This window comes from Onychostoma macrolepis, chromosome 04, assembly GCF_012432095.1.
Source record: "Onychostoma macrolepis isolate SWU-2019 chromosome 04, ASM1243209v1, whole genome shotgun sequence".
NCBI classification, from domain to species: domain Eukaryota; kingdom Metazoa; phylum Chordata; class Actinopteri; order Cypriniformes; family Cyprinidae; genus Onychostoma; species Onychostoma macrolepis.
Window position 1 is genome coordinate 12,630,091 of NC_081158.1, and position 72,089 is coordinate 12,702,179.

The 72,089-nt window shown below is 38.6% G+C and overlaps 3 protein-coding genes across 4 annotated transcripts; 2 read left to right on the forward strand and 1 right to left on the reverse strand.

The window, feature by feature from the left end:
• Positions 1–3,973: 3,973 nt before the first annotated feature.
• On the forward strand, positions 3,974–14,350 carry LOC131539385 (gastrula zinc finger protein XlCGF57.1-like). Of its 2 annotated transcripts, XM_058773954.1 has the most exons (3): positions 3,974–4,002; positions 4,774–4,924; positions 11,603–14,350. In XM_058773954.1, the coding sequence occupies exons 2-3, from the start codon at positions 4,774–4,776 to the stop codon at positions 12,769–12,771; spliced, it is 1,320 nt and encodes a 439-aa protein (XP_058629937.1). In that variant the 5' UTR covers positions 3,974–4,002; the 3' UTR covers positions 12,772–14,350. The 2 variants fall into 2 exon arrangements, with proteins under 2 accessions (XP_058629937.1, XP_058629936.1); XM_058773953.1 differs by lacking the exon at positions 3,974–4,002 and having other exon boundaries at positions 4,384–4,924.
• Positions 14,351–34,600: 20,250 nt separating this feature from the next.
• LOC131539423 (hydroxycarboxylic acid receptor 2-like) lies at positions 34,601–38,659 on the reverse strand. Its single transcript, XM_058774024.1, has one exon. The coding sequence runs from the start codon at positions 38,110–38,112 to the stop codon at positions 37,267–37,269; it is 846 nt and encodes a 281-aa protein (XP_058630007.1). The 5' UTR covers positions 38,113–38,659; the 3' UTR covers positions 34,601–37,266.
• A 20,686-nt stretch (positions 38,660–59,345) lies between these two features.
• LOC131539442 (gastrula zinc finger protein XlCGF49.1-like) lies at positions 59,346–68,272 on the forward strand. Its single transcript, XM_058774058.1, has 2 exons — positions 59,346–60,183; positions 66,627–68,272. Exons 1-2 carry the CDS (start codon positions 60,099–60,101, stop codon positions 67,205–67,207), a joined length of 666 nt encoding a protein of 221 aa, XP_058630041.1. The 5' UTR covers positions 59,346–60,098; the 3' UTR covers positions 67,208–68,272.
• Positions 68,273–72,089: the final 3,817 nt, after the last annotated feature.

The window sequence follows — 72,089 nt, forward strand, 5'->3', positions numbered from 1 at the left end:
AATTGGCATGATAAAAATACGTTGTAGTTCTTATTACTGAAAAGTAATACGACTTTTCACTCTTCCCATCACTCTGCACGCCACAGACCGAAGCTTATTACTGAAAAGTTGTAAATAATTATATATAGTGATGTACAGTTGTATGAATAATTATTTATAGTAGTAATAGTAGTTGTTCCCCTTCAATTCGGTCACCCTACATTGCTATGGGAAATACATTTTCCTCGAATACTACTGAAGCTTTATGACCACTGATCTCCGCCGCTCCCCCAGCGCGCAAGATGTGGTGTCTTTCGGAGCCATGGAGGAGGATGAGGATGATGCCATCTCGGTGGCAGCGTCTGCGAGAGAGGAGTGGTCCAACAGCCCACTGGATTACACTGCGCCCATCAGTGACGCTGGGGACCTCCATCACAGTGATGTTGAGCTCCTACGCGTCCTGACCAAGGCGGTTGATGAGCTCGGTCTGGAGTGGGCGCCTCCTACCGAGCCAGCCAGAAGCCGCCTGGACGAGTGGTTCCTCCAGTCGGATCGCGGCCGGAAGGACACCCCGCGGAGGCCCGGCCCCTTTTTCCCGGAGGTGCACGACGAGATAGCGAAGTCGTGGAACACGTCGCTCACCAGTCGGGTGCACAATCCGGGATCCCCCCTTCTGTCGTCTGTGGACAGCGCTGACCGAGGGGAAGCCTCCTCTGCTGCTGTTCGGCGCGAACATGAGCTGGCGGTGAGATCAAGACAGCCGTGGTCGAAGCGCCATCAGGGCCCGAGGGGCCAGAGACCCCGCACTGACAGAAATGGCTGGCCACCGGCACTAGAATCAAAGCCGCGTTCCTGATGCTGTCTCTTGGAGGAGGAAAGCTACACTCAGCGCCGAAGATGAGCCACTGAGAAAGTCCGCTCGCTCCGCTGTGTGTGCTCTGTTTCCCCGATGTACTTGGTTGCATTGATGGGACACAAATCAAGATAAAAGCACCAACAGTGGATGAAAATGCTTTTATTAATTGGAAGGGCTTTCATTAGCTTAATACCCAAGTCATAAGTGACCCAAAATTATGTTTTTTTTTTAAAAATTGTGTTGTTAAATTACCTTGTTCAAAGCATGAACACTTTGTCCTAAGAAGATAAGACAACTATGACAAATTTGATTCTGCGAGTATAGTGGCATTCTGCTGGGTGATTTTTATTTGTTTGATTGTTTCAGTTTAGACCAGTGGTTCTCAAACTGGAACCCACCAGATCGCGCTAGGGTCGCATATAAATTCTAGAATCTAGATTAGGAAATTATTTGAAAAAATTATTTTACCTGTATGTAAGTCAGGATTGTCAACCTATGTAAACTATGATGTACAGTATTTAAAAAATAATAAAATAATATCAATTATATGCAGCACACTACACTGAAACGTCACCAAAACCTCTGTTGATGTACTAGTGCACATAACGGTTAGCCATGAACACGCTGATAAATGCTAAGACTCTTTAAAATGGATACATTTTTACAGTGCACACTGTGCTTGAAGATTTTATCCATTGAAGCACTGAAACCATATAAACTCAAGAGACATCTGACAACAATTCATCCGGAGCCTGCAAATAAAAGTAAGGATTTTTTTTCCAGAGAAAGAAAGAAGAATACATCAAGCAAAAGGTACAACTAACATGTCAAGTCACTTATTTATATAGGGCTTTTAACAATACAGATTGTGCCAAAGAAGCATTACAGTATTAAATAGGAGAATTGTGTGTCAATAATGCAAAAGGAATTAGTTGTCATCATCCAGCTCAGTTTAGTTTAAATAGTATCTGTGCAATCAAGTCCACGATATCACTGGAAATTAAGTGTCCCCAACTAAGCAAGCCAGAGGTGACAGCGGCAAGGAACCAAAACTCCATCGGGGACAGAACAGAGGAAAAAACCTTGGGAGAAACCAGGCTCAGTCGGGGGCAAGTTCTCCTCTGGCCAGACGAACCAGCAGTTTGTTCCATGCTGCAGCAAAGTCAGATTGTGCAGAGGACTCGTCTGGTTCTTGTGGTCTTGTCCTGATGGCCGTCTAGGTGACGAGGTCTTCACTGGGGGATCAGTCTCTGGGGCTCATCCAGTTGTCCTGATCTCCGCTGACATTCAGGGCTGAAGAGGTCACAAACATAGCATGTCCTTTTATACAGAATCCTGTAGATGAGAAGGCTCCATTAATTTGTAGGGAGTTACATTTACATCGGGAGAGGATTATTATTATTTATTTGAGTGGTACCATCCTCGGTTTTTCGCACCATGAATGATCAGGTGTGAATAGCCCAATAGGGAACTCTTGTTTCGATTCAAAAGTGTCACGGCGCTGAATTTTCATGATCACTATGAAAAGGTGTTTAGGCTGTCCAGCAGTGTGATTGAATTCAGTCCAGTTGGAGGGGGTTGGGGATTCAGTGTAGCTTCATCGTGGAGTGGAAGGTGTAAATTGCTGCACTTTCATACAGAGAGTATCTGATTGCTGATGAGTGTTTCAAACTTGCAGAGCAGGTTTAGGCAAAGTGTCTGTTTCAAGATAAATGCCTTGTTTGGTCTGGTTTTTGCAATTGCTGTGCAACGGCATGTATATTATATGTACTATAATATGCAGTGTTGCTTCATTTTTTGTTTTGAGAGACACAGCTCATCCGTGAGAGGGACAAAGAAACTCGCCTAAACAATCTTCGAGGCTGTGGCCAGCCTTAGAAAGTCAGCAAAAAGATGACTATAATTTAAATTTAGCTTTAGATGATTGGGAATACAAATGTAAAATCATGATAAGTGTCACCCTTTTGTCTTTATTGTCGCTTGAGGCTTCTGCCTCATTTCTTTAATTGGTGTCATTGTTAATGCTAATCAGTATGTGAATTAAGTGTGAATGTATCTGGTCTTTCCCTGATCTCTCTGATAATGAACTGCTCACATCCTTTGCAAACTGTGTTTAAGCTCGAGATCTGAGTGCTTTGTCTTCAGCTGTAAGAACAGCCTCCTGAAATCTGTATAAACTACAGTGATTCAGTGCTTTAGTCAGTCTTGATGACTGCAGCGTCACACAGTACCATCTCAATCAAGAACCTGCTGAAGACTCACTCAGACTCATGATCTTCACTCTCGAGTTCCTACAGCTGTAACTGGATATTGTAGGTATTTTGTTCTCATAACTTTTAACTTTACTACAATTATAACACTAGTACAACATAACGTTCTCTTTTGTTTTTCTCATGGATGTACTTCTAGAGATTTAGTTTTTCATGAAATTAATTTTTGTAAAAAGTTTGCAATCATGAAAATATGATTAAAAGCTAACTTCTTCATATTATAATCACATTTTAGGACAAATTACATACTGCAAATTGTAATGAAAATAATCTGGAGAAATTTAATCACATTTCAAATTTAGTAGAACTTTTAATTAAAAAATTACATCCCGACAGTCAAAAAAGAACACTTTTAAACCCGCTGTCAGTGTAATACTTTATAACCATGGGCCTTTAATGAAATTTACTTTAACTATTATGCTAAATGAAACTAATCCTTATGTCAATGTATTCATCTTATCCCATCTCAGTTTCTCTCCGGAACATAAAGGCAATAAATCAAATTTCATCTTTATTTGGTTAAATCTCTCTACAAGGACATTTTAAATTTTGATCTACAAATTATTTATGAATTTGAAATATCCAGAAGTTCTTTCCAATCTTGTGATTTGAAAACCAAGACACTGAAATGCATTGATTGAGAATATCACAAATGCTGTATTTTATCATGAACTGTTGCCAACATTCAGATGTAAGACTAAATAAGATCAACTGTGCCGATACGTTTGGGCTTTTGATAGCTCTGCAATTCATCCCTTCAACTAATCCTATACCTTATTTATATTATATTTGTTTTCTAAAAAGCAGTTTTAGCGAACAAGACTTTTATTTTGGTGTGGCGATGTGACATCATAAGGCTGCGCCACGCTGCTGTTTTGTGATTCGGATGAAGAAGAGGTGTGTGCTTTATCATTTAAAGTGTTTAAATCAATAGAACTCGTTTAAAGAAATATAAAACTGTGAAATGAATTATTACAGAATGTAACTCTGAAATACTTTATCTAGTGACATTAATAAAGGTTTTATTAGAGTAAAAGCGCTCCCGCACATGAGTAACAGAAAAGGTGCGTCTCATTTCACTTCAAAACGGATCTTTTTGAAACTCCGAGTCAAATGAATCAGTTGATTCGCTAAATGATTCACTGTTTTGAATCGCTCGAAACTGCTGCTCGAAACAGTGGAAATACAACAAACACAAACATGTGTAACGACAGCTTTTACAAACCAACTGCAAAGGTTTTCAACATTAAACCAAATATAAATCTTAATACAGATATGAAACTTGTAATATTTGTGCCCTTTTAATAATTTGAGGGCTAGTTTTGGTTGTGTGTGTGTGCGTTTTTGTGAAAAGTCAGGACATAGATTTGTATAATGACAAAGGTATGACACAGGTATTACAAGGTGAAGGTGACATCTCAGGACATTGACCCATGTCCCCACTTTTCAAAACGCTTATAAATCACTCAGAATGAGTTTTTTTGGGGGAAAGTTGACATGCACAGTCTCCTGTAAGGGGTAGGTTTAGGTGTAGGGTAATAGCACATACAGTAAGTACAGTATAAAAACCATTACGCCTATGGAATGTCCCCACTTTTCACAAAAACGAACATGTGTGTGTGTGTGTGTGTGTGTATTAATTCATTCATTCATGACACTGTTATAAAGATGGCGTTTATTAAAGAGGAGAGTGAAGACATGAAGATTGATGAAACATTCAGAGTCAAACATGAAGATACTGAGGAACAAATGGCATTTATAAAAGAGGAGAGTGAAGAAACATTCAGAGTCAAACATGAAGATACTGAGGACCGAACAGGTTGGTTTTCATTCTTAAAGCTGAACTCACTAAATTTGATCCTTGTTAAAATGTCCAGCTCTGCAGAAATAGATATATACTTGACCTTTTTTTTTCTATTCTTTTTTTTAAATAAGTGATTTTGTTCTGCTTGTCCTCAGAAGTGCCTTACTACAAAATTAACATGTAAATAGCAAACTATTACATCACGCAATAAATAGTCGTGTCAGAAACACCAGCCAACTTTTAAAATAATAAATAATTTATTCAGCCGACACAGCTTGATAGAGTCACTGCATGCTGCTTATCTTTGTTCTTCATTTAAAGATCTTTGGTGAACAAAAAATACAGTCAGTGCCCAGAAACTTTATAATGAACTGCAGCATAATAAAATTAAATTGTTAATGTTTTGAGCAACACAAACGGTTAATATCAAATACTTAAGTAGTGCACTAAAGAAAACATTAGTTGTGACTTTTACATCTTCTATCAAGCTCAATAGTAAATGAATCATCAGAAATTGATCTAGAATGAGTTTCTTCTCCTGAACTCATGTAGCAGCAGCACACATGTGGGATCTTCCTCACATTAAGACCCACAATGTAAATATGATTTTTGATCACCCCTGTGTTTGATCCTTTAAATTAATGATGAAATAATCAATTAACCGTTAACCGTAATACAGTATGCACCTATTGCAGTGGCATATAGTCACCAGCACGACAGAATGTGCAAATACTACAAACACCAGCTTCCTCGCCTGGGGCCTGTTCTTCGTACGTCGCTTATTACATCCGAGATCAAATGACACATCCAAGATAATATCATCACGCTAATCATGATCTGGCTAATTCGGTTCTTCGAACGCACCTGTTGTTGATGATTAGTATGGCTGGATTGAGTTATCTGAGATAAACGCGCGTTCATGGGTTGGTTTAAAAGGGCAGATGTATCGATCCTTGAAACCACGATCAGAAATGCAGTGATTGGCTGGCGGCAAGACAGCAACGTAATGACATCATATAATTAAAAAAGACACCTGACGAAAAACTTTTGACACATTTCTGGACTTTTATAAGGAAACATCCAAGCGAACAAAACTACATAAATGTTATAATAGATAAAAAATGTTTTGTTTTATTTTAATTGTTTTTAATTGATTCCCAATTATTTATATTCACGACTAATAGTATTTTTACAGGCTTTATATTTTTATTTCAATGTAGTAATTAGCAATTCATTTAATTTTATATTTGAAACAGATTTGTTATATGACAGCATTAATTCAAGTTTCTTAGGGGTCAAGATCATGTTATCTGCATCTCCTGCGCTCCATCAAGCCACTCCCATAATATCTGTCACCACATTAATGCACGACTCTACATTAGCTGTATTGCATGTGTGTATCACTCTAATACAATTACGAAGTAATTATTTTATGACGAATAAATCTTTCAGTGAGTAAAACTGGCTGTGTCTATAGCATTATAGACTACACAACATTATTATATTGTTTTTAAATACATTTTTAAATGATTACTGTCCCTGGATCAGTAGGATACACTTGTAATAAAGTAGCGGTGGCTGGGGCAGATTTTAAGTATCAATTCTGCTTAAAAAGATGCGATCTAATCCTGTTTACATGAAACAAGCATGTTTAAGCTTACTGACTTGTTGCTATGACAGCAAGTCCAGGATGAGCTTCGAAGAACCAAACAATCCAAGATCAAGCGAAATCATCAACAATCAAATCCAGCTAACTGAGTTAGCGACGTACGAAGAGACGGACCCCAGAACAGTTTCATTGTGATTGTGTTTTAAAATATAAAAACAAGCACCATGTTTGCAATTAAAATGATCACCTTTTAAAATAAAAGGATCCCAAATGTAACTAGGTAAGGGATGTTGAGATTGTTTGTATAGAGCCCTGGACATGACATGTGGGGGAAAATGAAAGATTGGCCCTGAGGTCATGAATTAAGAATTAGTTTCAACAACTTAAAGGGATAGTTCACCCAAAAATGAAAATTCTGTCATTAATTATTCACCCTCATGTCATTTGTTGTGCTTCTATACCGGTTAAAAGTTCCAAAAATTCATAATTCACATCTTCATCATCCATAAGTACCTTATAAATAGCGAATGCATATTTACCTCTTATCTGGATGGATGCTGTTAATGATTCTGGATGCTTCCCCGCCGGTGACCGTCCTGGCTCAGTCAAATTCGTACCTCTTGAGGTTCGATTAGGTTGTATTCCGGTTCAGATAACAAGTTATTATTATTAATTAATCACTCAGAGACTTGTTTGAGAAAGTTAACGAATCACCAAAGCATTGGTTTCATTTTATTAAAAAACAAATAACTCATAAGTAAATTAAAAAAAAATTAACAGCGAGTAGTCTTCACGAAAAGTCGGCCTTGACAAAAAGTCTAACAAGCATTTATATAGTTCTCTCTGTTACTACTTGTAACTGCCTCCTCCATCTCTGGCAGGAAGCATGACCTTTTAAGCCAGAGTCTGCACAAAGTAATGTCAAAAGTTCAAAAGGAAATATTATCATATCTCTAGATAGCGCAGGTGTCTGGTTCTATTTTAAACTATAGGAAAAATTATGGCACCTTTCTAAAACATAAGCAATACATGAGCCTATATACCTAAACCACAATGTAACACCTCTAGCAGGTGTTATGAGCATCTTATGCCACGGTTAGCTAGAAATTCCATCTTGCATATTATTGCAAGATGCATCCTCTTGCTTTTAACCGTTAAGTTACAAAATAAGCACAGCAACTACATAACCGTTAGACATGCACAATTATCATCATCTATGGTTTCAACATAGGATATATTTATACACAGCTTTCAACCCTCATATTTTTATAACAGAAGTCTAGAGTTTCACTGTCTCTAATTCATTTGTTAACTTTTGCAGTTCAGCTGAAAAATCACATAACTCAATCATCTCCCTTATCAATTTCATTATTCTCTTATTTGTCGTCTCCTGTTTTCTCATCAATCTCAATATTGCCTTCATTTTGAAGATGATCTTCTGGTCCTCTCGCTCTCTCTTGGGCCCGTCTGCGACGCTCCTTCTTCTCCTGCTTCTTGACCTCCCTACTCCAGTCTCTCTGTATCCCTTGAACTAAAAAATCGTCAAAATCAACTTCTATTTTATCTGATCTCTTCTTCACGGTTCTATTAGGGAATTGGTCGGGAAATCGCATATCAAATAAGTTATGGAATGACTTAACACATTCCAAACCCGTAAGACCTTCATTCACCTTCATAACACAAATTAAGATATTTTTGAAATCTGAGAGCTTTCTGACCCTCCACAGACAGCTAGGCACAGAAAGGTACCAAGAAGATCAATAAAATAGTCCATGTGACATCAGTGGTTCAACCGTGATTTTACAAAACTACGAGAATACTTTTTGTGTGCAAACAAAACAAAAATAACTTTTTCAACAATTTCTTCTCTCCCGGGACAGTCCTCCACCATTATTGATGCATGCACATTTTTTTCTGTTTGTAAACAAGGCACAGTGCATGCATGTTCTGCATCAGCAGCATCACACTCATGCATCGATAATGGCGTTTAATGACTCGTTTAAGGGGCGTACTCACACTAGGCAATCTGAATTGTGCCCAGTTTCGTTTAGCCATCCCTGGCTCGGTTGGAAGAGGTGGGCCAGAACACGGTTCATGTAGTGTGAGCGTTAACGCACCCAAACGTGGAAATTCTGATGCGTGCAGAGTAATTGTGTGAACATTTCCGAGCGGCAAGAGCGGTAGACTTGTAAAGCAGTATATTGTGAAAGGGCCATGTGTTACCGCGTCCCAAAGACTCAAAATAATAAACCACAAAATTTAATAAAACGATGGGATCCATTGTGCTGAGCGAGAGCGCTTCCCTGCTGCCTTCACATGCTATCAGAAACGTTCTATTTCCCACCTGAAGTCATGATTTGAGCCCAACCGATATATCGTTTTGCAGATTTTATTCTAATGATTCTAATTCTTAGTTTTGCATGATATGATTAATGGATGATCGCACGTCAAAGGTTGAGGAATGAAACAGATGAATCATTGTAATTTAGGAATAGAATCGCATTCATGATCTTTAACGATCTGTTAAAATGCTTTGTAGGGATGCTCCGATCAGGATTTTTTGCAGCTGATACCGAGTACAGATTTCTTGTCATGGTGATCGGCCGATACTGATTCTGATGCTTCATGTAACATATGTAATAATGTTATAAATAATCACAAAAATTATTCCTTATACAGTGAACATTTTAATATTCCTTTAAAATGGTGTTTATGCATAACATTATGTATATCAGGATACTTAATATAAGACAAAAATAAATCCAAAAAATGGAGCAGTCTGATGCAACCCACAAGGTTTATTTAAACATTATCCAATAGTAAACTGTGGAGGACATAATAAACATTTAACCTCCTAAGACTGAAGTCTGATGTAACTTAAACATTGTCTAATTCAAGTCTGAGCAGGACAAAAAAATTTAATTTAAACTCCTAAAAGAACTAATTGGAGAAGTCTAATGTAACTCATAAGGTTTAATAATGTCCAATATAAGACTGAAGAGGAAAAAAGAAATAAAAACATTTTTAAACTACTGAAAGAACAAAACGGAGTAGTTCGATCGTGGTTATATCCACGGCCACTGTGGATAATCCGCAGGTCGGGTAATAAAAAAAATGCTTTGATTATTTGCGGGTGGATAAAATAAATCATAAATGATGCAAATATTAGCTACATTTTTTTTTTTAAATACATTTTTTCATCAGGCAGACAATTTCATTTTTGTTTGTGTGTGTGTTTGCCTGGTGACATTTCAGATAAAGTTTGAAAGGAGTAAAGCCTGTGTTAATGCTATTGAGTAGGCTAATATGGCCAAAGATAGTTTGTTTTAGAAATAAATGTTCATTTAAAAGCAGCCCACGATCAGTGTATTATGTTAGCGTTACCCCTTATGGCTCCGACGAGGTTTTGTTCCGTCCTCCACGCGGTGCCAACTCACAAAAGACTATTTTTAGCCAAGCAGCGTGGAGAGCCGCTTCAGAAACATGCTGTGGGTGGCTGGTATAAACACAAGCACTGACTAGAGCAGCCGCGATCAGCTCCGGTGCCCGTGGAGCCGTAACGCGCCGCAGACGTGTGCAGTGATGAACGTCACTGAATCTGCTGTTAAAAATGAACCATTCATCATATCATCATGTAAAACATACACGACAACAAATAGCGAATTTTTCCGGCGATGGCATGACTGCTGCGCCAAATCGTTTATGTCCCCACGCGTTGACGTCATCAAATTGCGATCGGTTCGTGAGATCGGCCAAGTGTAGTGAGTACCGATCGAGTCATAAAATGTGATTATCGGCTGATACCGATCTCCGGCCGATCGATCAGAGCATCCCTAGTGCTTTGTCATGTTGGTGGTGACGCCTCTCTTGCAAAATGTTTAGCTTATCACAAATATTATACTTAGCTTTTTTGGCTTCTGATCGCAAGTGTAGCCACTTTGGAGTGCTTTGATTAGCGAGTAAGGAACTGGCAGATTGCTAGATCAGGTCCTCACAGTTGAAAAAAAGTGCACACAGTAATCGATAGGCGAAATCGAAAATGTAATTTTACTACAAGTATCCAATTCTGTTATTGGAATCTATTTGATTCCTAACCATACTCCCAGAGTAAGTGCTTTTTAGTTTGTTATTTCTACATTTATTTTTCTTAAATTGAAAATAAATTGTAGTATAACAGTTTTTGGTGAATTATGAATTGTTTGTGAAAACAACTGTGCGCTGATTTCACACAAAATTTGCGCATACTCTTGATTATTGAATGGGACCAACTGTCTATCAGGGGGAAAATATACAAGCATAAAAAGAAGAGGACTTAATACTGAGCCCTGTGGCACTCCATACTTGTGTTTGATGAGATGTCTCTTCATTTACACAAGCAAAGTGGTAGCGGTCAGATAAACGCAATGCTAACCATGGAATTAAACCATGCCAAAATAATTTTCAAACTGTCCAAAAGAATGGTCTATTTTGTCATAATATCTAACAACACCTGAAGAAATGCATGTAGCCATGATTATATAACAAAAATAGTGATTAGTAGCTCTTATATGTACAGATATACATGTCATTGGGGTTGAATTTCCTGACTGAAATTGTTATAAAAATCTGAACTTTGGTGAAAACATAATTTATAGCCTATTTGTTACATAAAAATATTATTTCTGTGTTAAGACTAGAATAGGCTACTTATGGCAAACTACATTTATTCTAATTATATCCTATTGCAAATACACTCACAATAGTGTAGTAAAAAATAGTTACTTGTGATTGGACCAGTGTAGTGTAATGAGACTGGAGCCGCCTGGCAGAAGCCCCTCCTTGACGCGAATTTGCGTCTGTTGTGAAGTGAATTTCACACGCGAATGAAGCGAGTAAACTCAAAATGTTCAAGCGTCCAACTACGCGCGAATAGCGCAATTTATTCGCGCAAGTCGCGTCTGGTGTGAACGCACAGTAAAACAAAGGTTGGGAAACACTGCTATAGCTCACGTTGATTTTGATGCTTTACATGTCTGAATATCTGATGTCTTGCTTTGTGTCGTTAAAAAAAAAAAAAAACTTATATTGGTCTCCTTTTGCTTTAGACCTGATGCTGCTGAAAAAGGAGAGTCAAGAACTGAATGAAATGAAAGACAAAGTTCAGTATGAGAAACATCATGATTTCACAACCGGAGAGAATTTTAGTTCCTCACAGACTAAAAAGACTACACACAAAAGAGCTCAAAAAACAGGAGCTAGAAGTCACTTCACCTGCCAACATTGTGGAAAGAGTTTCAGTAGAAAAGGAAGCCTTGAAATCCATATAAGGACTCACACTGGAGAAAAGTCTTACACTTGCCAACAATGTGGAAAAAGTTTCTCTGTAAAAGGAAACCTTGAAGTTCATATGAGGATTCACACGGGAGAAAAACCTTATGCTTGCGAACAATGTGGAAAGAGTTTCAGTAAAAAAGGAAGCCTTGAAATCCATATAAGGACTCACACTGGAGAAAAGTCTTACACTTGCCAACAATGTGGAAAAAGTTTCTCTGTAAAAGGAAACCTTGAAGTCCACAAGAAAATTCACACTGGAGAAAAACCTTATGCCTGCGAACAATGTGGAAATAGTTTCACTAAAAAAGGAAACCTTGAAGTCCACAAGAAAATTCACACTGGAGAGAAGCCTTACATCTGCCAACAATGTGGGAAAAGTTTTGTTAAAAAAGTAATCTTTCAAAGGCACATGAAAATTCATACTGGAGATAAGCCTTACACCTGCAAACTGTGTGGAAATAGATTCATTCAAAAAGGAGACCTTGAAATTCACATGAGAATTCACACTGGAGAGAAGCCTTTCACATGCACTCAATGTGGAAGGAGTTTTACACGTAAACAAACTCTTAATGCCCACATAAGAATTCACACAGGAGAGAAGCCTTACACCTGCCAACAATGTGGAAAAAGTTTCTCTTTAAAAGGAAACCTTGAAGAACACAAGAGAATTCACACTGGAGAGAAGCCTTACACCTGCCCACAATGTGGGAAGAGTTTCATTAAAAAAACAGACTTTCAAAGGCACATAAGAATTCACACAGGAGAGAAGCCTTATACCTGCCAACAGTGTGGAAAGTGTTTCTCTCAGCATGGAACCCTCAAAGTCCACATGAGAATTCACACTGGAGAGAAACCTTTGAGCCACACAAGGATTCGCTTGATAGAAGGATTTTATGTTATCAGTGCGGAAGGAGTTTCACAGACAGGAAACACCATATGAATCCTGTAATAACTCGGAGTAAAGAATTCATTGCGTCATCACTGTGGAAAAACAGACATAGCAAATCTTGAAATTCATGAGAGAATTTACAGTGAAGAGAAGCCTTTCACATGCCATCAGAGGAAAAAGTTTCAGATCAAAAGAAAACTTAAGTCACATGAGGCATCGCACTGGAGAAAAGCTGTTTACTTGCTTTAAAGGGTTAGTTCACCCAAAAATTAAAATTAGCCCATGATTTACTCAATACAAGGCATTTTAGGTGTATACGACTTTCTTCTTTCAGATGAATCCAGTTATATTAAAAAATGTCTTGGCTCTTCCAAACTTTATAATGGCGGTGGGTGTTTTTGTTTAATAGTCCAAAAGAAGTCCAATAAAGCGCATCCATCTGTAATATAATGTGCCTCACAGGCCTCCTGTAATAAATTGATGCATTTTTGTAAGAAAAATATCTATATTTAAAATGTTACAAACTGTTTTTTTCTAGCTTGTATTAACCGTCATATGCAAAAGACATTCCTGGCGGATGACATAGGATGTATGTGTAGCGAGTTCTGACGCAAGTTCCAAACCTGTGTGAGTTTCTTTGATTTAAGACCCCCTAATTGGACGTACTTGATTTCTGACTTGACGACGGGCACCTTTTGAAATACTTCTAGGACGCTGGCGAGTGAGGGTTGAGTTGGTGTATTTGAGATAGTAAATCTATGTTAAAGTTGACAAGCTGCTATAATCTTGTTAGAGTGATTTATTTTTTTCCCTTGTATATTTTGTTTCTTTTTTTAATCAGTGTATTGATTTGCCCTGATCTTTTTTTGTCATTTGTTTGAAAGTCTGTTGCCCTTTGATTTCATTGTAAATAATGTAAATATTACCATGTTCCATCACCATAGAGGAAGTAGACATTGGGTGCCTTTTTGTAGTCCACTCTTATTTTCATCTAGATCAAATAGTGATTGTGTTTTTAATCAGTAGCATCTTTTGTTTGTTGTTTTTGGTTTTTCCCAATCCAGGGACCCATTCTTCGTACGTCGATTAATACATCTGAGATGATTTGAAAGATTCCAGATCTTCTAATCGTGATAACTGATCTCTGGCTAATTTGGTTCTTCAAATGAATTTGCAGATTTGATTAAAATATCTGGATTAAGTTGTCTAAGATCAGTGAGCATTCTCGTGTTTCCCGAAAAGGGCAGATGTATCGATACTCGAAACCACGATCAGCAATGCAGTGATTGTTTGGCGGCGATTGAACACTGCTTCGAAACAGTGTTCCGGAGCATTGCTTAAAATGAGGCTGTCACGTGACCTGTGAAAATGAAGCTTTGTTACCTCACTGACACGTCACGCCATGCTCGAGAGTCGCTGTCCCATACTCACGATCCATTTATATCAATATAATAATTATATCCATCATGTCACGTATGTAGTTTTTTAAATTTATTTTATTTTTACGAGGTGTATTATTGTTAATAAAAGTATTACTATTAAAAAATGACTTTTGAATGTCTGTTGTCTGATTGTAAATTAAAAACACTTTGCGGGCTCAACCACTGTTCCCAAAAAAGAATAAAAGTCCTTCCTCAACTACAAACTTGTTTGCTGCTTGTAAACGCCGTCCTCAGCTCACATTGGTATTTTGGACATCAACATGGAAAATGCATGCAAGAGACCCCGTTCTCAAGTGTGGGAACACTTTAGTCTGGACAATCCTAATAAAGTGTCATGCTTAACAGAAGAAACGGTTCTGTCCAACAAAATCAAACACTAGGGGAGAGAGAGGAGTCTGCAGTCTGACAGTCCTGAGGATGATCCCTCAAACAAAACCACCAATCACTGAAGTTCAAAATCCACCAGAAAAAAAAAGGCAATGAAACATACAGACATGTACAATGCACATTCCTTCAAAGGTGTGAAAGCAAATTGAACCTTTGAAATATTCAAATAAACTGAGAAAGTTTGGACCCATTACTTTTACAACCAGTTCAGGAAAAAAATTAAATCCTTGCTGTCCTCTCGGCTTTGTTTACCAGCACATTAGGGCAATCAGGAGCCGAAAGCAAATTAAGAGGGTGTAAACTCCATAAATCTTTGATTAATGAGTCTTTGATGCATTCTTCAGATATGCAAATTTGGTGTTCCTTAAAATTATTTTCAATTGATTGCATAGTTACTTTTCCAGCACATTCACAAATATCAAATAAATCCTCTACAATTTCCTGGACTGATGACTGAGACACATGTAGAACTGCTTGCATCCAAAGGAAAAGGGTTGCAATTCATTGCTAAATTCTAATAAATCTGCTGCTGTTGAACCCTCTGAATCAAGCTGTTCCTTATTTATTAAAGCCAAAATTATCTCACATACAACAAGGTCAGGTCTGAAAACAAATGATAATGACTTCAATGAACAGAGAAAGTAGAATTCACCCTAGATTTAAATGAGCAATCCACAAAGGGGTAATGACGGTTTCTCCCTTTTCAAATGTCTCTTTAAATGAAGAAATAATTGGTGGATAAAAAAAAACTACGAAGTTCACAACAAATTTTTGCAACTTGACTGGCTCCTTTTTTATGCTCCATTATATGTTGTGCAAAATCCACATGGGAATGTAGGATAGTTAAACAGGATAAATAAATACAAACAAAACCCTGGCTTCCAGGTCAGTGACTGTTTTATAATGGGAAATTGTTTTTTTATTTTAAGTGGCAAAATTTCAAACCTTACAAAACCACTTCATCCAGTTTCAAAGTGTGTCAGTGTGTGCCTGAAAAAAGAGAAAATGTTATGCAACTTAAATTGACTTGTAAACATATTGTAAAAAACACACACAAGCAAAACTATTTCCTACACAACAGCCTCATTATGATAACCCTTTAATAATCTGAGCTCTCTACAAAAATAAAAAGATTAAAATGGATGGTGACCCACACAGTTATGTGCTCAGCCATAGCTGACAAAGGCAGGTAAATATGACATTGTTGGTTACTTTCCAATTACAGTTGTGCCCAAATATCTACACAACACTTTTTTATATTTTTTGTGCAGGTTTAAAAAAATGATTTGTTCAACATAATACATAATTATTTATTTTTGCATTTACAGTTGTCACGTAACGTGGCCTACAAACACGTTCGTCTAAGAAGACATAGTACAACAATCTTTAATAATCCAGACACAGAGTAATACAAGACAGAAGATGCGTATAACAGCAACAATACCAGAGGAGGAAAAACAGGACAGACTACACTATAAATACTGAAGCAAATGAAGATAATTAATGAAAAACACCTGAACTAAATGACGCAATCAATCACGAGGGAAAACTAGGTCACACAGAGCACATGGGGGATAAAAATCAACAACAAATCGTCCATGGGTGTGACAACAGTTACTTGTGTAAGCAATTTAAAATCACAAAAAACATAAAATTGCATATAAAATATATTGTCGTTGTCGGGCGGAAATCTCATATCCAAAACATTTTTGATGATTTTCGCTAACATTTCATGGCCCCCAGAATATAATATTAAACATCTTAACATGCAATACAGCAAAATGAAGAGAGAGAGAAAAAAAATCTGTTTTATTTTAACTTCAAGTGTGAAAATCACATTTTTATCAAATACTACATCTGGATCATTTTCAGTACGATGATCAAAGCATAGATAGCAGTAAAGGGCTTCCATCAGCACCCCGAAGCTTCACAGTCCTTTACCACTTCCTTAAATCAACATTTCACTCAGTAACATTAGGCAGTTTTCATTTATATGCCGTATATTGTTAATAATAACATTATTTTTCATATGCGTACATACAAGATTGCTCGTTTCCGCAACTTCATCGTGTGTGTTTTTGATCGGGACATTCTGGACTCATTCAGGGGTGCGTTTCCCGTACAACGACATAACACGCTGATTAACCACCATAGTATGATGCAACGTTGAAGAAACGACCAATCACGACTATTTCCCGAAACCATGGTTCCTGTGTCACAGATCCATCATTTGAACTACATTGGTTTGAGCTGTCCTTATGAACTTCTTCTTCTTTGATCTAACGGCGGACTGGTGCCATGGGCACATACTGCCACCTACAGTAAACTGTTTTTTTTCCAGCTCGTTACGTAATGTAGAAGTGGAGTAATAACATTAACAACGCAACATTCATTCTTTGCACAATAAAATATAGGCCATACATATACTTTTCTGATCCCAAAGTCTATAACTATTTGTCACAATTTCATATAAATACCATTTTGAATTACTTAAGACTGATTGATCTACTGTTGTGCACACCTGTTGCTTATTTTGCTCAAGATTATTTTCTATTTAAGTCCCTTGCCATACAGCCATGTTTCAATGAGAGGTGACACAAAAACCACAATTTTCAAAGAAAGAACTTGCAGTTGAAAAACAGCATTACAAATTCTGACAAAAAGAAAATCTGGGCAGAAATCATCCAAAAAAATAAATGCTTCTGGCTATGCTTATGAGCGAAGCCCAGAAGAAGTGAGGAATAAGTGGAGGGACTTTGCAAGTGTGACAAAAAGGAGGGCTGCGGCACGAAGAAGGGAAGCAAAAAAGACTGGGGGTATCAATTCAGTTCCTTCTCTGACTGCAGAGGAAGATAAAGTTTTGGCCACCTGGAAGGGATCCTTGGAGGCATAGATGCATGTGCGTCAACAAGGCCTTTGCCTTCAAAGTTGAGCCCTTCAACATCAGGCCCCCTTCAGTCTGGCCCTTCAACATCAGGCCCTCCAGCATCAGCAATGGGTCCTGGTCCTGGGCTATTGCTCCCTTCCCCTGACTCTCTTCAGTCTGAGGCTTCTTCATGTGCTGAGCAACATCCTCCTGACATTCCAGAACACCAGCCATTAGTCTCCCACCAAAGGGATGTTGTGGCCACAGTGAAAAGCTGCTTCAGTCAGAGAAGAAGAAATTAGCTGAACTCCAGGGAATCAGGAAAGAATTGAGAGCCCTGAGGGAGCAGTAAGACGGACATCATAAGGAGGTAGTGGCCTACAGGAGGGCTAAATTAGAACTATTGCATCAACAGGCCAGCAAGCCCTCTTTAACCATGTTTTTACTAAACGACAGTAAGTGCAAACTGCATTATTCATTACTCAATAGGTAAAATCAAATCATGTGTGGCTGACAGCTTTGTAACCTTTCTGAAATTGTGTGTATTTTTTTATATTTTACAGATCCACAGATGTAACCATCTTCATTCTTGCTTTTTTCTGGGGCTACATTGTTGGCCACCGTGCCTCTCAAAATCCAACCCCTCGTCCTTGTCGTGGGAGGTGGAAACAGACTGGGTCTGGCAAAAGGGGCTCTGGTGAAGCTGGGTGGGTTTTCAGTGATAAGGCAGTTCAAAGCCTTCATCAGTTGAACCGAAAAAAAAAAAAAATCCTATATTATGACCAAACTGTTTTGTAATATGTACTTTAAGTGCTTTTCTAATACATTTGGCATTCATACAGTAGTTTAACATGTGGAAAGGTAACTTGACTCAAAGTAGAATATTAATGCTAGATCAAAATGCAGTAAATGAGTAAAGCTGAAGCATTTTCACTATGCCTTGTCATCCCTTATGAAATACCTGTATAATGTGACTAAGCCTGATTACGAAGCATATGTATGGAATGGAATTCAGACTTTAATTTCGCAGTGTTGAGTCACCATCACATACACTAAAACCATAAATGAAGTGGTCTATGTGAAGATTTCTCAATTCACAACATTTTATCAATGACAATATAAGCCAAACATGGCACAAGACACTCTTTTAAGTACTCAGATCATTTTTAAGAGGCATGAAAAATATGGAAAAAGCAGCATGACAACAGCCTATTTTAAAACAAAAAAATGCTGTACCTTATTACTATAACAAATCATGGATGGATCACTTGTTTAGGTAGTTAATTTAAACTGATTATTAGCGAAGGCATTTCTATCATCTCTCTGGTGCATCAACAGCAGGTGTACTAAGAACTCTCCTAATAAAAACAGCTTGTAAATGTGTTTCAAGTGCTTAACAATGGCAGATTTACAAAGAATTCTACAGCTTGAGCATAGAAGGTGGCGCAGAAGTCAGACAGTGTGCATAAATGCCTACATAAGGACACATTTCAAAGAAACTTTGCCTTGGGTCCAGCGGTGCAGTTGCTAGATACACTGCGTTTTTATGCTGTTGGAAGTTTTATGGAGGTGGTGGGTGATGGCCTAGGTCTCAGCAAGTCTTCGGTCAGCAAAACAGTGACAGCAGTTACACCTTTGCTGTTACAGCTTATGAAGAACATACTGATCTTCCCCATAACTGAATTCACCTCATTTGAGTCTATTGTTGTACAGATTAATGGTCCAGTTCTGACTGTACTTGTTAATGTTTACTGTCCACCGAAGACCAACACTGACACACAACACTTTTTTAATGACTTTTCTACTTTTTTTAACTTTCATTAGTTCTTTGTCCCCTAATTTAATTGTGGTTGGAGATTTTAATATACATGTTGATATTGAAAGTACTGCTTACGGGTTTTTTATGCCATCTTGATAGCTTTGTCATACAACAATTTATTAATTTTTCTACTCATTTGAAGGGTCATACTCTTTAACTTGTCTTTTGCTCTGATATTAATCTTTACAGTTGCACGGCTTCTGATTTAACTTTTTCTGATCATTTGTTGGTATCCTTTAAAACCTGCTCAGTGTTGTCTAAGTGTAATCAATGTCGTACCGTTTCATTCCGGAATATTAAGAACATTGATATATCGGCATTTATGTAAGGTCTTGTCACCCTCTCCAGTAAAGACCATTCTACAATTACGGATGAACTAGTACTTCACTAAAATGAGGTGCTTCAGTCACTTCTTGACACTCATGCACCACTGAAATCCAGGACTGTCTCTCTTGTTAATTCTGCTCCTTCCTACACTCCTGATTTAAGTAAGTTAAAAGCTCAAGTTCACCATTTGGTGCACTTGTACATTAACACTAGACTAATTGTTCACAAACAAATGTATGCTGAACATATGAAAATTTACAAAGCTACTATCTCTTCAGATAAGTAATTCAGTGAAGGTAATGCTAGAACTCTTTTTTTTTTCTGTGATGAATGATATTTTAAAGTCTCCAGATTCTCTGCCATTACAATTGTTCTCAGTTGAACTATGCAATGCCTTCCTGACCTTCTTTAATGAGAAAACAGAAAATATTAATCTGTTGGTATATTCTTTATATTCTTTGTTGGTTTCAGATCTAGTCAGTTCTTCATCTTGTTTTAGTGTTACACACTCATTTAACTCTATTCTCTCTACTTTTCAGCTTCCTACAGAGATGACGTAGCGACCAGGAAGTATAAAAGCACCTGCGGTGGAGACAGCGGCAGCTTCAAAGTGAAGGAAGTGCTCGCAGGGATGCAGGAAGAATGGCATGGGACGCAGTGTCTCGTTCCCTCTGGGAACCATGGTTACATACGTAACCTAGGACATTCCCCTTCAGGAACTCGAGCTGTGTCGGAAATGCTTTGGGAACGACAATGCCCACGCCACCATACTGACAAATCCCTGCCTAGTGTGGCACAGCTTAGGCAGAGAGGACTGAGGAGCCAGGAGTGGCATCAAGGTCAAGGTTGTAGAACATGACAAAGGTCAGAGGGGTGGACCATCCCGCAGCGTTACAAATATTGTGCATCGATACACCAGATGAGAAGGCCTTGGAGGCCGCCATACCTCTAGTTGAATGAGCCCTGACCCCCAGAGGTGAGGGGCGTTCAGAAGACTCGTATGCAGTGGCAATAGCATCTACTATCCACCTGCTGAGGGTCTGCTTGTTAGTAGGAAGACCCTTCTTATAAGGACCGTAGCACACAAACAGTTGGTCCGACTTTCTCCACAGGGCAGCTCTGTGGACGTACTGGACACACACAATTAAACTTTTCCTGGTCAGAATCCCGAAAGTGAGGTGGACAGAATGCCTGAAGAAAAACTGGCCGTGGAACAACTGAGGGCACCTTTGGGACATACCCTGGTCTGGGGTACAGAAATGCTCTCGCCATACCAGGTGCAAACTCAAGACATGATGGGGCCACTGACAGGGCCTGCAGACCACCGACTCTCTTCAAGGAAGAGATGGCTAAAAGAAATAAAGTCTTGACTGTAAGAAATCTCAAAGGAAACTCTTCCAGGGGTTCAAAGGGTTCAGTGGAGCTGGATGAGTCAGGGAGAACCAGAATCTCCAGGCAGTTGATGTGCCAGCTGAGATGGGGACCTTCCCACAGACCTTGGGCGGAGCGGCTACTCAGACATGTGGAAGAAACTGTGGTTCCTGTCGTTCTAAGGCACATAAGCATCGCCACGTGACCTTAATCATGCGAAACGGGTTGCCCCTCTGGGAAAACCCTGTGGTCCTGAGCCACTACTGCAAGGGTCTCATGTACAGCAGGCCAAAAGGTATCACGTTGGATGCAGCTGCCATCAGACCCAACAGTTTCTGGAACTGCTTCACAGTGCGTGACTGGCCTTCTCTCACTGTCTTGACTATCGCGAGGATCGAATCGATACGAGCAGGAGACAGATGTGCCTGCATCGTGGTCGAATCCCACACCACGCCCAGATAAGTGATCCTCTGTACTGGAGGAAGCACACATTTCTTTGCGTTTAGTCTTAACCCCAAGTCTTTCATGTGAGCGAGAACGACATCTCGATGCCGAACTGCTACCTGCTCTGATTGAGCTAGAATCAACCAATCGTCGATGTAATTCAGTATGTGGATGCCCTGGAGTCGCAAGGGAGCCAGAGCAGCATCCACACACTTCGTGAAAGTGCAGGGTGAGAGTGCTAGACCGAACTGAAGAACCCGGTGGCAGGGGTAATGGAACGATCTCCTGAGGGCACTGAGGAGTGAGAGACAGGTACCGTATAATGAGGTGTGTACCGATCTTCCCCAGAGGGGCCTGCCCTCAGACGTCCTGGACCAAAAGCGTCAGGACCTTTTGGCCAAAGCCGAAGCTTTTATACTTCCTGGTCGCTACGTCATCTCCACCAGTGACGTCAGCCGGGATTCCCTCGGACGGATTACTCGCGTGTTTCAGAGCGTGGGAACACAGGGGTGTTCCCAAAGCGTTTCCGATGCAGCTCGAGTTCCCGAAGGGGAACTTCAGTTATTCAGAAATCTAAATCAACCACCTGCCAATTAGATCCACTTTCAACCCAACTAGTCAATTCTGTTGCCTTTTATCACTGATATAATAAATTCTTCTCTTATTTCTGGCACTGTTCCCTATACATTCAAAACTACATTAATAACTCCTGTACTCAAGAAGCCAGGTGCTGATCCAAACCATTTTGATAACTGCCGTCCAATTTCTAACTTGACATTTCTATCTAAAATCATGGAAAATGTTGTTGCAGCTCAGGTGCATGATCATCTTTCAGTGAATAATTGATATGAACAATTCCAATCAGGTTTTCGTCTTGTTATAGTACTGAGACTGCTCTTGTCAAAATTTCTAACGATTTATTGGTAGCGGCTGACTCAGAACTTTTATCTATTTTAATTCTTCTTAATTTAACTTCAGTGTAGAATTTTACACCATTTGCCATAAAATTCTATTAGATAGATTGCACTTCTTGGTTTACATCTTACCTCTCAGGTTGTACTCAGTTTGTTCAGCTTGGTCAGTTAAGTCACTACAGGTGTCCCACAGGGTTCAGTCCTGGGCCCTTTATTATTTATCATTTATCTACTGCCCCTTGGAAACATTTTCAGGAAATATGGCATACAGTTTCATTGCTATGCCGATGACACCCAGCTCTATGTCCTCAAAACCTTCTTCTAAACTTCCTCCATCTTCTCTTTCAAAATGTTTGTCTGAAGTTAAGGCTTGGTTTTCACACGGTTTTCTTAAACTTAACAGTAGTAAAACAGAAATAATTTTTTGTACCAACAAGAAGTATTTCTTGAATGCCAGTGATTTTTCTGTGTGTATCGATGGTTCTATAATCACTTCCTCAACACAGGTAAAGAGCTTGGGTGTTATCCTACTTTTTAAACTTTCATTATTTTCTTTGTCCCCTAATTTAATTGTGGTTGGAGATTTTGATATACATGTGGATATTGAAAGTACAGCTTACACAAAGGGTTTTTTATGCCATCTTGATAGCTTTGTCATACAACAATTTATAATTTTTTCTACTCATTTGAAAGGTCATACTCTTTAACTTGTCTGTTGCTCTGATATTAATCCTTACAGTTGCACGGCTTCTGATTTAACTTTTTCTGATCATTTGTTGGTATCCTTTTAACCCTGCTTAATGTTGTCTAAGTGTAATCAATGTCGTACCATTTCACAGGGTTCAGTGGACAATACTCTATCTTTTGAAGCACATATTAATAAAGTTACTTGGATGGAATATTATCGTTTACACAATATTAATCACCTCAGCATCCCCAGAGTGATCGGCATCATCGATGGCACCCTTATTCCATTGGCTATCCCTGTTGTAAATGAGCCATTATTCATTTGCAGGAAGGGCTATACAGCTATTAATGTTCAAATAGTGTGTGATCACCAGAGGATGTTTTCTGACATTGTGACAAAATGACCTGGAAGCACTCTTTTGTATGGTCCAATTCTGCAATTTGTCAGGTGTCTGAAGAAGGTGGCTTTGGGGATAGCTGGCTGCTGGGAGACAGTGGCTATCCTCTTCACCCATACCTCATAACACCTGTGCAGCATCCAGCCACCATTGCAGAGGAAAGGTTTAATCAGGCCCATGGAAGGACACGCTCTACAGTGGAGAGGGCTATAGGACTGTGGAAACAACGGTTTTGCTGTATCAGCTAGTCCAGTGGTAGCCTGAAGCTGAACCCTTCCAAAAGCTGCTCTTTAATTGTGGTAACTGCAATTCTCCACAACAATCACAGTCAAGGGAAATGTCCAGCTTCTTGAAGAGGAAGAGGGGGTCTTGTTGGTGCTGATGGTGAGGAAGATGGCACTTCTGATGATGATGATCCTTTGAACACACATCAAGGCAGAAAGCATCCTGCAGTAGCAGAAGTCAGAATTAATTGACAATATGTTTGGTTAGGATTTATTTATTTATTTTTACAGTTTGGATACTGTATTTTTTGTTCAGCTGAATCTGACATAACTTGTATTAATACATATTTTGTTTATTTGCCTATATCGTTTCCCCCTGCAGAATTAATTGAAATAGGCTACTTTTGCAAACAAGATATATATATATATATATTTTTTTTTTTTTTCTTTTTTTAATAAATCCTATGAAAATATTCCATATTCTACTTCTGTGAACACAACACAAAACCACTTACTTATTTATACCATTATTGTTCATTTATTTGGGTACATTCATTGAATATATATTGAGCAATATTTTAAATAGGCCTACCCTATGTTAATGTATGATTTTTACACTTTCTTAGCGTTTAACACTCTATGCACTGTATATGTTGAATATATGAACTGTAAAGATAACATACTATTTTACAAACATTATTATGAGAAATTTGTCATTGGGAATGACGTTGACTTGCAAGCTGACCTTTTCTTACAAATGAAACCAAGGCTGCGTTCCAACCAGCATAAATAATGAAATACATATGTTGTCATGACTTTTTCATAATTTTTTAGAGTACTGTTACAGCAGGCATGTAGCGTGCCAGATTATAGACTATATTTATATAATTCAGGGGCATTGCTAAGAGATAAATGGTTTATCCCCAAAGAACAAATACCCAACCGAACCCCCCACCCCCACCTCCAAACTATCTCCATCCCATTGCCTCCCCCTAACTCATGGATTATTTTCAAGGCAGTAAATTTTTTATGAATCATCATTGGATAACAAACCAATACATATGGTACCCTGCATTTATTGAATTTTGAACACACAGGATGAATAAAAAACTATTTTGATATATACTTTGTCCTTCTTGTCTGGCATTTCAATTTCATTTCTCATTAAGTAAAAAACATTTAGATATCAAACATATTTAGCTGAATACCATGAACAAAAACGTTTCTCATTAATGATGTTTTATTAACAAGGTTCAGGAGGAGCACAAACAGATAATCAACCAATTCGGCACAGGTGGAACTCGTTTAGCTAGTCATTCTAACTAGCACGACACATGTATACAGCCAACTGACCTCGGCATCCCTCCTCCACAGTGTTGCCAATTTAGCAATTTTGTAGCTAGATTTAGTGACATCCCCACCCCTTTTGAGACTTTTTTCAAAAGTTTAAGGACAAATATAGCAACTTCTTGGACAAACTTTCTCTAATTTCTCATCTTGCCCACTGATCTATATTCATCTTCATTTAGATCAGTGAATTTGCTATTATGATGTCATCTAGTGACATTTACCTACCGGTTTTAACTACTTTCAGTTGAAAGTAGTTGGCAACACTGCTCCTCCACCCCAACTCCTCACTCTTAATCTATTCTCATCTCATACTAGGGATAAGGGGGAGTTCTTTGGGTTCGGGCTTTATTCCGGACTCGGAGCCCTCCCCAGCACAACACACCAAATATGCTTATTATTTGCTCAGATTATATGTAAGGGTGAACTCGTGAATCACTGTTATGGAATAGATTTGGGATGCAACCATTACAATAAAACACAGAACACAGTTTTAATGTAAACTTTGACTAGACAGATTTGATGTGGGTTTGAGAAAGACTGTCCAGAAAGTTAGAAGTAGATTTAATATTTTGAAGCTCGAAAAATTTTGGAATGCTTGGGTAAGATTATGTAACATTAGAACAGCCCTCTGTCTGTGTTGCCTTCATTTACATGCTTGTTTTCATCTCTTTCACAACTGTTGGCTTGGGGTGTCCTGGGCTTAAGACCCCACACAGACAGCAAGATGGATTCTATCCAAATATCAATAAAAAACATTTGAACCAATGCACTGTGGGCAAGTTACAGCTTCAAGATTGCAAGAGAAAGAAACATTTCCAGGAAACAGAAATATGCAGTGTGATCATTCATAATTTCATTATTCTGCGTGCTCCCAAGCACGCTGGACCCATTCCAGTTTGCATATCGTCCAAACCGTTCCACGGACGATGCAATATCCACCACTCTCCACCTAGCTCTTACTCACCTGGAACAGAAAGACTCCTATGTAAGAATGCTGTTCATCGACTTCAGCTCAGCATTCAACACAATAATCCCACAACAGCTCATCCACAAACTACACCTGCTGGGCCTTAACACCTCCCTCTGTAATTGGATCCTGGACTTTTTAACTGCAAGACCTCAGTCAGTCCGTGTCGGCCGCAACACCTCGAGCACTACCACACTGAGCACAGGTGCCCCACAAGGCTGTGTGCTCAGCCCGCTGCTCTTCACGCTGCTGACCCACGACTGCACTGCCAAGTCCAGCTCCAACCACATCATCAAGTTTGCTGATGACACAACTGTGGTAGGTCTCATCAGCAACAACGATGAAACGCACTACAGAGAGGAAGTGGCACAGCTGGCTGAATGGTGTGGTGCTAACAACCTGTCCCTCAATGTGGGTAAGACAAAAGAGGTTGTGATGGACTTCAGGAGAAACTCTGTTGACCACCCCCCACTGACCATCGACGGCTCAACCGTGGAGAGTGTCGGTAGCACTAAATTCCTGGGGGTGCACATCACAAAGGATCTCACCTGGACCACCAACGTCACGTCACTCAACAAGAAGGGACAACAGCGCCTCTACTTTCTCCATCGGCTGAAAAGGGCAAGTCTCCCTCCACCCATCCTCAACACCTTTTACAGGGGCACCATTGAGAGTGTGCTGACCACCTGCATCACTGTCTGCTATGGGAACTGCAGTGCTGCTGACCGCAAGACCCTCCAGCGGACAGTGAACACTGCCGCAAAGATCATCGGTGCCCCTCTTCCCTCCATCCTGGACATTTTCCTTGCATGATGCTCCAGCAAGGCCTCCAGCATCGTGAAGGACCCCACCCACCCCTCCCACAACCTCTTCCAGCTCCTGCCATCAGGAAAAAGGTACTGGAGTATCAAAGCTCGTTTTTTTCCCCCTATATTTGCATTGCTGTATGTGTATCTCATGTCTAACTAGTATGTAGCACCGTGGTCCTGCGAGACACGACATTTCGTTCCACTATATGTCCACACATGTAGCAGAATGACAATAAAGCTCAACTTGAACTTGAACTACAGTATGCGACTGTGGATGCAGCCATTGTTCCTTACAAATAATGTCAAACATGTTATCAATTGATGCATGTGATTAACTTTACACCACACTTCAGTACTCTCAGTACTTAATTTGAGCCTTCCTCTGCTGCCACTGCCTGAATGCAGCCCTTTCCACAGCATGAAACTTTCTGGAATTCTGCCTCCAATAACATGAACCTATACTGGCAGTATTAAAGGTCCCATGACATGCTGCTTTTTGGATGCTTTTATATAGGCCTAAGTGGTCCCTAGTACTGTATCTGATGTCTCTTTCCCGAAATCCCAGCCTTGGTGCAGAATTTCAGCCACTACGAGCCAGTCCCACAATGAGTTTTCCTTAGGACGTGCCATTTCTGTGTCTGTAGCTTTAAATGCTAATGAGAAGGAGAGAGGCGGGGCAAGGTGGAGGGTGGGTGTGTGGCCTTAACCAGCTTGCGCTACCATGCGCTAATGTTGACCGTGGATGTATCGCAATGGCTCGTAGACACACAGTTGTTCAAGCTTTTCAGTTTGACCCAGAATCTGATCCGGATGGAGAAGCACCGGATGAAGAAGTTGCAACTCAGCGGCTACAGCAGGACGTCTCCGAATGGTTAGTTTAAAATATTGTGTCTGGATACGGTACTTTAGTTGGTTTGTTTATGTATGCTGTTACAGTTATTATCATGTAGCTAATGCTATCCATAGGCTCGGATGAAGGAACTAAAAACATTTTTTTGGTGTTCATTTGTACATCCAAACACTGAGCAACTGCCATGCTTCGTTTGTTTGCAAGCCATGATGTCTCTCGAGGAAAAAAAAATATTGCGCTCATCTCGCACGGTAGTAGCTCATTTTCTCATGGGCGGGCAAAGCAGAGAAAGGGGAAGTAACCTTTCCCCGTATGACGACATAAAGGGAAGATTCCAGATCGGGGCATCTGAGCTTTCATTTTCTCAAAGGCGAAGCAGGATACCCAGGGCTCGGTTTACACCTATCGCCATTTCTAGCCACTGGGGGACCATAGGCAGGCTAGGGGAACTCATATTAATGTTAAAAAACCTCATAAAGTGAAATTTTCATGCCATGGGACATTTAATGAAAGTCTGTAACAACACACTTGTAGAAAGATAATGGAAAACCTTAGCCATATTTATCAGTGCCTTCTGACTCCAAGACCTCACTGCCTTGAGCATCAGTGATCACATAAGAGTAAGTTACCCATTACTAACTTTACTTTGTCCAGCATGCTGGGTACGTTTCCTCCAAATCTGTGAAAAGCACCACCACGACCTGGCTGGATATAAGGTGCCCCTCTCTGATTTCAGAGTGGTGTATGGATATATAAAACCTACACACAACTTCAGAACTATGTAAGCTGAAGAATTAACCTTAAAAAAAAAAAAAAAAAAAAACCCAGAACAATTACAATGGCATTATGAATTAAACGGGACATCAGATCCAAAATTCACTTTTACATGTTTTTTGAACATGCGTTGGCAGTGTGTGTACACAACCACCCTACAATGATAAAAATCCCCAAAAATCATAAGCACTGTCTCAGACCAAGCCATTCACAGATTCTTGGCAAACTGACATCACACAGGCAGGCCCCTCCCACGACGAACACTGCCGTTTTAGCATTGACCCGCCCTGAGTGAGCTGTAAACTCTCTTGTGAATGGTGACGGAGACTGACACAGAAGAAATTGTTGGATAAAGTCGATATTTTTGTTTTCTTTATGCACAAAAATATTCTTGTAGCGTCATAAAATTGCGATTGATCCACTGATGGACTATTTTAAAGATGTCCTTACTACCTTTCTGGGCCTTGATGGTGGTAGGACCCTTGCTGTCTGTGGAGGGTCAGAGAGCTCTCGGATTTCATCAAAAATATCTTAATTTGTGTTCTGAAGATGAATGAAGGTCTTACGGGTTTGGAACGACATGACAGAATTTTCATTTTTGGGTGAACTATCTCTTTAAGAATTGCATAATTTCATAACTTTTTTGTTTGTTTGTCTTTTTGTTAGAAATAAACAAAAATCAATTTTAAAAGGGCAGTTTTATGTTTTAAAATAGCGGTAGCGGTAGAGAGAAAGAAGTTATGGCTTGACATTTTCAAATACCTTAAATATTCAAACCCTAAATTACTTTCATAGTTATCAAGCATATCAAACAGTACATACGTCTACACTTACAGGTTTCATGTCAGTAAATGACCTCTAAACCTCCTCAGTGGTGGGTTTAAAGACCTTTCCTCCTCTTTTGTAGATAGATGGGTGGAGGAGAGTTGGCAGGAACTTCAAAGATGTCTCCCCCCTAGCAGCTACATAATCTGAGAATAATACATAATGTTGCATTAACATTTAAAAGTATAATTAGTAATTCTGACTTTTCTGCTGTGGTGTTCATTGGTAACCATGAGTTCTGATTTGCTAGCCTTTTATAAAAAATAAAAATCTTATAACTGCTGTTCACTGGATTGCCTGATTTCAAAAGGAAGTGATACAAGCAAGAGATATTTCAGTTTATTTATTGTAAAATTACTGACTAATAATGCCCACATTTCTAAATGAATGAGGACCAGTTAGAGCCCAGGCTCAAACACATACTGTAGCTGAACTACAGTGCAATGTTAGCGACAATTTCCTGAATAATGAGGTAAACAAAGTTGTATTTACCAGCTGGTATATGTTGGAAAAGTGTGAAATACATAAATAAAATCATGACATAATATTATACAAAATAGCTTACCTGGTGTCACCCATTACTAAGTGCAGTTCTTCCTCTCACTGGGCATACACAAGAATTCAGTCACTGATAGTAGCGTTTTGGTGCTGCTTCGGGATGAAGTTGCTTGAAATCTTGTGATATTTGATCAATTTTGAGAACAGAAAGAAAAAAAGTAACTAGAACAATACTAGAACTAGAACAATTTAAAGAAATATGTGCTTGCAGTAAGCACCTGTTAGGAAAAACTCAAGAACACAATCAGTCCCGGTGCCATGGCCGGGCAATGAGGGGCCCGGCCTGGCCTGCCCTGTGAGTCACTAGTGCCCGCCCTGGACGAGCCTGCTGAGTAAAGTAAACGTTGTACTATTCAAACATCAGTTATTATTACCCTTTCATTGCGAAAAAGCGGAGATATGTGTCCTCCAGGCTGTGCGCGGTGTGTCAATCTGAAAGGAGGCGGGGTGAAGTTACGAGCTTTCGCTAAGAGCTTGAGGATCCAATGGCGTTACAAAATTTTACTGACAAGCTCTTTTTAATGATTGGCATTGGTTAAACATTTTAAAACCCTCTGATTTAAAATAATAATGACGAATTATAATAGAGATGTGAAGTATGGATAATTTTTCACGGCACACCTGACTGGGCATACTCTGCCATACGGAAACGCCGCCCCTGCTCCCTTCACCTCCACCTCCACGTCCCTTGTTTGCACAATTTTTAATTTTTTAAATTAATAGGCTACTGTTATCGTATTGTATGTGTATGTATATATATATATATATATATATATATATATATATATATATATATATATATATATATATATATATATGTATATGTGTGTGTGTGTGTATATATATATATGTGTGTGTATATATATATAAAAACTCCTGAATAAAAATAAAATGTTTGGTCTGATTTTTAAAAATAATTTTAAACGTATTTGATTGGTTTGTCGATAGCGGAAATGTTTGGTTGTTTGCTAAGCATAGCGCTACTGCTTAACGTTAGTTGTAATTTATTTATTTTTTTAAATGCTGAGCGATCTCGTGTGGCAGTGCTATGGATATACGGCGTTTCTTTAATCAAAAACTACCGAAGTTGGCAGGAGAGGGCAGCAGCGATGTAACGTTAAGCGAAAGCCCTGGGTGTCGCAGTTCGCAAGACAGTGATTCAACTCCTGACAGTGGTGCAGAGGTCAGGGTCACATTTTCAATCGTGATGATATTCAGCACTCTTGGTCGTGTGATGTTGCTTAACTGTATCATGTTATAAAAACTCCACATTTCTAAATTTTACCGCAGTATGTTAACTGAGTTTAACTCTGTGTTTGCTGCGCTCATTTGTTTCTATTTCTATATAGAGGCAGCGCAGCCTTGTTAGCGTCATTATGCACTATCGATCGCCATTTAGACTAAATGAAGAATCATTATCGCGTTTTGGTGATTGTTAGTGGCGTTTTAATCAGGCTAGGCTACTTGTCCGGTCGGGCAAGTAAAATTCTCTTTTTGGCCTTTTAAAAAAATCCACTTGTCCCGGGTAAGCGGACAAGCGTTGATGTTGAGCCCTGCGATGTGTGTTTAGACTGCTAAAGTAGGCTAGGTCCAATCTTTACGACTCCTCTGTCTGTTGTATTGAGTCAGTGGAGTGGTACATCAATTCTTCCTCGATTTTTGTCCATTTAATTAATAATTAATGATATTATGCATTGCAATGAGGTTGCTCTCATTCGTGCCCCCCTGAAAAAATGAAATGCCCGTCTGTGAATTTGTGTCTGGCGCCAGGTGTGAACACAATACTAAGAGATGTTCATTTGACTGATTATTAGTTAGACATTCAAACCGGTATCCCTGATTACCACTGATTGTATCGCCACATGCGAGGTGCTAAAATAAGGGACATATTTTATGGACGTTCGGATTCATTTGAAACGCGTTTTCCCCCTTCTACAGGATTGAATCCCTGATGAATACGATAGGCTACAATTTAAACATATTTCAAAAGGCTACAGATATAGCTGGTTTTCAAACAATATAACTGAGATTTTTTTTAAAAACATAACCAGCCAACATTAGCCATGGCTATATAATGTTTCATTCTCCCATATCAAAGAATGTAACATTTTAAACAGTTAAGTAAGCTTGCTACTGCCAGAACTTGTTAAAAATATAGGTAAATATTCATAACTACGATATAATAGTACCCACTGTGATTAACTTAGCCTGTTCCTCGTGTCAGAAGCGAAGAATCCAGTAAGTTCAGCAAAGAATTAAAAACTAATAAACCAGTTGCTGGGTCAAAATAACCCAACCAGCTGTTTATCTGTGAATGAACTCCTTACAACTCAATTGAGCAGAACAAAGCTCTCGAAAGTTATGTCTTTTCTATTTTGACAGAAACATTAGCCGAAGACTGTATTTGAACTTACGTTACCCCCTTACTCCTCAGCAGGCTTTCCCGCCAGATTTTGAGTGTGAGGGGCTAAAATAAGGGACATATGGCATTCGGATTTCATACAAAACACATTACCCCCTTTTAAATTCTCAGTTACTTCCTGATGAATACAATATACAAAAAGGAATTTTGTAATGGTTTTACTGGAAAAAGCTAATGGTTCATAATGGTATTTTAATGGAAACCACTGGAATTTCTGTGATTGTTTCTATTGGGTTTCTATTGTTTTTTTTTAGCAGGGAATCCTCTAGTGTGCGGCCAACTTAAGAGACGAAAAAGTCTTGGTTCTGCAAAAACACATGAAAAAAGTACTTTGCTACAAATCAATCCAACAGTTATGAGTTTGAGGGTGTACAACCTGTGCTATGGTATTTACTATATACAGAATAGTGAAAGTTCTCTCATCTAAAGTGCAGCTATAATGCAAATGTGTTCTATTTGAGTTCATATTGTGATGATTGAGGTAATTATATTGTGTACTTAAACCTGTGCAAAATTAGGGTATTTTTACGTAGAGTTAGAAAGTAGAGTTAGAGCAGACGACACTGGTATAATAAACCACAAAGTTAACAAAATGATGGAAGCGAGAGCGCTTCTTTTTCTGGTTACTTCAAAACAGTCGCATCATAATGACTTATGCTGCCTTCACGTGCTATCGGAAACCTCCTATTTCCCACTTATAAATTTGTGATTACGAGTTTGTTGCATTCAATAGATTTGTTGTTGGAAAGAATAAAATGTAATATTCCATTGGTTGATAACCATATTATTTGTTGTTGAAAAAAAAAAAAGTTTATGGCCTTCCTAACTCAGAAACTTGAGTATCAAAATAATCTTTGAGTAGTAAATACAACTTGAATGCAACGTAAAGTGCAATATGAGTGCAGTCCAGTGAGGAAGTGGTACTTTATTTTGTGGTTGGATACTTTTTGTCACACCATCACCCTGTTTTGACTTTGGTTGTCTGTCTAGTTCATTTGACCTAGTTTCACTTTGATAGCTCATGTTAGTCCAAAATTTAAAAACACTTCCAAACTCAATTCTCTGGGGTCTGATGGTGTTTTTGGGCCCTGGAGAAGTTTTGACATGCCCTGACATTTGTGTGTTTTTTCAGTATCTTAAAAAAATATTAATGGCTAAAGTCTGATAACACTGTATTCAGCACCACCTGGTCTACAATAATATGTGAGCAGCATGAAAGTACATGTTTGTGTTTTTGAGAAAACAATGTTTATACGTGGTTAGTGAAAAACTAAAAAAAAATTTAAGTCACTGAAATAAGGCCATAAAACATACAGAATATTTGTTCACAAGACTTTTGAGAACTGGATGTGGTAGACTAGTTTTTGCTACAAAATGACATGAAAATGATCCTGTTCACTCCTTCACAGAAAACAATATATTGATTTAACATTTGTAAAACACGATTTCTCATAGAATGCCCGTATGCGAGGGAGTGACAATGACCATGAATATTTAGTTTTTCACACCTGAGAGACAAAGGACCTCCCATAATGGGCCATCAATATGAATGTGACTGAGCCGAGGCAGGTAAGAAAGAGTGCGAGGAGAGTAAAATAATGTGGGTTTTTGATTATTATTTGTATTTTATTTACAATACAGTATAATAAAAATATACACAGTGAAGATCAAGGACACATGATTTAACATACTTATCTGAACACTGAGACTTGAACAGTAACACACCTTTGCGCCAAATATTCATTCATAGTGTTAACACTCACACTACTTTTATATCTTGTGGTTTTATATGTTATAAAACATTAAACAAACATCCTGGCTTTGTGAGACATTTAGACAATGAAATGACACATATTTCAAAATGTCCCCCTCTGTACAGATCACGTTCTGGTAGAATCCCCCTCAGTAGAATTCGCGATCGCATTCCCTCAAATTTAGGCCCTAGTCGAGACGCTCAGGAACTAGGCACGTGTCAGACAGTTTAACAGAATTACCGGCCTGAGTCGAGCCCCTCTTTCTCCCAAATCAGATTATAATATCGTTTCAGCTATTAAAATAGTTCAGTTTTGTATGTAATGGCAAAGTGATTTTATTTCATTTTTTTTTAAGTTAATTTAGAAAAACAAAGCATTTTTTTGTTTGTTAAATAAGTTTTTTCTTTCTTAAAGTAACAACCAAGCGGCCATCAACCGGTAGGCTGATCATAGCCTATGTTTGATCAATTTAGCCTTCTGAAATCATCACGACTTGACTAAATTAAAATCTATAGATATACTAAAACAGTTCAAGCATATAACAATGTTTAAATGTTAAACCTAGATAAATGTGCGCTGCATCCAATAGTTTGTGTGGAGAGTGGAAGCTAAAGCGTAGGACATTGAGGCACCAGCGCAATCAATTGCATTTTTTTTCAATGGAAACAACTTAAAATACGCCGTAATTTTTGCTCATAAAGGTAGAAGAAACAAAGCAATCTCGGCATCCAATCGCAGGCCTTCCCGCTCCTTCAGTTCTCTCCAGCGCTGGAAAGCTGATACAATATTTACACGGGTCCTACTTCTTGCCTTATTGTAACACCATGCCTACATCGGACGTGAGCGGCACAACAAAATACTATAGAACTCATTATAATCACTAATAATGCTTTCTACACTGGATCCCGCCAGTAAACTGCTGCAGCGTTCTATTTATGACGTATTGACACAAATTTCAAATGATTTTCAATGGTCACTTTGTCGCGTCCAGTGTAGACAGACTTTAGCTGTTGCGGCATGGCACGGCATTCCGTTTTCCTCTTTTGTTTTTTATCTGTCATCTCTATCTTTCTGTCGTCACTCGGCTCAGCTAATGTCCGTCCTGTGCTCTCTCCCCCCCATCATGAGTAGACACTCCCCTTACTGCTAATTGGCTACAAGTTTGTTTTGGTACTCGGCCCCAACTCAGTTTTCTAAAGTGTTTTTGAAAAAAATACATACCCCACCTTTAATGATATGCTAAGGATAGGATCCTTTGACGTGATTGGTTATTGAATTTTGTGACGTTTCAAACCGCGTTTCTGTGACTGCCATTGGGAAACTACAGTTTTAAGGAGAAAATACCCAGCAATGGTGTTGATAAATGGATTGGCACATGGTTTGTCTAAAAGCATATAAAAAACACCACATAGACAAATAAACAACATAAAAAACTTGATTTTCACCACAGGGGGACTGTTGTGTTGAAAAAACATATTTTGTTGACCCTGGAACAACATTTTAATTAAAAAAATGTAGTCTTGACCATATCCCTACACCAAAACCTAACCTTAACCACGAGTAATCCCTAAAATCAGAGGAAATGATAGATGAATGATACTGATGTACAAGCACCAAACACTGATTTAAGCCTAAACTTCACAAAAACTGATTGGTTAGTCACAATGTTGTTCCAGGGTCAACAAAAGATGATCCAGGAACATGTCGCACTTGGTAAAATCAGATTCAGTCTCATGCAGCGCAACGAAATGAGAGTGGAGTTGGGTTGACTGGGGTGCATGATTACTAATGCGTTCATATCAGATCAGCCAAGGTTGTAAAAAAATAAATTAAATAATTAAAAAACCTGAGGATGTTTTCAGGGTTGTTTTATAATCGTAATCTAGTGAGATGGCATTCTGCACTTTACGTTGCATTCTTCTGAGGGTCTGGCATTTTAAACTTTGGTGGAACGTCAGGTAAAAAGTTCAGTGATCAAAGGATATGCATTGGAACTATTTCATGGCATGCACCTGCGAGTGTTCATACATTTATTTTTTGCTTAATGCCATATCAGCAGCAATGGTTGTTGTTTTATGTTCAATATAAAAGACAAAACTATAATTTTTATAAAATTTAACTGCATTTAACTGTTTTAAGAACATAATCCACACTTTTAATGTTATTTAAGAACCAAAGTTACCGGAAAAAAGGAAAAACCTGCCATTAAAAATGGCGCGTACCATGAACCAACTCATAAACAGCTCATTAACACAAAACTCAGAATATACATAAAAAGAACACACTACTTGACTCAATCCAGCATCAAAATCTGTCATCCACTGATATAAACCAAAATTTTAAATTAGTCTGATATATTTTAAAACTATGCTACAGAGCGCATTTGCGATGTACCTGTCTCGCTCAAGTCCAAAGCTGTTCTGATGAGAGCGGGACGCGATTGGGCAATTCAAACTGTGCAAATAACATCACACAACATATAACTCAGTATATTATTTTAAAACAAAAATACACAGTTTGCACTGTGAAACTGTAAAAAAAAAGAAATTAAAGATTTTACTCAACATTATCCGCATCAGTTTTGGAGCCTGAACCTTGAACGTGTAAGGACCCTTGTTGTCTGTGGAGGATCAGAAGGCTCTTGGATTTCATCCAAAATATCTTAAATTGTGTTCCCAAGACGAACGAACGTCTTAGGGGTTTGAAACTACATGAGGGTGAGTAATTAGTGATAGAATTTTCATATTTGGGTGAACTGTCCCTTTAAAGTTTGCTGGAATGGTCAAACTCAAAACACTGAGACACATTAACCAAACTGACCTATCTACAAAAATCTGCTTTCTATAAAAGGTATGTGATAGGTATGTGTATACAGTAATTGCTTACTTTTATGTTTCTAATAGTTTTGAGGTGTTGTGTTTAGGCCCTCTTTAAATTACTTGATTTTTTATTTTTTTTTCCCACATTGTGCAAAAGTGAATCCACATTCAGCTACAGCAGTTTTGTCTCTTCTTATTTACTTCTTAAACTAGAATGTGATTAAAATGGCCTTATTTTAAATGATGTCCATGTAGAGATTAACAGTGTTCCTAAGTTTACCAATATACATTAACGTAAATGAATAAAAATCACAAGTAGGCGCTTTTAGACAGAGTTTTTACAAGTATATTTACAGCGGAATCAATGTTTATCACGCTCTTACATGTTATACATTTAACCCAGTGTTGTTGTCTGTGTTAATTCTAGTGGACAGCTGATGAAAACAGACATGCAACATACAGTATTTACCCAGTGACAAAAGTTATCAACAAGTCAGCTTTAGTAAATTAAGTAAAACTCTACAGCAGCATACAGTATTTTATGAGGAACAGAAGCAGGACAGTTTTCCAGCACGATGCAGATGAAGAAAAGGCTGCACAAAACCAGCCAGAACAAAACAAGTCGAACCAGTGAACCAAACTGTCGGAGTACTGTCTCTTGTTAAAATTTCAATGAATCCTGTCATTGTATTTGGGACATACATGATAACAGTAGTCATAGTAGTTATTAGAATGATATGAAACGCTCTTCTCTTCATGTGGTTTTCCTCCTCTTTCTCTCTTGTTTTCTCTCCTGGTCCTGACTGCTTCAGAGCTCTAAGAACAGCCACAAGACAAAACAACTGAACGGAGAGAACCAGTATCATCTGCACCGATAAAAGCCATGTATATATATATCTGCTTTGTGAGCCTAAAAAAAACATGCAGAGCAAACAGGAGCCAAGAGTGATTGTCCAGACAACAGTGCAGCAGATCACTCTATATCTGAGAGGTTTGTACTTCAGAAAGGTTACAGGATGAACCACTGCCAGGTAACGCTCAACACAGATCAGACACTGAAACAGAGGACGACCAGCCATGGAGAATCCTATTAAAAACAATTTAAATGTTGATAAACTTGCAAACCACATTGACAGTACTAAGATCAAACCATTCAGACAGATACCAAGCTCACAAACAGAGAGATTGAGGCTGAAGAACTCTGATGCAACTCCACTTGCTGTTCTTGTGACGATGAGCCATAAAACAAAGGAGTGTGTAGGAAGACCAAACAAGAAACTGATGCTGTACACACAGATTTCCAGATAGTCCACGAGCCCAAGGGAATGAGATGTGGTGTTTGTAGATGTTTCAGGTGTTGTGAAGTTTCCTGTAGAGTTATTCATCTCTTCAGTGTCTCTTCAAACATATAATATTGCAACTATATAAAAAAGAAGTGTAAATGAACCAATCTGGTCATTTAAACCTAAATAACCAGAGCTAATTCAGCTAAACAACAGCAACCCCCCAACAATACTGAATCAACATAAACATTTTTGCATACTGTTGTAGTTTAACACAAGAAAATCAATCAAAAACAGGTGTTTTTTTTACCTGAAGAGTGAATGTTCGGTCTCTGGATGTATATAAATTCTCTGTGCTGAGTTTTGTCAACAGGCTTTAGAGCCTTCATAAGAATATGTCACGTGAAACACCAGATATGCAAATATTTCAATTATAAAATGTCCGGGGAAAGAAACCTACGTCTAAGTAAACATTTAGAAGCTAAATTGAAAGCTTGTGATATTTTATTGACATTAACATTTTTAAATGTGATGATGCAAACAAATAAATACATTTAGAAAAGAATTTAAGAACCTTAAATTGTGTCGTCACCTTTTATCTTGAATTATTATTGCACAAATTGATCAGCTGAGCTTAACATAAAAACTAAGCCTCATACCAGCAAAATTAATGATATTTGTTATTCAGTCGAATGATCGTATGGTCTATAAATCTGAGGAAATTATCTTTGACACTGGCCAGCACACCTGCCACTCATTCAACACCAAAAATGCAAATGTATAAATCAATCATTTAAAAACAAGAGAGACAAACACTGTAATCATTTGTGTTATGATAGCATGTCAAGTTTAATACAACAATCTCAGTGGAAAGCCACCAGAATGAAAAGGTGTGGAAAGGTAACGCTGGGTAATCAACAATACCGACCTGTATAGATGGTCACCCAGGTTTATTAATAACAGTAAATTATAATTATATTCTTCATAATCAAGAACATGTCAAACAGTTGCATGGACATGCACAGACTTTATCATGTAACTAATGCACAAAAAGGATAAACTCTCACAAGTCACCAAATGAAAAATAACTAAGAGTAATGCAGTGGGTTACAGGTAATAATGTTGTTACTAATGTTCAGTTTTCTTTCACAGTCCGATTGTTTCGTTCGTAAGAGTGTATCCTCAGGAGCCACGGGTATTAATTTAGTTTTGCCTGTATGTGTTTTTTGCCACTGACTTGCATTTTATGAATCACTAAGTAGCACAGTTTCATCTAAAAATCTTATTTGTGAATAAACAAAAAGTCGCCTACATTTTGGATGGCCTGAGTGAGTAAATTCTCATTTTTACTACCCCAAAATATACTTAATATATTTAACACACATTTGACTGGCAGAAACAACTATTTTAAATGGACAAGCCTTGTCATTTTTTTTTTTTTTTTTTTCAAGAATAATTGCAGGCAAAGATTTCAAACACTGCTAATATGGAGACACAAAATATAATATACACATTAACCAAACTGACCTATCTACAAATATCTGCTCTCTATAAGAGGTATGTGTATACAAGGGACTCAGAATTATCCTGTTCAATATCCTGCAGAATGAACCCATTCCAGTAGAGTCTAAAGATTCCTCCACTAACAGTCAAGAAATCGTAAAATTAATTTAGGACCCGCTTGGCGTCCAATTGTCTTGACCAGTTCCTGTCCTGCTCTGCGTTATCTTCTCAAGAGATCCATAAAGCAATGATACCCTTAATCCAATCAGGAGGAGAGAGAACTTTTCCCCGTCTGGAATGACTTAAACTACAAAGGGATGATTGTCACTGCTTACACCCATGTAAGAGACACCGGAAAAGGGTGATTTAGAGGACAAGCTCCAGGCCTGCAAAACAACGGATCTAAAGAGTAGTGATAACGTGACTCAATCAACCTCGACCAAATGGTTGAGCACATTCTGAGTCACTATATTTTATTGAGAGGAGTACCTAACTTAACTCAAGCTGATTGAGCCATTTCTACCATCTGGTTGAGGTATGTTATGCCAAAAAAATCCACTAGATGTCACAAAGTCAATCAACACAACACTTATACTAACATGGATGTCAGAAACAAAGAAATCACTTTTTTGACATATTACACTGTAAGAGCCTTAACTTTACAAAATTATGTTACTTGGTGCTATGAAAAAAACTTTAGTATGTTTTTATTAATTTTTCAAAAACGTGCTCAACCAAATGGTTGATTTGTCACTTTATGGTAAACATAGAAAAGCTAAGCTAATGTTTTCAGATCATCCATTTCTGCAGTCAGAATGGACTATTTGCTGAGAAATATAAACTGATCATTCATAGCTATGAATATGACACAGCTATTGTTATTTCTTCATGAATATATTGAGATCGTTTCTTAAGTATGTATTTATTGCCACTTTTGGATATTTTTTGAAGTAAATATAATGAACTCATAGAATTAATGTGTGGCAATCATACACTGAAAAAAAATGCCTTTCTTGCTTATATTTTTAGTCTTGTTTCCAGACAAAATATCTAAAAATTCTTAAATCAAGAAGGATTTTATAGAGAAGTAAAAATTATTGTCTTGTTTTCAGAAAAAACATGTCAAAATTAAGTGAGTTTTTGCTTGAAACAAGCAAAATAAACTGCCAATGGGGTAAGAAAAATAATCTTATGTCAAATAAAGTTGTCCAGAAGACAATCATTGACACCCTTCACAAGGAGGGTAAGCCACAAACATTCATTGCCAAAGAAGCTGGCTGTTCACAGAGTGCTGTATCCAAGCATGTTAACAGAAAGTTGAGTGGAAGAAAAAGATGCACAACCAACCGAGAGAACCGCAACCTTACGAGGATTGTCAAGCAAAATCGATTCAAGAATTTGGTTGAACTTCACAAGGAATAGACTGAGGCTGGGGTCAAAGAGCCACCACACACAGATGTGTCAAGGAATTTGGCTACAGTTGTCGTATTCCTCTTGTTAAGCCACTCCTGAACCACAGACAACGTCAGAGGCGTCTTACCTGGGCTAAGGAGAAGAAGAACTGGACTGTTGCCCAGTGGTCCAAAGTCCTCTTTTCAGATGAGAGCAAGTTTTGCATTTCATTTGGAAACCAAGGTCCTAGAGTCTGGAGAAGCTCATAGCTCAAGTTGCTTGAAGTGCAGTGTTAAGTTTCCACAGTCTGTGATGATTTGGGGTGCAATGTAGAGGCCTGCTACCCGACCCGACAGGTCCCGAAATACTTTCAGGTTTCGGGTCGGGTTCTGGTTAATGTTTAATGAATAGCTTCGGGCTCGGGTCAGGCTCGGGTTTGTAGCTAAACTAAAACTATATACAGTTGGCTACGCTGCTTTCATAGACGCATGCACACACACATTGTTGCACACAGATAGAGATCACGCAGTGAACACACAGCACGGAAACTTTTATTAGTAAAATAGCTTCGATAGGCTACTGACTCGCAATGTTATTTCTCTGCAATGAGGGGGTAAAATCGCTGTTTTTGAAGTAACTAAGCCTCATTGCTTGTAGAGAGAGACGTGCAGACGCAGGTTTACACACGCAACTTTCATCCCTCTCCCTCTCTCTCTCTCTCTCTCTCGCTAATTCAAATAAATGATTAATTAATTCAAATAAACACGATCTTACCGCACTACATCTCTGTGCCTGATTTAAAGCAGGCTGAAGGCTAACGAGCCTTAACTGACGAAAATGACCATAATTTGCATGGTGGAAGAATTATCGTCTTGTCGTATACAACCATTCAAAAATTCGGCAGAATTGATGTGACCGCTGCACCTGATGTTCATAAACTTTCATAACTGGTAGGCCTAAGTGTTTTTTTCTTTTGCATTGTGAAGTGGCCGAGCCTTGATGAATCGGTTTCTTGACATGTATTTGCTTACTGACCGTTGCATGCAATCGTGAAATACAGCATCCTTTATTTTTTATTTATTTATTTTTTTAAATTGGCTATTTGTTGTGGAAAAAAAATTAAATAAAGATTTCGGGTTTGGGTCGGGTTCGGGCTTTAAATTTAACTGTGCCGCTCGGGTCGGGTCGGGTCGGGTCGGGTCAGACGATGTTGGGCACGGGCCGGGTTCGGGCTTCAATTTAAAGCCCGTGCAGACCTCTAGTGCAATGTCATCTGCTGGTGTTGGTACATTGTGTTTTTGGAAAACCAAAGTCACTGCACCCGTTTACCAAGACATTTTGGAGAACTTCATGCTTCCTTCTGCTGACCAGCTTTTTAAAGATGCTGATTTCTTTTTCCAGCACCTGTCCACACTGCCAAAAGCACCAAAAGCTGGTTAAATGACCATGGTGTTGGTGTGCTTGACTGGCCAGCAAACTCACCAGACCTGAACCCCATAGATAATCTATGGGGTATCGTCAAGAGGAAAATGAGAAACAAGAGACCAAAAACTGCAGATGAGCTGAAGGCCACTGTCAAAGAAACCTGGGCTTCCATACCACCTCAGCAGTGCCACAAACTGATCACCTCCATGCCACGCCGAATTGAGGCAGTAATTAAAGCAAAAGGAGCCCCTACCAAGTATTGAGTACATGTACAGTAAATGAACATACTTTCCAGAAGGCCAACAATTCACTAAAAATGTTTTTTTATTGGTCTTATGAAGTATTCTAATTTGTTGAGATTTGGTGGGTTTTTGTTAAATGTGAGCCAAAATCATCACAATTAAAAGAACCAAAGACTTAAACTACTTCAGTCTGTGTGCACTGAATTCATTTAATACACGAGTTTCAGAATTTGAGTTGAATTACTGAAATAAATGAACTTTTCCACGACATTCTAATTTATTGTGATGCACCTGTATGTACTAGCCTAATTGATTTAAATATCAAACCCTATAGGACAAAATCAAGTCAACACAGTGGCAATGTTTTTCTTGTTAACAATAAATTGAATAATAAAAAAGGGTTTGTCACCTGAAGAGTGAATGTCCAGTCTCTCTGGATGTATAGGAATCTCTGTGCTGTAATTTGTAGACTGACTTCACAACAATATATGAGCATGACTCAAAATACTACACGATACATAAAACACCACATATGCAAAGGTAAAAAAAATCAAAAAGACAGATAGTCTCAGTAAAAAATCAACAGCAAAGGCGTTTACTTTTACCTGGAAAATGTTGATTGGATTGCTTGCGATTAGTCTTTTTGATTTATATGAAATGTGCAAAATCAGTTCATGTTAAAAAATAAAAAAGCTAAAATTGTTTTTCTGTCTAGTGTGTTTTAATTCCACCAAATTTCACTGTCTTGTGAAGTTTTACGAACTGACACTTGAACAGAACAATTTGTAAAGTTAAGTGACTGCCAAGTATAGTAACCCATACTCTGAATTTGACCATCCAAGTTAACACACACAAACAACAGTGATCAGACATTTTTGCTGCGGCACCAAGGGAGCAATTGAGGGTTAGGTGCCTTGCTCAAGGGTACCTCAGTCGTGGGTATAGAGCTTGGCAACCGGCGTCACTGCGCAGTGCATTCTGGGACGTAAACAAGAGGGCGCCGCCATATTGTGAGGCCACATCGGGCGAGACTTAAAACGAAAAACAATGTTGAAAAGTTGATTAAAAGAACGAAATGTACTATACAGAGACAAACTTCTACCGGACGCAAGAAAACGGTACCTGGAAAAGATGGCCAACCACCCGCACCTATATTTTTGTCTGATTTAGATAACTGCACCCGATCGTCACATTCAGGGTTCATATACGGTCATGAAAAACCTGGAAAAGTCATGGAATTTTAAAACAGCAATTTCCAGGCCTGGAAAGTTTTGGAAAAATAAATAAACCCACAAAGTTTTGGAAAAGGCATGTTTCACAATTCTATGTACAGTAGAATTATGCGTATAGGTCCTGAATTTCGGTGTGGGATTGCGCATATTCCCGCAGCTTTCGACTTTCAAATGAGGGAAATTCCTGCAAACCATTTATTCAATATAGCGTGTAGGTTAGATGAGTAAATAAATTCACACAACCAGTCATTTGAAAGCAGCGTGAGTGATTCAGCTGCACCGCGTCTTCTCTCTTCACATCGGCGCATCTAGTGCTGCTGCACGCTGCGATACATGACTTTAGCTCACGTTTCGGTACAGTTGACAGAATTGTCAATCGCCTAATCAGTCATTGTTGCATCGTCACAGAAATGTATTATTTGGATGTCTTTTTAAGTCTTTCGGTACTCGTGCGCTCCAGAGGCGCTTTAATGTGCGCTGCAGTCACATCCAAAGCGCGCGCTGCGAACAAACAAACAAAGCTTGTTGCGCTTAAGTGGCCAAATACACACAAAATAACGTCAAAATGGTCGTCCTGGCAAGTATCCTCATAAGCATTGTCGGTTTTGTCTTAAGTTGCGAACGCATGTGTATAAGTATTGGATCCGTGAAACAGGTCTTGTGACAGCAGCCTAATAAAGCTGTGCCGTCTGTCATTAATGTTAATCAAACAACAAAAGACAGAGGAAACCCCTCACTGCTCTTGACTAAATAATGTTTTGTTGAATAACTTTAATATGTTGATTTACAGTTTATTCAATTTCTGTATCCTATTTAAAACATTCATATTACAACTTCCTCGGCGCGTTGCAACAAGTGGCCTCACAAAATGGCGATTTTTCCCAACAGCCACCGCAGCGCTAGAGCAGTGACGTCACGCCCCCATCCCCTATTGAAGGTGGAAGAGAACGCTTTATTTACTCCCCCCACCTACTGGGAATCGAACCTGCAACTTTTCGGGTTACAAGGTCTAATTCCCTAACCATTAGGCCAGAACTGCCCCTTGTGTTCACTCCTCCAAAATCTTCATTTATTCGACACCAGACAGCACAGGTGCCCCTCATTCAACACCTGATATGCAAATTCTTAGACTGAGCATTTAAAACAGGGTAGACATCGATCTTATCATAGGATGTCAAATTTATTACAATTAATATGGAAAAGGTTACTCAGGGTCTTTGATGAGCTTTATTGGCTAATAACTTTTGTCAGTTCAAATACATTGGACAAATCAATTCGATAAACAAGGTAAATTAAGTTTAGTTTAAAATGTATTAACTATAGCAACCACATGTATGGGCCAGATTTACTAAATTGGGCAAGAGTGCAATCTCAAAGCACATATGGGAGTGGAAAGTTCTGCTGGTGATCTTCTGACAATGCGCAAATTAAAGAACTTATGCTATTCCAGACAACTCGAATTTCAGATTTTACACAGCTACTTGGAAACGACATCTGGAACACCGCTTAAAGTTGGTCATCCGACCTGTGAACTAAATAGAGCAATCAAAAGCACATCACTAAGTCACTTACTGAATAAACAGTGATCACTACTATAAGCCATCTTACACTGAAAATATACAAAAGCCGTGTCTGAAGTAGCATATATACCACAAAAAGGTACATTTATGGCTCGTTTCCTCTGAGCGGTACGGTACAGTACAGTTCAGTACAGTATGATTCGGTACGGGTAACCCTGATCAGGCTTGCGTTTCCACTGCCAATAGTACCCTTACTTGGTAGGTGTGGTGTATGCCGGAAATTAGCGATCAACGATAAAACGCGACAATAAGCACAACTCTGCCTCTTTTTGTTAAATGTCAGTTTTAATGAACAATAATAGCCATTATACAAGTATAAGTACAAAGTATAAGAGGCTTATATAAGAGGAAATAATGAAAAAATCGGCATAGCAAATTTTCAAATAGGCGCTATCTTTATAAATAAACCACAGATTTGAGTTCTAAACAATTACATTCTCACCTGAAAAACTCTTAAAACTACATTTCATGACACAATAACAGTATATTTAGAAAATTACGCGGGTTTTTGGGCAATGACGTTTCACAAGTCCACAAGAACAGACAAGAACACATATTGAGAAATGGCTTGTCTGTGTGAAAATATGAAATTATAAAATACACTGTTATATATTTTTTTGTGTTTGCGCACTCTGAAGTAATAAGCCGAACACAGCAGAGCGGAACGAGTGAAGGAGAAGCTTTATCCCCTTGTATCACGCAAAAGTGACGATTCTAGTCAACCAATCAATGTTCTGCAGTGAGTTTAGCTCCACCCTTTTGGTACCCTTTGCTGTGCTAGGTACCCAAACAGAAGGGTACCAAAAAAGTGGTACGGTACGGTTCGCTATTTTGGTACCATTCACAGCTTCTGACAGTGGAAACAGAAATAATTGCGTACCGTGCATCGAACCGATCCGTACCGCTCAGTGGAAACGAGCCATTACATAGACATTATTGCAAAAGTGCATTGACAAAGGATTCACAATGCAACTCAAACTTAAATTTATGAAGCAGTGTTGCTATGTCTGAGATGTCGTAATTGGCATAAAATCTGAAAGTTTAAAGTGACTCTTATGATGGGTCACAACAAGAATTTCTGCTGCTTGGGTTTTTGTGACCACAAAAAATGTTATTCAGAGTTTTGTCAGCACAATAAACATTATCAATAAGTAAAGTTCAGTATCTTAATGTACTAAAATATCATAATTAGAAATATTGTGGCAAACAGAGATTGAGTTTTCCAGTGTGATGCAAATAAAGAACAGACTGCACAAAACTAACCAGCATATACTGTAGCAAGTAAAGCCAATAAACAAAAGTGTATCAACAAACTCCTTTATCATAATGGTAACAAATCCTATGATTGTATATGGGCCATATATGGTAGCCATGCTTGCAGTAGTTATTAAAATGAGATAATAACTACTGCTTCATGTGGTTTTCCTCCTTTCCTCTCTCTCCTGGTCCTGACAGCTTCAGAGCTCTGAGAACAGCCACAAGACAAAACAACTGGATGGAGAGGACAAGAAGAAACTGTGTTGGGAAGAAACGTGATAAGCATAAAAGTGACTGTACTCTTCACTCAAAGTATACATGCAGAACATACAGGAGCTAAGAATGATTGTCCAGGCCGCAGTGCAGCAGATCACTCTATATCTGAGAAGTTTTTCTAATACCTGATTAAAACATTGAATCTTACAAACAAAAAGATTTTTGCCATCTACAGTACAGACAAGGAACTTGGATCATAGCTTTACGTAATTCACTTATTTTCATCGCGATATTACAGCATATGTAAAGGCTCACTGTCACTAGCTGCTGACACCATTTACGTAAGAGTTTATTTCTTGTAAATCAGTAGACTACCTGGAAATGATACAAATTCAATCTCATCCACTGTGGTTAACGGCAGTGTTTAACTTCTTTGTGCATTTTCATATTTAACTGGACGACGAGAGAGCCAATGATGATTATGCACAGTTTTTACTCCTCCTTTTTCTCCTTGTATGGGCATTGAGCACATCACGCTTTTCAACTGACTGGAAACGAAGTGAAATCAATGAAATCTTGATGCAGCTACAAATGACGAAAAATATCGTCACGTTTTTCCTCATGGGGTAAAAATATCCTCACATAAAGCTATTTTATCAGAAGATTTTCAAAAGAGGCCATTAAGCATATGGGCTACATTTATGGTACGTTTTAAAATTAATTTGGGTTTGGCAGTGACTAACAGCACAGGAGGTGGGTCAGTCACGTTCAGGCTCAGATTAACTCAAGCATTTTAAAAGATTGAGGTAAATTATGAAAATGACTGATTTTATTGCTTTATAAGCTTATGCAAATGCTGTAATGGTGTCGAGAGAACACTAAATGAAGAACTAAACCTTTCTTTTTAACCTTTAGCCACACTCAACAATCTCCATCGCCATCTTCTGACACATCATGTTGATTTTATGGAGAACAGGCTTAGGTTTTCCATTCCATTGCAGATAAAGAACAGGCTGCACAAAACTAGCCAGCACATAACAAATCAAAGCAGGAGACCAAACTAATTGAATATTAATTTATGCAAGATTGTTAAATAATGTTGAAATAATAATCGGCACATATAGGACAACCATGTTCACAGTAGTTATTAGAATGAGATGAAACGCTCTTCTCTTCACGTGGTTTTCCTCATTACTCTTTCTTCCTCTCTCTAGGTCCTGACTGCTTCAGAGCTCTGAGAACAGCCACAAGACAAAACAACTTGATTGGGAGGAAGAGGAGGAACTGCACAGAAAAGGACCACAGATATACAGTTGTGTTTGAGTCTATCGTAAACATGCAGCACAAACGGGAGCTGATAATGATTATGCAGCAGCAGATCACTCTATATCTGAGAAGTCTGTACTTCAGAAAGGTTACAGGATGAACCACTGCCAGGTAACGCTCAACACAGAGCAGACACTGAAACAGAGGACAGCCAGTGACAGTTACAGTATCTCACAGAAGTGAGTACACCCCTCACATTTTTGTAAATATTTTATTATATCTTTTCATGTGACAACACTGAAGAAATGACACTTTGCTACAATGTAAAGTAGTGAGTGTACAGCTTGTATAACAGTGTAAATTTGCTGTCCCCTCAAAATAACTCAGCACACAGCCATTAATGTCTAAACCGTTGGCTACAAAAGTGAGTACACCCCTAATTGAAAATGTCCAAATTGGGTCCAAAGTGTCAATATTTTGTGTGGCCGCCATTATTTTCCAGCACTGCCTTAACCCTCTTGGGCATGGAGTTCAGCAGAGCTTCACAGGTTGCCACTGGAGTCCTCTTCCACTCCTCCATGACGACATCACGGAGCTGGTGGATATTAGAGACCTTGCGTTCCTCCACCTTCCGTTTGAGGATGTCCCACAGATGCTCAATAGGGTTTAGGTCTGGAGACATGCTTGGCCAGTCCATCACCTTTACCCTCAGCTTCTTTAGCAAGGCAGTGGTCATCTTGGAGGTGTGTTTGGGGTCGTTATCATGTTGGAATACTGCCCTGGGGCCAAGTCTCCGAAGGGAGGGGATCATGCTCTGCTTCAGTATGTCACAGTACATGTTGGCATTCATGGTTCTCTCAATGAACTGTAGCTCCCCAGTGCCAGCAGAACTCATGCAGACCCAGACCATGACACTCCCACCACCATGCTTGACACACTTGTCTTTGTACTCCTCACCTGGTTGCCGCCACACACGCTTGACACCATCTGAACCAAATAAGTTTATCTTGGTCTCATCAGACCACAGGACATGTCCTTAGTCTGCTTGTCTTCAGCAAACTGTTTGTGGGCTTTCTTGTGCATCATCTTTAGAAGAGGCTTCCTTCTGGGCCGACAGCCATGCAGACCAATTTAAAAACCTGAAATATGATGGCAGCAAACGTAATGTTGTCTGTAAAACATGTGGCATTAACATCAAAGACGCAAGCACAACTACATCGAACTTCATCCGACATTTGAAAACTCACCTTGAAAAGTAAGTCATGCTTTCATTCTATGAAGTTTAGCCTAATGTTAACTAGAAATATTGTTTTTAGGTTTCTTACTTTTTGTTTTGACTGATTTGGTCACCTCATAATTACAAAAATTTGAGAACAAACGTAAACCTGTGTGGAGTAACGATAGCCCCTCAGAAAGCTCAATGAGGCATGTTTATAAGTTATAAGTTGCCTTTGTCATGCACATGGGGATTTCATAGACGTTACCACAAATAGTGTTACATTATTTGTTGCATAATATTGATTACCGCTATAGTGAGTCATCATAGCAAGAAAAATGTCAAATTAAAAAATATTGGAAAAATTAAAACAAATTGTAAGGCATTTTATAACACTTAAAATCATGTCAATAGCACACTGTTTACATTATAAGCACCTTATTTTATATGATTTTATAATTAAAAAGGAAAGTTGATTTTATAAATAAAAAGAAAAGTCTTAAATGCAAATCTTGTTTATTCCAGGTTCGCTGAATTCACCAAAGCAAAAGTAGCCAGCACAGGATCAACTGGGCAGAGCAGCACAGGTGTCCAAATATAGAGCCAAAGTCATCCCAGGCAGAAGGCCATAACAGAACCTATACTACATGATCTGAAAATTTCCTGTAAACTGCCTCTGTCCTTAGTGGACAACCCTCACTTCAGGAATTTCATGTCAGTAGTGGACAATCAATACAGTCCAGTTAGAAGGCCCACTTTGGCCAGACGCCTTCATGACCTGACAAATATTAAAGAGGCTACAATCAAAAGTAGTCTGGAGAAGACAGAGTTTGTGTCTGCTACTGTAGACATTTAGACCGACAGGACCGTGAGGGGCTTCCTGGGAGTAACAGCACATTACATGACCCTAGAAGAGAAGAAATGTCCAACACTGGAGTCAGTTCTTCTGAACTGCGACAGATTCACTGGATCACACACGGGAGAAAGGATGTGGGACAAATTTGAATTGATCTGTGACCATTTTGGCATTAAACATAAAATAGATTATATTGTGTGTGATAATGCAGCGAATATGAAAAGGGCCTTCACGGTTTGTTTCCCTAACATAAATGAGGCTTACTACATACTACCTGTCAACTGAAGGAAGCCCTTGAGGCAGATGTAACGTAGGTTTTATCCTTCATTTATAAATTTTAGCTTTAGGGAACCAAATCGTAGAAATTCGGTTTTGATCTGATTAATTGATATCAATCAAAATTGTATAATTTATACCTTATTAACGACTCGACCAGCGAGTATTAATACAGTATATTGTAGCAATTCTTCTTATTGTTGATAATAATACAGAATTGATTGGGAAATCTTTGAGCACAGGTAACACGATCTATGGAAAATAATTTAAGATTTGAAAATCAAGGCACCAGACTATTCATTAAAAATGAATCGAGAGTTTATTTACTATTCTAGGGTACAATAGAAATAAACAAAACACATACACACATTATGGCAAGATCAAAGCAGTTTGAAGGAAGTTAACTATTCTCTTTTCCTGAGAATAAAGACGACCTTGGGACGTCACAAACAAAGACTCGATTTATGGTTATCTTTTACGATTCATTCAATTCAATCAGCTCAGCGAATTAGAGAATTGTTTGTTTTGCTGTGAGTTGAAGTTGATTTGAAGGCTGTTCTTGTGTTGCTGGAGGGAAGCCCTGGACTTTTCCTGCTGACGTGTTGTTGTCGCGTGAAGTCACTCGGGATTCCTCCTTTTGGATTTGATGGCTTTCTGGTAGCGCGCGAATAGCAAGTTTGAAGTTCTTACGCGGCGGCTTTGCAAGTTTTCTTTGGTCAGACGTGGACAGAGTGTTGAAGTCTTTTGAGATGATCAGCCAGATGTTTCGCAGCGCGATCAGGGGGCAACGCCCAGACTTTCAGCCAAGTCTCCTTGCAGTTTCACCAGTTGTTCCCAGTGGTTCCAACCCAACACTTTGCAAAGTCTGTTTTTATTGGACAGAATTAAGTCCATCCTATTCAATGTCTGACCCAATCCCATTGTCTCTGTAGGGCGGAGCCCCACCCAGCACGACTTCTTTTTCGTGCATACATTATCTGCTGATAAATATGTCACATGGAGGAAATATCCTAGCAGATTTCTATAAAGTGTTATAATCATACCTTATGATGCTAAAAGTCAACATTCATCCTTTTACATTATTGTAATAAAAATAACGTATAATTCAATACCAAACATGAGATAGTTGTCACATCGAATATCTATAATTTTACCTACTAAACGGGTTAAGTCATGGATTAAAATATCCTAAGTCTAATAACCATAGCAAGATAAACAAAACATAAAATACCACATTCGTATATATATATTGTCTCTTGAGTATATGCTTTAATAGCAGCAGTCTTTTCTTAATTGTCCTTTTGGAAGAAACTCTGTGTAACTGGGGTTTCTTTGTTGTACGAGCAAAAAAAGGCGGCATCCTCTTGGAATGCAGTGAAGAAAAGCTGAGGTCATGAGGAGTATCACGTTGTGTGGCTCTGGTGATCTTCTTAGCTCAGACGAAGTTGTAAGTCAGTCAATTTTTTTGTTTATCAGAAGGTAGTTTATGGTAAGCGGGGTCGCAGTCTCGCGAACGCTCTGGTTCTGGAGCTTCTCCAAAGGAGTAATTATTTGTTGTTAACTCCAAGCAGATGTAGCGCGGACATTTCATTCTTACCTTATCATGTTTTATGAGTCTCTCGAGGTGGTAAGGAGAGTATGGCCGGACGCTAGTCATAGAATTGAGGTCATTTGCTCATTTTACGAGCTGATGATGGAAGTTCCAGTTCCAGTGGAATGTTCTTAAGTTACTCATGTGTGTGCGTTCTTTTCGACCAAGTTCTACACAGAGTTTGGGGCCAGTCGGTCTATTCCAGCAGCCGTATCTACTAGATGGAATTCTACCCAACGGCTTGTTAAATCAGTAACCAGCCTGAACCTACAAAGTCTCAATACACTGCTGGAAACCCAAGGACACTAGGAGCTCTGTTTTTTTACCAAGGGAATGGAGCCAGCTTTTGGAGCTTGTGGGCATTTTGGATCCTTCAAGCAACTGACCTAACACAGGGAGAGAAGGTGGTTACTGTCAGTGCTGCTCTTCCTTGTGTGCTCACATTCAACAATCACCTGCAAAAAATGCTCAGCTCAAGTCGTCACCTACGCAGTCTAGTGAGAGCACTGCAGCAGTCTCTCCAGCGTCGTTTTCGTGATGTGTTTGTTCATGTCAAAATGGATCACTCAGATGAAGCAGCAACACAACTTCCATTTGGCAACAAAATATACATGCTGGCTGCCCTGCTGGACCCATCCTTTTGCCTGTTTTGGCTTGATCAAGATGTTCTCTGTCCAGACGAAGTCAAAGATGAAGTAAAAAAAGAATCTAATCGGTAGGCACAATACCAAGCATGCTTTCAAATAAAATCTTTGTTGTTATTTATGTGTGACTATTATGTTGTGAGTAATGAATATTCTTAATGTTATTGCTGCTAACCATTGTTCTATCATATACTTTCAGATCTCACTGTGGCTGAAGCACAAAAAGCTTTCATTGTTGCTGAAAGTAGCAGTGAAGAAGATGAGGTGCCACCTGCACGTCCTGATTTTGCTGAGTTAGATGTGTTCCTAGGTCAACATATTTTGTTGACCCTGGAACAACATTTTAATCCAAAAATTTAGACCATATCCCTACACCTAAACAGTCAGAGCAGAGCTTATGTGCTACAATCAGACATCTTCTAATGAAGAAGCTGTTGATTGCCTGGAGATTTGGAGAGTCCATGACAAAGAATTTCCAAGGCTTAAGCAGGTGGCTATGAGAGTGTTTGCAGTTCCTGCTTCCAGTGCCCCGGTGGAAAGGGTGTTTAGCCACGGGGGCCTCATTATGCGTCCTCATCGATCCAGGCTTGGTGCAAAAACACTATCAAATTTGATCTTTCTTAAATGTAGCCAGCCTGCATAAAACTTTGTCTTTGGACACAGAAAGATCTTTACTCATTGTATAAGAAAACAGGACTGTGTAGATTTGAGTATTTTATGCACATTTGTGCATTGAATTTGTCTGAAAATGTAATGCAAATGTAATTATTTGTTATTTTCTGTAATGTTCTATAGCTTTTAAATCACAATTATATGAAAAGTTTAAATTAATGTATTCATTGCATATCATATTTCTAATTAATATGCAGAGGAATTTTAGTGTAAATTGATTAAAGGTCCCATGGCATGAAAATTTCACTTTGAGTTTTTTTAACATTAATATGAGTCCCCCTAGCCTGCCTATGGTCCTCCAGTGGCTAGAAATGGCGATAGGTGTAAACCGAGCCCTGGGTATCCTGCTTCGCCTTTGAGAAAATGAAAGCTCAGATGGCCCAATCTGGAATCTTCCCTTTATGTCATCATATGGGGAAAGGTTACCTCCCCTTTCTCTGCTTTGCCCGCCCATGAGAAAATGAGCTACTACCGTGCGAGGCGAGCGCAATATTTTTTTTTTCCTCGAGAGACATCATGGCTTGCAAACGAGCGAAGCATGGCAGTTGCTCAGTGTTTGGATGTACAAATGAACACTGAAGTATTTTTTATACACCGAAGTATATTTTTATGGCTAGCATTAGCTACATGATAATAACTGTAACAGCATACATAAACAAACCAACTAAAGTACTGTATCCAGACACAATATTTTAAACTAACCATTCGGAGACGTCCTGCTGTAGCCGCTGAGTTGCAACTTCTTCATCCGGTGCTTCTCCATCCGGATCAGATTCTGGGTCAAACTGAAAAGCTTGGGGAAAATTACACCAGTCTCCAGATCAGTCGTAAAACATGCAAATGAGGTGTCAAGTGGGACAAAGAAACACTTTCCCGCTGAAACTATGAGCCTTGTTATTGGTCATACTAACCAAAATGGGTGTTACAGGGAAAACAGATAAAACTTCTCCCACACCAAAAGGTTAGTCCCTTTTTACTTTCGGTGCCCTGGAGACACACTTATCACCTTGGAAACCTCACGGCTCCCCTTCCGGGGGGAGTCCGATCTTCTGGCAGTTTTAAGTTCAGTAACTTTGTCAACTCACTTCGGACTAATCAACCCATGGCTGGAATGACGAAGCTTTCACTCCTAAAGGAATCCACCAGGAATCTACGCATTATACATGCACCAGGATGCTTTATTCAGCACCCACAAAACCCATGCAAGTAACCGCTTGTTAACTATCTAGATGCGCTTCTAGGCTTCGACCCCTTTTAATTAAGGGGATGTGATTATCTAATGGTTCATAACAGGTTGTAGTTAGCTGATGTTAAAATCCTGCCATACTCTCTCTTCTTGTGACTCCTCTCTCTCTCTCCATACCTTCCTTGCGTTGGCATCCATGTTTAATGTGTGTATGTCTGTGTCTAGTTCTATGTTACATGTTCCCCTGTAGTGTAGTTTAATAAACATCCATATGTATTCACACTTGGTTGTCTGTGTCTGCTGCTCTCAGAACGAAGTCACTTTAACGTCCGGTCTTGTTACATGCTCGGAAGCAATGTTTCAGTAAGGAAATTATTTGTCGTGGCCAGAGAAATAATTTTCCTTAGAGTCAATAGAAGGGTCCGTACTGTGGACGAACTAGTCATTTTATTGTACTATTAATACTACAGCTAATTTCTGAAGATGGATATATAATTGATAACTAACCCGTTATGATTAATTATGTTCATCTCATAAAGCAAATATGCTACAATATCGCTGGAAATTAAGTGTCCCCAACTAAGCAAGCCAGAGGCGACAGCGGCAAGGAACCAAAACTCCATCGGGGACAGAACGGAGGAAAAAACCTTGGGAGAAACCAGGCTCAGTCGGGGGCAAGTTCTCCTCTGGCCAGACGAATCAGCAGTTTGTTCCATGCTGCAGCAAAGTCAGATTGTGCAGAGGACTCGTCTGGTTCTTGTGGTCTTGTCCTGATGGCCGTCTAGGTGACGAGGTCTTCACTGGGGGATCAGTCTCTGGGGCTCATCCAGTTGTCCTGATCTCCGCTGACATTCAGGGCTGAAGAGGTCACAAACATAGCATGTCCTTTTATACAGAATCCTGTAGATGAGAAGGCTCCATTAATTTGTAGGGAGTTACATTTACATCGGGAGAGGATTATTATTATTTTTATTTTTGCCATATCTACATGCATATTTATTTGAGTGGTACCATCCTCGGTTTTTCACACCATGAATGATCAGGTGTGAATAGCCCAATAGGGAACTCTTGTTTCAATTCAAAAGTGTCACGGCGCTGAATTTTCATGATCACTATGAAAAGGTGTTTAGGCTGTCCAGCAGTGTGATTGAATTCAGTCCAGTCGGAGGGGGTTGGGGATTCAGTGTAGCTTCATCGTGGAGTGGAAGGTGTAAATTGCTGCACTTTCATACGGAGAGTATCTGATTGCTGATGAGTGTTTCAAACTTGCAGAGCAGGTTTAGGCAAAGTGTCTGTTTCAAAATAAATGCCTTGTTTGATCTGGTTTTTGCAATTGCTGTGCAACGGCATGTATATTATATGTACTATAATATGCAGTGTATGGGATCAGATTCCCGCCTAAAGTATTGCAGTCACGGATAAAAAAATAACAAGCGTGAAAACAAAATTTAAAAACGCAAGTAAAAATATATTAAACAAGATTTAAAAATGAAAGCAACATTTTTCAGAATAGCAAACAATGGTCACGGATAGAAAAATAATAAGCGTAATTCAAAAAATTAATAACGCATTTTTAAAAATAATAAGCATGAATCAAAACTTCAAACACGTTTAAAATCATACTGCACAAAATTGAAATATTAATGCAAAATTATCTGACTTGCGCACAAAATCATGTTTTCCTTGGTTATATTTCTCTGTTGTTTCTGCTCTCAGACATTTTCTGCTCATATTTTTATTTTTTGTGCGCTTATGCTGTTCTCCCCTTCACTCTTGTTTCCACGTTCTGCGCTTGCTTTCCCAAATGTTGCGGTTAGAGTTTCATGTAAATCAGAGCAGGTTTAAGCATCATCATTGGTCCACTAGTTCTTGATTGACAGCTCCTCCTCAGCCAATCAGTGGAAGAGGGGCGGTGACGTCACTCCAGTGCGCCTCATTAGCTCCGATGTTCAGCGTTCACTTGTACAGGTGAAAATGTTTAACTGTCAGCTGGGTAACATCTTTCCATACAGGACACCGTTATATGTGTCTGTCTGTCACTGCTGTACATCTGCCTGGCGATCCGTTAACGTTAAATGAGTAAATTGATCAATTAATTATGAATGAATGAATAATGTTTTTGCATCGACTTGGCTAGATTTGACTACTGATAAATGAAAGTGGTAGTGTTACAGAGGAGACAGTTACAGAGAACAGGTCGATTTGATATGTACACAATGATTTATTTGCATAGTATGTGTATTTAAATAAAGCTACATATATAATTGCATAAGATTAACGTTTTAAATATATAAGGTTAGAATACAGCAACAATATGAAAGTAAAACACCCAGCAGGTGGCGGCAAGTATCTTTAGAGTAAGACATTAAATCATTCATTCAAACGCAGATTCATTCAATGAGAAATAAAGTGAATCATTCAGTATGAAAGGCTGCTGTGTGTTGCTTGTAGGACACTGTTCTGCTGTGGCTTTGTTTGGACTCTTCATCAAAATAGAGGAAAATGAGAAAATAGTTACAATATAAGTCATTCAAAATGTACTTGTTATATTGATTTCATACTACAGTTCAATAAAGATTTTCAATGGAGCTGATATTCGGGGAAAACACGCTTCCTCCTGTGATATTCCTTATTGTTGTAAACACAAAATGTGATAACTCTTACAAAACCATCAACCTTATCAATTACATACTGTACATGAAAGAAAAAGCTGCAAAGCTGTTTACAAAAAAACAAAACAAATACGTGACAAAAAATAAGCAAATTATTGCCTACACACAGTTTAACAAACTAAACAATTGTGACTGGGATGTATTACTCTTACTCATATTATCCTCTCCTAACAGTATAGGACTTATTATTAGTCAGATATGGGCGAACCAGACCTATATAATGGTGACTTCGCAAGCCAGGAGCATATTGTGGCTGCTCCCTTTCTCGGTGTGGCCATAGCCGAATGAATACAGGTGAATATAACCACGACGGGTCGCTAGGATGGCTCATTTAACGTTAACGGATCGCCAGGCAGACGTACAGCAGTGACAGACAGACACATATAACGGTGTCCTGTATGGAAAGATGTTACCCAGCTGACAGTTATCCATTTTCACCTACAAGTGAACGCTGAACATCGGAGCTAATGAGGCGCACTGGAGTGACGTCACCGCCCCTCTTCGACTGATTGGCTGAGGAGGAGCTGTCAATCAAGAACTAGTGGACCAATGATGAGGCTTAAATCTACCCTGATTTACATGAAACTCTAACCGCAACATTTGGGAAAGCAAGCGCAGAACGTGGAAACAAGAGTGAAGGGGAAAACAGCATAAGCACACAAAAAATAAAAATATGAGCAGAAAATGACTGAGAGCCGAAAAAACAGAAATATAACCAAGGAAAACATGATTTTGTGCGCAAGTCAGATAATTTTGCATTAATATTTCAATTTTGTGCAATATGATTTTAAACGTGTTTGAAGTTTTGATTCATGCTTATGATTTTTAAAAATGCGTTATTTTTCTATCCGTGACCATTGTTTGCTATTCTGAAAAATTTTGCTTTCGTTTTTAAATCTTGTGCAATATATTTTTACTTGCGTTTTTAAATTTTGTTTTCACGCTTGTTATTTTTTTATCCGTGACTGCAATACTTTAGGCGGGAATCTGATCCCATAGCAGTCTTGCTTCATTTTTTGTTTTGAGAGACACAGCTCATCCGTGAGAGGGACAAAGAAACTCGCCTAAACAATCTTCGAGGCTGTGGCCAGCCTTAGAAAGTCAACAAAAGATGACTATAATTTAAATTTAGCTTTAGATGATTGGGAATACAAATGTAAAATCATGATAAGTGTCACCCTTTTGTCTTTATTGTCGCTTGAGGCTTCTGCCTCATTTCTTTAATTGGTGTCATTGTTAATGCTAATCAGTATGTGAATTAAGTGTGAATGTATCTGGTCTTTCCCTGATCTCTCTGATAATGAACTGCTCACATCCTTTGCAAACTGTGTTTAAGCTCGAGATCTGAGTGCTTTGTCTTCAGCTGTAAGAACAGCCTCCTGAAATCTGTATAAACTACAGTGATTCAGTGCTTTAGTCAGTCTTGATGACTGCAGCGTCACACAGTACCATCTCAATCAAGAACCTGCTGAAGACTCACTCAGACTCATGATCTTCACTCTCGAGTTCCTACAGCTGTAACTGGATATTGTAGGTATTTTGTTCTCATAACTTTTAACTTTACTACAATTATAACACTAGTACAACATAACGTTCTCTTTTGTTTTTCTCATGGATGTACTTCTAGAGATTTAGTTTTTCATGAAATTAATTTTTGTAAAACAAGTTTGCAATAATGAAAATATGAGAGCTTAAAAGTTAACTTCTTCATATTATAAAATCACATTTTAGGACAAATTACATACTGCAAATTGTAATGAAAATAATCTGGAGAAATTTAATCACATTTCAAATTTAGTAAAACTTTTAATTAAAAAATTACATCCCGACAGTCAAAAAAGAACACTTTTAAACCCGCTGTCAGTGTAATACTTTATAACCATGGGCCTTTAATGAAATTTACTTTAACTATTATGCTAAATGAAACTAATCCTTATGTCAATGTATTCATCTTATCCCATCTCAGTTTCTCTCCGGAACATAAAGGCAATAAATCAAATTTCATCTTTATTTGGTTAAATCTCTCTACAAGGACATTTTAAATTTTGATCTACAAATTATTTATGAATTTGAAATATCCAGAAGTTCTTTCCAATCTTGTGATTTGAAAACCAAGACACTGAAATTCATTGATTGAGAATATCACAAAAGCTAGTTTATCAGGAACTGTTGCTAACATTCAGATGTAAGACTAAATAAGATCAACTGTGCCGATACGTTTGGGCTTTTGATAGCTCTGCAATTCATCCCTTCAACTAATCCTATACCTTATTATTTATATTATATTTGTTTTCTAAAAAGCAGTTTTAGCGAACAAGACTTTTATTTTGGTGTGGCGATGTGACATCATAAGGCTGCGCCACGCTGCTGTTTTGTGATTCGGATGAAGAAGAGGTGTGTGCTTTATCATTTAAAGTGTTTAAATCAATAGAACTCGTTTAAAGAAATATAAAACTGTGAAATGAATTATTACAGAATGTAACTCTGAAATACTTTATCTAGTGACATTAATAAAGGTTTTATTAGAGTAAAAGCGCTCCCGCACATGAGTAACAGAAAAGGTGCGTCTCATTTCACTTCAAAACGGATCTTTTTGAAACTCCGAGTCAAATGAATCAGTTGATTCGCTAAATGATTCACTGTTTTGAATCGCTCGAAACTGCTGCTCGAAACAGTGGAAATACAACAAACACAAACATGTGTAACGACAGCTTTTACAAACCAACTGCAAAGGTTTTCAACATTAAACCAAATATAAATCTTAATACAGATATGAAACTTGTCATATTTGTGCCCTTTTAATAATTTGAGGGCTAGTTTTGGTTGTGTGTTAATTCATTCATTCATGACACTATTATAAAGATGGCGTTTATTAAAGAGGAGAGTGAAGACATGAAGATTGAAGAAACATTCAGAGTCAAACAAGAAGATACTGAGGAACAAACAGGTTGGTTTTCATTCTTAAAGCTGAACTCACTAAATTTGATCCTTGTTAAAATGTCCAGCTCTGCAGAAATAGATATATACTTGACTTTTTTTTCTTTTCTTTTTTTTAAATAAGTGATTTTGTTCTGCTTGTCCTCAAAAGTGCCTTACTACAAAATTAACATGTAAATAGCAATAAAAGTTCATTACATCAAGCAATCGTGTCAGAAACACCAGCCAACTTTTCAAATAAATAATTTCTTCAGCTGACACAGCTTGATAGAGTCACTGCATGCTGCTTATCATTGTTCTTTATTTAAAGATCTTTGGTGAACAAAAAATACAGTCAGTGCCCAGAAACTTTATAATGAACTGCAGCATAATAAAATAAAATTGTTAATATTTTGAGCAACACAAACGGTTAATATCAAATACTTAAGTAGTGCCCTAAAGAAAACATCAGTTGTGACTTTTACATCTTCTATCAAGCTCAATAGTAAATGAATCATCAGAAATCGATCTAGAATGAGAGTTTCTTCTCCTGAACTCATGTAGCAGCAGCACACATGTGGGATCTTCCTCACATTAACCTTTTGAGCGGCACGGTCCCACATATGGGATTTAGAGCGTTAGGTGACGTCGCATAACTGCCAAATTCAAACTGCGTTTTCGCGCTTTGTCTGACGCTGAGATGCCGCTGCACTTGTCATATAATCGCACCTATGCAGTGTTTTTAACCACATAATGTTTATTTTATGCTTTAGACATTTAAATACGCATAAGTACTAGTAAAACAATACATTTAGAGTTCGTAAAATACACTCAGATGTTTATGGAAGCAGCAATAACAATCCATTCAAATATAATTTTCAGACATGTTTTATTAATATCAAATACACAGTGTAAGTAACTAAAGTTCACTCTATTCTTCTCCCATTTCACCCGCAACTTGCATGTATTTTGTGAGAAATTTATGAATTTACGTGATGTAAATCCGACTGAGAGGACTCTCTGAACTGCAGCGCGAATAAACATGGCGGCGCCCATCTCACATTACAGATCACGATCAAGATAATTTAGAACTGTTTTTAAAACGATAAAACACACTCATTTGCACATATTTGTGAATCGGAGTATCAAATAGTTGATTATATAGTAAGCAAGTTTATGAATATTTTGAATAAAACAGGAAAAACAAAATAAAAGCCATCCATCTGTCATACTGCGTTATTGTGGCCACGGTGTGTCACGTGACAATCATGACGCGTCGCCATGGAAACATTAAGGGGAAACGTTCTAAAATAACGGTCGCCTAAAAAAAAACTCACTCTGGGGGGAACGCTGGAATATTTTAAACTCACCACTGAAAAGGTTAAGACCCACAATGTAAATGTGATTTTTGATCACTCCCGTGTTTGATCGTTTAAATTAATGATGCAATAATCAATTAACCGTTAACCGTAATACAGTATGCACCTATTGCAGTGGCATATAGTCACCAGCACGATAGGATGTGCAAATACTACAAACACCAGCTTCCTCACCTGAACAGTTTCATTGTGATTGTGTTTTAAAATACAAAAACAAGCACCATGTTTGCAATTAAAATGATCACCTTTTAAATTAAAAGGATCCCAAATGTAACTAGGTAAGGGATGTTGAGATTGTTTGTATAGAGCCCTGGACATGACATGTGGGGGAAAATGAAAGATTGGCCCTGAGGTCATGAATTAAGAATTAGTTTCAACAACTTAAAGGGATAGTTCACCCAAAAATGAAAATTCTATCATTAATTACTCACCCTCATGTCATTCCAAACCCGTAAGACCTTCATTCACCTTCATAACACAAATTAAGATATTTTTGAAATCTGAGAGCTTTCTGACCCTCCACAGACAGCTAGGGTACTACCACGATCAAGGCACAGAAAGGTACCAAGAAGATCAATAAAATAGTCCATGTGACATCAGTGGTTCAACCGTAATTTTACAAAACTACGAGAATACTTTTTGTGTGCAAAGAAAACAAAAATAACTTTTTTCAACAATTTCTTCTCTCCCGGGACAGTCCTCCACCATTATTGACGCATGCACATTTTTTTCTGTTTGTAAACAAGGCACAATGTATGCATGTTCTGCATCAGCAGCATCACACTCATGCATTGATAATGGAGTTTAATGACTCGTTTAAAGGAACACTCCACTTTTTTTGGAAATAGGCTCATTCTCCAACTCCCCCAGAGTTAATAAGTTGAGTTTTACCGTTTTTGAATCCATTCAGCCGATCTCCGGGTCTGGCGATAGCACTTTTAGCATAGCTTAGCATAGATCATTGAATCCGATTAGACCAGTAGCATCGCGTTCAAAAATGACCAAAGAGTTTCGATATTTGTCCTATTTAAAACTTGACTCTTCTGTAGTTATATCGTGTACTAAAGACCGGCGGAAAATGAAAAGTTGCGATTTTCTAGGCCGATTTGGCTAGGAACTATACTCTCATTCCGGCGTAATAAGTCATGATTAGAGCCCAATCGATATATCGTTTTGCCGATTTTATTCTAATGATTCTAATTCTTAGTTTTGCATGATATGATTAATGGATGATCGCACATGTCAAAGGTTGAGGAATGAAACAGATGAATCATTGTAATTTAGGAATAGAATCGCATTGATGTTTGAATCGTGTTCATGATCTTTAACGATCTGTTAAAATGCTTTGTAGGGATGCTCCGATCAGGATTTTTTGCAGCCGATACTGATTCTGATGCTTCATGTAGCATATGTAATAATGTTATATAAATAATCACAAAAATTATTCCTTATACAGTGAACATTTTAATATTCCTTTAAAATTGTGTTTATGCATAACATTATGTATATCAGGATACTTAATATAAGACAAAAATAAATCCAAAAAATGGAGCAGTCTGATGCAACCCACAAGGTTTATTTAAACATTATCCAATAGTAAACTGTGGAGGACATAATAAACATTTAACCTCCTAAGATTTAGAAGTCTGATGTAACTTAAACATTGTCTAATTCAAGTCTGAGCAGGACAAAAACAATTTTTATTATTAAATTTAAACTCCTAAAAGAACTAATTGGAGAAGTCTGATGTAACTCATAAGGTTTAATAATGTCCAATATAAGACTGAAGAGGAAAAAGAAATAAAAACATTTTTAAACTACTGAAAGAACAAAACGGAGTAGTTCGATCGTGGTTATATCCACGGCCACTGTGGATAATCCGCGGGTCGGGTAATAAAAAAAAATGCTTTGATTATTTGCGGGTGGATAAAATAAATCATAAATGATGCAAATATTAGCTACATTTTTTTTTTTTTTATAAATTTTTTCATCAGGCAGACGATTTCATTTTTGTTTGTGTGTGTGTTTGCCTGGTGACATTTCAGATAAAGTTTGAAAGGAGTAAAGCCCGTGTTAATGCTGTTGAGTAGGCTAATATGGCCAAAGATAGTTTGTTTTAGAAATAAATGTTCGTTTAAAAGCAGCCCACGATCAGCGTATTATGTTAGCGTTACCCCTTACGGCTCCGACAAGGTTTTGTTCCATCCTCCACGTGGTGCCAACTCACAAAAGACTATTTTTAGCCAAGCAGCGTGGAGAGCCGCTTCAGAAACATGCTGTGGGTGGCTGGTATAAACACAAGCACTGACTAGAGCAGCCGCGATCAGCTCCGGTGCCCGTGGAGCCGTAACGCGCCGCAGAGGTGTGCAGTGATGAACGTCACTGAATCTGCTGTTAAAAATGAACCATTCATCATATCATCATGTAAAACATACACGACAACAAATAGCGAATCTTTCATTGTGAATTTTTCCGGCGATGGCATGACTGCGGCGCCAAATCATTTATGTCCCCACGCGTTGACGTCATCAAATTGCGATCGGTTCGTGAGATCGGCCAAGTGTAGTGAGTACCGATCGAGTCATAAAATGTGATTATCGGCTGATACCGATCTCCGGCCGATCGATCGGAGCATCCCTAGTGCTTTGTCATGTTGGTGGTGACGCCTCTCTTGCAAAATGTTTAGCTTATCACAAATATTATACTTAGCTTTTTTGGCTTCTGATCGCAAGTGTAGCCACTTTGGAGCGCTTTGATTAGTGAGCAAGGAACTGGCAGATTGCTAGATCAGGTCCTCACAGATGAAAAAAGTGCACACAGGAATCGATAGGCGAAATCGAAAATTTAATTTTACTACAAGTATCCAATTCTGTTATTGGAATCTATTTGATTCCCAACCATACTCCCAGAGTAAGTGCTATTTAGTTTGTAATTTCTACGTTTATTTTTCTTAAATTTAAAATAAATTGTAGTATAACAGTTTTTGGTGAATAATGAATTGTGACTAATTGTAACTGAATTAGACGCGAATGAAGCGTTAGCGCGAGTAATTTACATGTTAAGTCAATGCAAAGACACGAATAGACATCCGGCGGCGCGAATTGAGCACTTCGAGCGAGTTGAAAAATCTGAACTTTGGCGAAAACATAGTAAATCATAATTTATAGCCTATTTGTTACATAAAAATATTATTTCTGTGTTAAGACTAGAATAAGGTACTTATGGAAAACTACATTTATTCTAATTATATCCTATTGCAAATACACTCACAATAGTGTAGTAAAAAATAGTTACTTGTGATTGGACCAGTGTAGTGTAATGAGACTGGAGCCGCCTGGCAGAAGCCCCTCCTTGGCGCGAATTTGCGTCTGTTGTGAAGTGAATTTCACGCGTGAATGAAGCAAGTAAACTCAAAATGTTCAAGCGTCCAACTACGCACAAATAGCGCGCAAGTCGCGTCTGGTGTGAACGCACAGTAAAACAAAGGTTGGGAAACACTGCTATAGCTCACGTTGATTTTGATGCTTTACATGTCTGAATATCTGATGTCTTGCTTTGTCAGGGCTCTCAAGTCTCACGCAATCGGAGTGAGACTCACACATTTCAACCAGTTCACACGCTCTCACGCCACACCTTGTATTTCTCACGCTGAGAAGGGATAACTTGTCCCGCTACAATTACTATACAATTAATATACCATTAATAGATGAGGGGATATTGAGGTAAGTTTTCTGCCGAGTTCATAGCTCTCTCGACTCTGTAGCTATAGAGTTAAATGCCACCTACCAGCCAATCAGAAATTAGGATGTTGTTGTTTCCGTTTAAATTATGCGATTCTGCCGCAAGCGGGTTCGTTGGATGCGCAACATGGATGCGCGCGCACATGGAGTGTAAACTGGAAGAGAAAGATCCGATGAATGCTGTAGGTTATTTTTTCGATTTTAAGATTCCTCTATGAAATCACTTGCCTGTGAAAAGATAGTGAGAGCTGATGTTGGGGAATATAGCCAAATTTGCGCTAAAGTATTACTGATGCAGTCAAAAAAAAAAAAAAAAAAACCTCTCCAACTGCTTTGCAACCAGAAGCTTTAACTTAGCTTTGGCTTCCTGAAAGGAAAGTACTAGAGATGTTATAACAGTTGGTGAATCTGATAAAAGACAGACAAATTCATCCAAATAAAATTAATTGTTTTACATATTTAAAAAAGGAATACAAAAATACAAAGAAATTTGGCCTCAAACATGCCAACTGAACAGCAGTGCTCAATGTACATACTGTACACACACAGTAGGATTGCAGAACTTGTCCTGAACATGTATGTCAAGCTCTCTCTCTCTCTGTGTGTGTGTGTGTGTGTGTGTGTGAGAGAGAGAGAGAACACATTTCAGCTTATGATTTTATTTTTTCTGTTGTGTTTGTTGCACATCTTCATGACAGGGTAGGGGCTCCCATATAAAGCACTGAGGCTTCCCAAATTCAAATTCAGATGCAGTGTGTTTTCCATGGTGGGTTTGAACAAAACTAGAAGCAGTTTGGCTCTGGATGGAACGCTATTATCATGACAGTGCTTTATGTGGGAGTCCTCTACCCCTGTCATCAGGCATCAAAATGTGCAATAAACATTTACAACAAAAAAGAAACATAAGCTGAAATGTGTTCTCTCTCTCTCACACACACACACAGTTTGACATACATGCTCAGGGTAAGTACTGTAATGTATATGTGTACAGTATGTACATCGAGTACTGCTGTTCAGTTGGCTCGTTTGAGGCAAAATTTATTTTTATTTTTGATACATTTGTATTTTTAAATACATAAATCTTTTTATTTTATTAGAATGAATTTGTCTTTCATCAGATTTACCAAATGTTATAACTTCTATTTGAGCTGGTCAATTACGAACAATAGGTAAAATTGAACTGCTAGCAAAAACTTGGGTGCTGCAAATATTTGAATTGCTCCTCCCCTTTGACTTGCCCCTCCCCTTTGTGTGGCCCCTCCCCCAATCTCACTCCAAACTTTCGCTATAACTTGAGAGCCCTGCTTTGTGTCGTAAAAAAAAAAAAAACTTGTATTGGTCTCCTTTTGCTTTAGACCTGATGCTGCTGAAAAAGGAGAGTCAAAAACTGAATGAAATGAAAGACAAAGTTCAGAATGAGAAACATCATGATTTCACAACCGGAGAGAATTTTAGTTCCTCACAGACTAAAAAGACTACACACAAAAGAGCTCGAAAAACAGGAGCTAGAAGTCACTTCACCTGCCAACATTGTGGAAAGAGTTTCAGTAAAAAAGGAAGCCTTGAAATCCATATAAGGACTCACACTGGAGAAAAGTCTTACACTTGCCAACAATGTGGAAAAAGTTTCTCTTTAAAAGGAAACCTTGAAGAACACAAGAGAATTCACACTGGAGAGAAGCCTTACACCTGCCCACAATGTGGGAAGAGTTTCATTAAAAAAACAGACTTTCAAAGGCACATAAGAATTCACACAGGAGAGAAGCCTTATACCTGCCAACAGTGTGGAAAGAGTTTCTCTCAGCATGGAACCCTCAAAGTCCACATGAGAATTCACACTGGAGAGAAACCTTTGAGCCACACAAGGATTCGCTTGATAGAAGGATTTTATGTTATCAGTGCGGAAGGAGTTTCACAGACAGGAAACACCATATGAATCCTGTAATAACTCGGAGTAAAGAATTTATTGCGTCATCACTGTGGAAAAACAGACATAGCAAATCTTGAAATTCATGAGAGAATTTACAGTGAAGAGAAGCCTTTCACATGCCATCAGAGGAAAAAGTTTCAGATCAAAAGAAAACTTAAGTCACATGAGGCATCGCACTGAAGAAAAGCTGTTTACTTGGCTTTAATGGGTTAGTTCACCCAAAAATGAAAATTAGCCCATGATTTACTCAATACAAGGCATTTTAGGTGTATACGACTTTCTTCTTTCAGATGAATCCAGTTATATTAAAAAATGTCTTGGCTCTTCCAAACTTTATAATGGCGGTGGGTGTTTTTGTTTAATAGTCCAAAAGAAGTCCAATAAAGTGCATCCATCTGTAATAGAATGTGCCTCACAGGCCTCCTGTAATAAATTGATGCATTTTTGTAAGAAAAATATCTATATTTAAAATGTTACAAACAGTTTTTTTCTAGCTTGTATTAACCGTCATATGCAAAAGACATTCCGGGCGGATGACATAGGATGTATGTGTAGCGAGTTCTGACGCAAGTTCCAAACCTGTGTGAGTTTCTTTGATTTAAGACCCCCTAATTGGACGTACTTGATTTCTGACTTGACGACGGGCACCTTTTGAAATACTTCTAGGACGCTGGCGAGTGAGGGTTGAGTTGAGTTGGTGTATTTGAGATAGTAAATCTATGTTAAAGTTGACAAGCTGCTATAATCTTGTTAGAGTTATTTATTTTTTTCCCTTGTATATTTTGTTTCTTTTTTAATCAGTGTATTGATTTGCCCTGATCTCTTTTGTCATTTGTTTGAAAGTCTGTTGCCCTTTGATTTAATTGTAGATATTACCATGTTCCATCACCATAGAGGAAGTAGACATTGGGTGCCTTTTGTAGTCCACCCTTATTTTCTTTACATTTTATCTAGATCAAATAGTGATTGTGTTTTTAATCAGTAGCATCTTTTGTTTGTTGTTTTGGCTTTTCCCAATCCAGGGACCCATTCTTCAGACGTCGATTAATACATCTGAGATGATTTGAAAGATTCCAGATCTCTGGCTAATTTGGTTCTTCAAATGAATTTGCAGAGTTGATTAAAATATCTGGATTAAGTTGTCTAAGATCAGTGAGCATTCTCGTGTTTCCCGAAAAGGGCAGATGTATCGATACTCGAAATCACGATCAGCAATGCAGCGATTGTTTGGCGGCGATTGAACACTGCTTGAAACAGTGTTCGGAGCATTGCTTAAAATGAGGCTGTCACGTGACCTGTGAAAATGAAGCTTTGTTACCTCACTGACACGTCACGCCATGCTCGAGAGTCGCTGTCCCATACTCACGATCCATTTATATCAATATAATAATTATATCCATCATGTCACGTATGTAGTTTTTAAATTTATTTTATTTTTACGAGGTGTATTATTGTTAATAAAAGTATTACTATTAAAAGTTACTTTTGAATGTCTGTTGTCTGATTGTAAATTAAAAACACTTTATGGCTCAACCACTGTTCCCAAAAAGAATAAAAGTCCTTCCTCAACTACAATCCTCAGCTCACATTGGTATTTTGGACATCAACATGGAAAATGCATGCAAGAGACCCCGTTCTCAAGTGTGGGAACACTTTAGTCTGGACAATCCTAATAAAGTGTCATGCTTAACAGAAGAAACGGTTCTGTCCAACAAAATCAAACACTAGGGGAGAGAGAGGAGTCTGCAGTCTGACAGTCCTGAGGATGATCCCTCAAACAAAAACCACCAATCACTGAAGTTCAAAATCCACCAGAAAAAAAAAAAGGCAATGAAACATACAGACATGTACCACAAACACCAAAGAAATTTACAATGCACATTCCTTCAAAGGTGTGAAAGCAAATTGAACCTTTGAAATATTAAAATAAAATGAGAAAGTTTGGACCCATTATTTTTACAACCAGTTCAGGAAAAAAAAAAATCCTTGCTGTCCTCTCGGCTTTGTTTACCAGCACATTAGGGCAATCAGGAGCCGAAAGCAAATTAAGAGGTGTAAATTCCATAAAGCTTGATTAATGAGTCTTTTATGCATTCTTCAGATATGCAAATTTTGTGTTCCTTAAAATTATTTTCAATTGATTGCATAGTTACTTTTCCAGCACATTCACAAATACCAAATAAATCCTCTACAATTTCCTGGACTGATGACTGAGACACGTGTAGAACTGCTTGCATCCAAAGGAAAAGGGTTGCAATTCATTGCTAAATTCTAATAAATCTGCTGCTGTTGAACCCTCTGAATCAAGCTGTTCCTTATTTATTAAAGCCAAAATTATCTCACATACAACAAGGTCAGGTCTGAAAACAAATGATAATGACTTCAATGAACAGAGAAAGTAGAATTCACCCTAGATTTAAATGAGCAATCCACAAAGGGGTAATGACGGTTTCTCCCTTTTCAAATGTCTCTTTAAATGAAGAAATAATTGGTGGATAAAAAAACTACGAAGTTCACAACAAATTTTTGCAACTTGACTGGCTCCTTTTTATGCTCCATTATATGTTGTGCAAAATCCACATGGGAATGTAGGATAGTTAAACAGGATAAATAAATACAAACAAAACCCTGGCTTCCAGGTCAGTGACTGTTTTATAATGGGAAATTGTTTTTCATTTTAAGTGGCAAAATTTCAAACCTTACAAAACCACTTCATCCAGTTTCAAAGTGTGTCAGTGTGTGCCTGAAAAAGAGAAAATGTTATGCAACTTCAATTGACTTGTAATAATTACAAGACATTATAGACATTATGATAACCCTTTAATAATCTGAGCTCTCTACAAAATAAAAATAAAAATATTAAAATGGATGGTGACCCACACAGTTATGTGCTCAGCCATAGCTGACAAAGGCAGGTAAATATGACATTGTTGGTTACTTTCCAATTACAGTTGTGCCCAAATATCTACACAACACTTTTTAATATTTTTTTGCAGGTTTAAAAATGATTTGTTGAACATAATACATAATTATTTATTTTTGCATTTACAGTTGTCACGTAACGTGGCCTACAAACACGTTCGTCTAAGACGAAGAAGATATAGTGCAACAATCTTTAATAAAGTTACTTGGATGGAATATTATCATTTACATCATATTAATCACCTCCGCCCAGCCCTCTCAATGATGAGCACTGCTATTATGGTCTATGCTATTGTCACTTTACAAATCGACTATTATAAAACTCTTTTTTATCGTCTTCCTGTTAAACGTTTATACAAAGTACAGCTAGTGCAGAACTCAGCAGCATGCATAATTACAAGAACTCCTACTATGGAAAACATATCTCCTGTTCTTCAACAACTGCACTGGCTTCCTGTTAAACAGCGTGTTTAATTCAAAATTTTACTTCTTATTTATAAAGGCATTACATAACCTGGCTCCTTCTTACTTATCTGACCTACTTTTAACATAATTGTCACGGTTCATGGATTCACTGACTCGCCTTTGCTATGTTTGTGCGTGTTGTGTGAATGGGCGCGGCTCATCAGCACGGCTCGTTATCGCTGATGAGCTGATCAGCGCCAGCTGTGTTGAATGAGAATGTCCTATATATTGTTTGTCACCTCGTCTTGTCTTTGTCAGATGGTTGTGGAGGTTCAGGTTCGGCTCACAGTTTCTCTCCCTCGCTCCAGTTCCTGTGTTCCTGTGCTGAGATTCGCCTGCCGGTTCCGAGGATCGTCTACGGTTCGTCCATTGCGTTCTGCCCACGGAGTCCTGCGTTGCCGAGCCTGTCATTTCTACTGTTGCCTCGTTTCTCATCTACACTACCTCTTCTATTGTGTTTAATAAACACCTGTTTTCACTTGCTATTGAATCCGTGACTTTTTCCTTCGAGTCATGACAGAACCATCTGACCAAGCTATGGATTCAGCGAGTGCAGCCACCTTCGAGCAGATGTATGCCGGTAATCACGCCCGCATGGACCGTCAGGATGAACAGATCGGTGCCTCGGGTCGGGCGATACAGGCTCTGGTAACGCAGGTGTCCGAGCTCACCTTCCAACTACAACGTCTGAGAGGTCCCACTGCGCCAGCACCGCCCCGCCTGTTCCCCGGAGAATTTCAACATCAATCGGCCAGGCAGCGCATCCCCACCCGAGAGGTATTCGGAGAACCAAATATGTGCCGAACTTTTCTAACCAAGTGTTCGATTTACTTCTCTCTCTAGCCCGTGACGTTCTCCTCTGAGGAGAGTAAAGTGGCACTAGTGATGACGCTGTTATCTGGACGCCGGCTCTGTGGGGAACAGCGGTGTGGAAGAATCAACACGCATGCTGCTCCTCGTTCCAAGCACTCGAGCAAGAGATGAGCCGTGTGTTCGATCGCGCAGTCGCCGGACGCGGCGGCGCGCCAACTGGCCGATCTCCGTCAGAACAACAACTCCGTTTCCGATTATTCCATCCAGTTCCGGACGTTGGCGCAGAGTGCAAATGGAGCGAAGAGGCGCGGTGGGACTTGTTCCTGCATGGGTTGGCTGATCGTGTTCAAAAGAGATTTACACGCTGGATTTACCCAAGACTCTGGATGAACTGATTGAACTGGCACTACGAGTTGATGCACGATTAGAACAGAGAAAATCGATCGTTCCAGACTCAATGGGGAATTTCGCTGAGTTTCCCAGTCTCAGGGGAGCGAACACGGCCAGCCCTCGAGCGATCCTGAACCCATGCAGGTAGGTCGAGCTCGGCTCTCCGGGAGGAGAGAGAACATCGCCGTTCGAGAGGTCTATGTCTCTATTGTGGAGAGGCCGGCCATTTCATCTCCACCTGTCCTTTAAAAGGCCAAGCCCGGCGGTAGGACGGAGGCTACTGTCGGGCGGGATATCT

Bases quoted from the DNA above. Each gene is read 5' to 3' on its own strand.
- LOC131539385 (XM_058773953.1), top strand. From the start codon at position 4,690: ATGTCCCCACTTTTCACAAAAACGAACATGTGTGTGTGTGTGTGTGTG. The intron at 4,925-11,602 runs GTTGGTTTTCAT...CTTTTGCTTTAG, and splicing joins AGATACTGAGGACCGAACAG to ACCTGATGCTGCTGAAAAAG.
- LOC131539423 (XM_058774024.1), bottom strand. From the start codon at position 38,112: ATGAATAACTCTACAGGAAACTTCACAACACCTGAAACATCTACAAAC.
- LOC131539442 (XM_058774058.1), top strand. From the start codon at position 60,099: ATGGCGTTTATTAAAGAGGAGAGTGAAGACATGAAGATTGAAGAAACA. The intron at 60,184-66,626 runs GTTGGTTTTCAT...CTTTTGCTTTAG, and splicing joins AGATACTGAGGAACAAACAG to ACCTGATGCTGCTGAAAAAG.